Source organism: Cherax quadricarinatus, chromosome 7 (assembly GCF_038502225.1).
Source record: "Cherax quadricarinatus isolate ZL_2023a chromosome 7, ASM3850222v1, whole genome shotgun sequence".
Classification (NCBI taxonomy): domain Eukaryota; kingdom Metazoa; phylum Arthropoda; class Malacostraca; order Decapoda; family Parastacidae; genus Cherax; species Cherax quadricarinatus.
Window position 1 is genome coordinate 14192381 of NC_091298.1, and position 72089 is coordinate 14264469.

General features: G+C 44.3%; 1 protein-coding gene and 1 long non-coding RNA gene across 4 annotated transcripts in view; both read left to right on the plus strand.

The window, feature by feature from the left end:
- The window catches only part of LOC128686743 (uncharacterized), a 15831-nt gene extending 8683 nt beyond the window's left edge, over positions 1–7148 (plus strand). For all 3 annotated transcript variants that reach the window (XM_053773774.2, XM_053773775.2, XM_070082309.1), the window contains exon 12: positions 6383–7148. In XM_053773774.2, the coding sequence (XP_053629749.2) occupies positions 6383–6562 (180 nt within the window). In that variant the 3' untranslated portion in view covers positions 6563–7148. The remainder of the gene's footprint in view (positions 1–6382) is intronic.
- Positions 7149–29847: 22699 nt separating this feature from the next.
- On the plus strand, positions 29848–53702 carry LOC128691538 (uncharacterized). The gene is made up of 4 exons (XR_008407449.2): positions 29848–29884; positions 30440–30759; positions 42858–43050; positions 52560–53702. It is a non-coding gene; the product is annotated as an uncharacterized lncRNA (long non-coding RNA).
- Positions 53703–72089: the final 18387 nt, after the last annotated feature.

The window sequence follows — 72089 nt, forward strand, 5'->3', positions numbered from 1 at the left end:
CTCCCCTTTTTCCTTTCCTCCTCCCCACCCCTCCCTTTTGCCCTTCCTTTTTGGCCTTTTTTTTCCCACAGGCACGCTAGTTCCTAGGTAGGAGAAAGGGTACCGGGGTCCATCCCATTCCGTTGAGGTTCTTGGCGGTGGCGTAGTTTGGCGTGGAATCTGGATTGCCTGGGGATGTCCTGATCCCTCTCAGGTATCCCGGAGGGTGGCTTTGGGTGTCTCTCGGGCGACGGGTGTATCTCTGGAAGCCACCTTTCGGATTCCGGGGGTGGTGGCCGAAGGAGGTATGCTTTGTGGCAGATTTCTGGCCGCCCTCTCTTTTGTCCACCGAGGTAGCTCGGCAGATGTGAGGTTGCTATCCCGGATTGCCGGTTTACTGGCATGATGGGTAGGGTATGGCACGGGTTCCATGCTGCATCTGGGCTACTTGCGGTGCTGAGGTCCTCTTGGGCGTGGAGGGAGATTTCTGGCCCTTTCATTCCTCCTAGGAACTATCCCTCCCCGGTCCCCACTTTTTTTATTCTTTTTTATTTTTATTTTTTTCTTTTTTTTCTTAAAAACAAAAAGAAAGAAGTAACCTAACCATGGCAGCCTAGTCCATGAACCTGCTACCCCTGGGCCCCTTCTTGATACCGCACCCCGTTCTGACCCCGCCTCGTCTTTGGACCACTCTTTGGACACTCCTCATGCCTCTGTACCTCTTGCCGGTGCTGTTTCCTCACCCGCTTCAGGTACTGAGGCCTCGACTGACTCCTTCGATTTATCTGACCTTCGCTCTCCTGGCCCGTTCCACGTCGGACCAACTCTGGTCCCACGCCTAAACGACAACGACAATTACCTGCTGATGATACTTCTCCACCTTCTCGTTCTTCTCTGAAAAGATTGACACGTCCTTCACTACCTTTCCACGCTCAGTTTCAGACTGCACAATGGACTAAATTCTTCACTTTACGACCGACTTCCTCTACTGCCTATCTTTCTGACCACAGTATTGGCAAGGCACTCCTACGCCATGTTGGTAAAGATATTTCTTTTCATGCTCTTAAGAGCGGTACGCGCATCGTCACCATACAGAATGCTACCCAGGCTCATGAGCTTTCTCGTCTTTCCCATATCGATACTGTTCCTGTAACTATTGAAAAGCATCATTCCCTCAATTCTTGTAGTGGTACCGTCATTCTGCCTCATACCATAGTTCAACAAAATTTCCAGACATGTGGCACTGACATTCTTGAACAGCTGGAACTCCAAGATCTCCCAATCCTCAAGGTTGACACTTACGTTCTTCCTGCCCGCGGGCGGAGACGATACCCTAGCAATGTGGCTCATTTAACTTTTGACAGCCGTGAACTCCCATCCTCAGTTTATGTAGCAGGACATCGGTTAAAAGTTCGAAAGGTGATCCCTACACCGCAACAGTGTAGAAATTGCTGGCGATTTGGCCATCCAGCGAAACATTGCAGATCTATCGCCGAATGCCCAGTCTGTGGTGCCAATGACCATTCTAATACGTCTTGCAAACGACCTCCCTCTTGCCTTAATTGTCATGAGGCTCACCCTTCGTACTCTCGCCGTTGTCAAGTCTTCTTAAACGAGTGGGAAATCTGTTACCTCAAAGAGGCAAAAAGTCTCCCTTATGCCATGGCAGTTTCTCATCTACGCCTCCAAGGGAGACTACCTCGTGTTTCTAATTCCCGTGTTTCAAAACGTCCCCCCACTTCCGGTATCCCATCTTCTGCACCCACCTCTGTGGTTACCTCTCCCATAGTCACTCCTGTAGCTAATTCTTTTGCTGTCCTCGGCTCAGACGTCCCTATTTCAACGTCTCAGTCTGATCTTGCTTCGTGTTCTCTCACAAGCCTCAGTAGCGACGAGATCTCGTATGACACCTCCTCCCAATCGTCCCTCTACTTCGCAAAAGTCTAAAAAAGGTCTGTTAACACCTCCTACCCATCTTCCACCTCCTCATTTTCCCTTCCCTGTCTCTGTACCTGGTTCTCCCCCTCACTGGCTCTGTTACTAGTGTAGAGGTTCACCCTCCTCCTCGTACTGTACCTTCCTCCCCTGTTCCCTCCCAAGTTTCTTCCTCTTCTGTCCCCTTCCACGCTTCTACAGTTCCCTCCACCCTTTCGCCCCCCCCCTACCTTCGTACAGTCCATTACAGTTCCAATCTTTACTCATCCTCCCCCTACCATTTCCAATATTGTCTCCCATACGACGTCTCTGAATTCTGAAACACTTGAAGCAATCTCTGAATATATTGCAGAGACCAAACCATCAATGGACACTGTTCCACCCTCCGCTCCTTCTCTCTCCTCTACTCCATCTGCACAACTCCTTTCTTCACAGCGCACCGTTCCTTCGCTGCTTGAACGTTTTCCACTGCCTCCGCATGTGGACTTTTCTAACCCCTCTAGTCCGTAGGAACCCTTAACTGCGGATTTCAGGTATCTTTATCATTGCCAATCATGGCCTATTTACAGTGGAATATATGTGGCCTCAGGGGTATTTGGGGTGAGCTTCAGATGTTACTCTCCCAGTTTTCCCCTGTTAGTGTTTGCTTACAGGAACCAAAATTACACTCTGCTGTTATCTCTCCCATCTCAGGCTATAATTTATTGTATTCTTCAGATTCTTTTCCTGATGGGACCTTTAATGAAAGTGCCCTTCTACACACTGATATTCCATACCATCAGCTATTTGTTCGTACTTCGCTGCATTACACAGCAGCCCGTATCCACTTGCATAGGTGGTATACGCTCTGTTCTTTATATCTCTCTCCTTCTCGGGCATTATCTATTCCGGATATTGCCTTTCTTGTTTCGTCACTACCACCACCGATTCTGTTGGTGATTTTAACGCCCACCATTTCCTCTGGGGGGGGGTCTCACTGTGATTCCAGTGGCATTCAGTTAGAGGCTTTTCTTGCCACCCACCCCCTCCATGTTTTAAATACAGGTACTCGCACCCATTTTGATCCTCGGACTCTCACTCTCTCTTGCATCGATCTCCGTCTGCTCTTCCTCCGCCGCATTAGACTTCACTTGGTCTGTTCTTCCAGACTTGCATGACAGCGATCATGTCCCAATCATTCTTACTTCCCCTTCATATTCACCACCTCTTCGCATCCCACGCTGGCAATTTGATCAGGCAAATTGGAACCTTTACTCACACCTAACTGTTTTTAGAGAGGTTCCTTCTTCGTCCTCCATCGATGAGCTTTTACACCTCTTCTCATCCTCCGTTTTAACCGCAGCTTCTCATTCTATACCCCAAATTTCGGGCAGGCATTCTCAGAAATGCGTGCCTTGGTGGTCTCCTGCTTGTGCTCGTGCAGTATGTTTGAAACGCGCTGCATGGGACAGGTACCGGTACAATAGAACCACAGAGAGACTTCTTGATTTTAAGCAGAAGCTTGCGATCGCTCGCCGTGTCATCTGTGACGCTAAACGCACTTGCTGGCGAGATTCTCCATCACCTCTGCTTCCTCTGAGTGCAGTCTGGAAAAAAGTACGAAAACTGAGTGGTAAATATTCTCCTGACCCGGCTCTGTTCTGCAGGTTGCCGGTGTTGATATAGCAAACCCACTAGATGTTGCCAATGAAATTGGCAATCATCTGGTCTGTATTTCTCAGGGACTCCATCTATGCCCCTCATTTCTTTCCTCAAAGTCTGCCAGAGAGTTAGCACCCTTGGACTTTTCTTCTCTCAGAGAAGAACAGTATAATGTGCCTTTTACACTTCAAGAACTGGAGGCAACACTCAGCTTGTCCATCATCGGCAGCTGGGCCCGACGATTCATATTCGTATGCTACAACATTTACATCAGTCAGCCCTTGCAGTCCTATTATGCCTTTACAGTCTTATTTGGTCACAAGGAGTTCTTCCACAGCTGTGGAAATCCACCATTGTTCTCCCTTTCCGCAAACCAGGCACTACGAGACATGAAAACTCCCACTATCGTCCCATTGCTCTTACCAGTGCAATTTGCAAAGTAATGGAATGCCTAGTAAATAGACGTTTAGTGTGGTATTTAGACACACACAACAGTCTCTCCACTCGTCAATATGGCTTTCGTAAGGGACGTTCTACCATAGACCCCTTACTACGCTTGGATACGTATGTTCGTAATGCCTTTGCGAATAATCACTCGGTTATTGCCATATTTTTTGACCTTGAGAAGGCATATGACACAACTTGGAGGTATAATATTTTAGCCCAAGCCCACTCCTTAGGCCTTCGAGGCAATCTACCATCCTTCCTTAAGAACTTTTTAACTGACAGGCATTTCCGTGTTCGGGTTAATAATGTGCTCTCCCCGGACTTTATCCAAGCTGAAGGTGTCAGCCAGGGATGTGTTCTGAGCACAACACTTTTTCTCCTTGCTATTAATGATTTGGCCTCTAGTCTTCCATTAAGTATTTGGTCATCATTCTATGTTGATGACTTCGCTATTGCCTGTGCAGGCGCTGACTGTCACCTTATTACAGTTTCTCTCCAGCATGCAGTCGACCGTGTTTCCAATTGGGCCACCACACGTGGGTTTAAATTTTCCAGCACTAAAACCCACCAAATTACTTTCACTAGATGCTCTGTCATCTCCGATCATCCTTTGTACCTCTATGGCTCCCGTATCCCTGAACGTGATAGTCAAGTTTCTGGGCCTCCTCTTTGATCGTAGGTTATCCAGGAAACCTCTCATTACCTCTCTGAAGGCAACTTGTCACAGCCGGCTGAACCTTCTTAAAACCCTTGCTCATCTTTCATGGGGAGCTGATCGTCGAACCCTCCTTCGCCTACATTCCACCCTTATCTTATCGAAACTTGATTATGGTGACCAGATCTATTCAGCGGCATCTCCTGCTACTCTCTAGCCTTAACCCCATTCATCACCAAGGATTACGTTTATGCCTTGGTGCTTTTCGCTCTTCCCCTGTCGAGAGCCTCTATGCAGAAGCGAACGTTCCATCCTTATCCAATCGCAGTGATGCCCATTGCCTTCGCTACTATGTATGCTCTCATGATCTCTGCAATCCTTCCAATTATAGAATGGTCACTGATATTAGTAGACATTCTTTATTTGTTCGCCGCCCCTGTTTACTCCGTCCCTTCTCTCTTCGCCTTCATTCGCTCTTGTCTTCTCTTCAATTACCACCTTTCTATGTACATGTAGCATCTCGCTTTTCCCTACCCCCCTGGGAAGTTCCAGCTGCTCGAGTCTGTTCTTTCTCTCTCCCTTCTCGAAAGCCCAACTGTCTACGGTCGCTTCCCGCTCTTTTTCTTGACAACTTTCATTCTCATTCTCATGCCATTGCTATGTACACAGATGGCTCTAAGTCTTCTGATGGCGTAGGATTTGCAGCAGTGTTTCTGGACAGCGTCGTACAAGGGCATTTACTATCTTCGGCTAGCATTTTTACTGCTGAATTGTATGCCATCCTTACAGCACTTATCCGTATTGCATCTATGCCTGTGTCATCATTTGTGGTTGTCTCAGACTCCTAGTGCTTTACAGGCTATACAGAAATTTGATACACCTCACCCCTTAGTCCTCCGTATCCAACTTTGGCTACGCCGCATCTTTACCAAGCATAAAGATATTGTTTTTTGTTGGGTCCCTGGTCATGTTGATGTACAGGGCAATGAACAGGCAGACACTGCTGCGCGGTCAGCAGTACATGACCTACCAGTTTCATGTAGAGGTATTCCATTTATGGACTATTTTGCTGCAATATCTTCCCAACTTCACACCTATTGGCAACAACGTTGGTCTACTATGCTCGCCAACAAACTTCAATCTATTAAACCGAGTATAGGTTACTGGCAGTCTTCTTATCACCAGTGTCGAGGTTGGGAGACTACTCTCTCCCGTCTTCACATTGGCCATACTCGTCTTACTCATGGATATCTCGTGGAGAGGCGCCCTGCTGCTCTCTGTGAGAATTGCCAAGTTCCATTATCAGTCAGCCACATTCTGTTGGACTGCCCACTTTATCAACGAGCATGCAGAATTTACCTCCATCGTCGTCTTCGCTCCGCTGCTCTCTCTTTACCTTCCCTTCTCGCTGATGGACCCACCTTTCATCTGGACTCTCTCATTGACTTTTTGACAACAACTGTCTGACTTCACAAATTCTGATCCCTTCAGCCCTTTCTACTTCAATCTCTTGCTACCCTCTACCCCCGTACTATCCCCTGCCCTGCTGTTTTCTGTAACCTACTGATCATCCCTCCTCCCTTCTGCCATCCAATACCTCGCTTCCTTCCCTACCCTGCAGCGCTGTATAACCCTTGTGGCTTAGCGCTTCTTTTTGATTATAATAATAATATGCTTTGATGTTTTAGTCTGTTTCACAGTCAAAAGTGCAGAATGTTGTTGCAGGTTTATCAAATGTTGTCATCGTGGCTGTTCGACCACCACCATCACCCGTACCCTGACGACGACCAGAAGGTGTTCTTGATGCAACAGACAGGGTTGTCTGCGCAGCAGATCAATCAGTGGTTCATCAACGCCCGCAGACGTCTGCTGCCTCGTCTGAAGGCTGAGCAAGGCAAAGAGTAAAGATTCGAAGGGTTGAATAAATTAAGATCATTAGTAGACGAAGAAAACGGAAAAGCTTTGTCGGGAAGGAGAAATGTCTCAAGTTACAAGGTCGAAAAGATGGATGAAATTTATAATGTTCATAAAGTCAACAGAGATCTTGATGTAAAAGTTCAGCCAAAGGTAGTTGCATAATCTGTAAAAAAACATTATGTAAGATGCATTCAAAGCAGTTTTGAAAAGTTCCTCAGCACTGCTTACTATTTAATACTAAAGTATTTTAGGAAATATAGAAAATCCCAGTCCAGAGATATAACAAAAGCATATCCTAACCTGGCTTAATTTTTAGCTAATATTTTAAAAACTCGTACCAGTGACCATGGAAAAATTTGCCACCCACACGAGAGCTAATGTAATTAATGTAATCTTCATAACTGGTGGTGCCAATGCACAATGAAATGTATTCTCTAGATGTACAAAATTTCCTTAATAAACCTTCATATTATTTTTTTTGAACATTATCGTGTACCAGGTTACATGACTCGTTTAAAGCGACCTCCGGTTTTATATGTATTGCATTTTGGGTAAATAAAACGGTTATAAGAGTCTCCTGGACCTAATTATCTTAACCACAGCAAGTTGTGCCATTATTAATGAGCGCTAAACCAGGAAGGGTCGTAAAGCACCTGGAAATGGAAGGCAATAAGGTTAGATTCAATGATGGTGGTGGTTAAATAAAATTATTTTCAAGTGTCCCTTATCAGCCCAATGTAGCCTCTTGAATGCGCCATTACTAAGGTAACAAGGTTTGGCCTTAAATGGGGTAGGAGGGGGGGGTTCCATGATGGGCTGAAGGGGAGGGAGGGAAGAAAAGCTCAAGATCCAAGGATTTTATCTAGCCATCTCCGTGGAGGTGCCCTCATATAGGAGAGATTCTCTCGATCCGAGACTATACTCTACTTTCTCGTGGACTGAACCTGAATGTCTTTCATTACAGAGGTTGGTTGGGGAGTCTGTTCATCTTATTCCACTGAGCTTTTTGGTGGCAGTGTTTGCCGTGGAATCTGGTTCCACCCTCTGGAGTCCCGGAGGGCGGCTTAGTGTTCTTTGGGTGACAGGTGTATCTGAAGGCTGCCTGTCAGTTCCGAGATGTGGTGGCCCTGTGGCGGGCTTCCACTCGCCCTCTTCTATTCGCCGAGGTGGCTCTGTAAATGTGAAGTTATCTTGCATTGCCGGTTTACCGGCAGGGCAGGGTACAGGTTCCACCTCATCTGCACTACCGGCCGCACTGAGGGCACTCTTCGGTTCTCAGTGAGGCCGGAAAGGAAAGAGAAAAGAACTTAATTGGAGTCCCATGTCCCTGAAATTCCTTTTCCCGGATACCTTTCTCCTGTGGTATATCCTCACGACACTGCCTCGTCTTTAGACCGTTATTCGGACCTCTAACAAACCGGTACCTTCTTTGGGTAAAATCATTGCCCACTTCTGGTACAGAGGTTCTGTCTGACCCTCTTGATATGTCCGACCTCTGCTCGTTTTTGACTGTTTCCGGCTTCATCCTCTACAGTGCGACGATTTTTCAGATTGTCCATTGGTCTCGGGACGAACTACCACTTGTCCCTCACTTTAACGACTATGATCATAATGAATAACACTCGGTTTCCTCTCGCTCTTCCCACAAACGACCAGCATGACACTTACTCTACGTTTCATGATTTACAATGGACTAAGTTCTTCACTCGACAACCGACATCTCCCACTGTCTTTCAGATCACATAATCAGCAAGGTGCACTATGCCATGTGGGTCAAAATGTTTCATGCTAATTTCATCCTCTGTTAACATTTGCGGTACACCTTTATAAGTACGAGAATTGATCCCCACACCACAACAATGTAAAAATTGCTGGTGCTTTGGCCACCTGGCAAAACATTGTAGGACTATGGCAGTGTGCCCTCTTCAAGGGGGGCTCCTTGGCGTGGTGAAGAGGCTCTTGGTCTGAGGAATTAGACCTGTCGGTCTTCTTCCTCAGACCGAACCTAATTACCCCCCAATCTCCCCTCCCCTATCCCATCCTCCCCTTTTTCCTTTCCTCCTCCTCCTCCCCACCCCTCCCTTTTGCCCTTCCTCTTTTTGGCCTTTGGGATTGCTCCCACAGGCGCGCTAGTTCCTAGGTAGGGGAAAGGATACCGGGGTCTATCCCATTCCGTTGAGGTTCTTGGCGGTGGCGTAGTTTGCCGTGGAATCTGGATCGCCTGGGGATGTCCCGATCCCTCTCCGGTATCCCGGAGTAGCTTTGGGTGTCTTTCGGGCGACGGGTGTATCTCTGGAAGCCACCTTTCGGATTCTGGGGGTGGTGGCCGAAGGAGGTATGCTTTGTGGTGGATATCCGGCCGCCCTCTCTTTTGTCCACCGAGGTAGCTCGGCAGATGTGAGGTTGCTATCCCGGATTGTTAGTTTACTAGCATGATGGGTAGGGTATGGCACGGGTTCCATGCTGCATCTGCGCTACTTGCGGTGCTGAGGTCCTCTTGGGTGCGGAGGGAGATTTCTGGCCCTTTCATTCCTCCTAGGAACTATCCCTCCCTGGTCCCCCCTTTTTTTATTCTTTTTTTTATTTTTCTTTTCTTTTCCTTTTTTTCTTAAAAACAAAAAAGTAACCTAACCATGGCAGCCCTAGTCCATGAACCTACTACCCCCAGGCCATTTCTTGATACCGCACCCCGTTCTGACCCTGCCTCATCTTTGGACCACTCTTCAGACACTCCTCATGCCTCTGTACCTATTGCTGGTGCTGTTTCCTCACCCGCTTCAGGTACTGAGGCCTCGACTGACTCCTTCGATTTATCGGACCTTCGCTCTCCTCTGACTATGCTTCCGGCCTCTCCCTCTACGGTGCGGCAATTTTCAAATCGCCGACCCGTTCCACGTCGGACCAACTCTGGTCCCATGCCTAAACGCCAATGACAATTACCTGCTGATGATCCTTCTCCACCTTCTCGTTCTTCTCAGAAACGATTGACACGTCCTTCACTACCGTTCCACGCTCAGTTTCAGACTGAACAATGGACTAAATTCTTCACTTTACGACCGACTTCCTCTACTGCCTATCTTTCTGACCACAGTATTGGCAAGGCACTCCTACGCCATGTTGGTAAAGATATTTCTTTTCATGCTCTTAAGAGCGGTACGCGCATCATTACCGTACAGAATGCTACCCAGGCTCATGAGCTCTCTCGTCTTTCCCATATCGATACTGTTCCTGTCACTCTTGAAAAACATCATTCCCTCAATTCTTGTAGTGGTACCGTCATTCTGCCCCATACCATAGTTCAACAAAATTTCCAGACATGTGGCACTGACATTCTTGAACAGCTGGAACTCCAAGATCTCCCAATCCTCAAGGTAGACACTTACGTTCTTCCTGCCTGCGGGCGGAGACGATACCCTAGCAATGTGGCTCGTTTAACTTTTGACAGCCGAGAACTCCCATCCTCAGTTTATATAGCAGGACATCGGTTACAAGTTCGAAAGGTGATCCCTACACCACAACAGTGTAGAAATTGCTGGCGATTTGGCCATCCAGCGAAATATTGCAGATCTATCGCTGAATGCCCAGTCTGTGGTGCCGATGACCATTCTAATACGTCTTGCAATCGATCTCCCTCTTGCCTTAACTGTCATGAGGCTCACCCTTCGTACTCTCGCCGTTGTCAAGTCTATTTAAACGAGCGGGAAATCCGTTACCTCAAAGAGACAGAAGGTCTCCCTTATGCCATGGCAGTTTCTCATCTCCACCTCCAAGGGAGACTCCCACGTGTTTCTTATTCCCGTGTTTCAAAACGTCCCCCCACTTCTGGTATCCCATCTTCTACACCCACCTCTGTGGTTACCTCTCCCATAGTCACTCCTGTATCTAATCCTTTTGCTGTCCTCGGCTCAGACGTCCCTACTTCAATGCCTCAGTCTGATCTCGCTTCTTCGAGTTCTCTCTCACAAGCCTCAGTATCGACGAGACCTCGTACGACACCTCCTCCCAATCGTCCCTCTACTTCTCAAAAGTCAAAAAAAGGTCCGTTAACACCTCCTACCCATCTTCCACCTCCTCATTTTACCCTCCCTGTCTCTGTCCCTGGTTCTCCCCCTCTCACTGGCTCAGTTACAAGTGTAGAGGTTCACCCTCCTCCTCGTACTGTACCTTCCTCCCCTGTTCCCTCCCAAGTTTCTTCCTCTTCTACCACCTCCCAGGTTCCTGCCTCTTCTGTCCCCTGCCATGCTTCTCCAGTTCCCTCCACCCTTTTGCGCCCCCCTACCTTGGTACAGTCCAATACAGTTCCAATCTTTACTCATCCTCCCCCTACCATTTCCAATATTGTCTCCCATACGACGTCTCTGAATTCCGAAACACTTGAAGCAATCTCTGAATATATTGCAGAGACCAAACCATCAATGGACACTGATCCACCTTCCGCTCTTTCTCGCTCCTCTGCTCCATCTGCACAACTCCTTTCTTCACAGCGCACTGTTCCTTCGCTGCTTGAACGTTTTCCACTGCCTCCACATGTGGACTTTTCTAACCCCTCTAGTCCATAGGAACCCTTACCTGCGGATTTCAAGTATCTTTATCATTGCCAATCATGGCCTATTTACAGTGGAATATACGCGGCCTCAGGGGTAATCAGGGTGAGCTTCAGATGTTACTCTCCCAGTTTGCCCCTGTTGGTGTTTGCTTACAGGAACCAAAATTACACTCTGCTGTTATTTCTCCCATCTCAGGCTATAATTTATTGTATTCTTCAGATCCTTTTCCTGATGGGACCTTTAATGAAAGTGCCCTTCTTCTACGCACTGATATTCCGTACCATCAGCTATTTGTTCATACTTCGCTGCATTACACAGCAGCCCGTATCCACTTACATAGGTGGTATACGCTCTGTTCTTTATATCTCTCTCCTTCTCGGGCATTATCTATTCCGGATATTGCCTTCCTTGTTTCGTCATTACCGCCACCGATTCTGTTACTTGGTGATTTTAATGCCCACCATTTCCTCTGGGGGGGGGGGTCTCACTGTGATTCCCGTGGAATTCAGTTAGAGGCTTTTCTTGCCACCCACCCCCTCCATGTTTTAAATACAGGTACTCACACCCATTTTGATCCTCGGACTCATACTCTCTCTTGCATCGATCTCTCAGTCTGCTCTTCCTCCGCCGCATTAGACTTCACTTGGTCTGTTCTCCCGGACTTACATGACAGTGATCATTTCCCAATCATTCTTACTTCCCCTTCATATTCGCCACCTCTTCGCACCCCACGCTGGCAATTTAATCGGGCAAATTGGAACCTTTACTCACACCTAACTGTTTTTAAAGAGGTTCCTTCTTCGTCCTCCATCGATGAGCTTTTACACCTCTTCTCGTCCTCCGTTTTCACCGCAGCTTCTCATTCTATACCCCAAACTTCGGGCAGGCATTCTCAGAAATGTGTGCCTTGGTGGTCTCCTGCTTGTGCTCGTGCAGTACGTTTGAAACTCGCTGCATGGGGCAGGTACTGGTACAATAGAACCACAGAGAGACTCCTTGATTTTAAACAGAAGCGTGCGATCGCTCGCCGTGTCATCCATGACGCTAAACGCACTTGCTGGCGAGATTATGTCTCCACCATCACCTCTGCTTCCTCTATGAGTGCAGTCTGGAAAAAAGTACGAAAACTGAGTGGTAAATATTCTCCTGACCCGGCTCCTGTTCTGCGGGTTGCCGGTGTTGATATAGCAAACCCACTAGATGTTGCCAATGAAATTGGCAATCATCTGGTCCGTATTTCTCAGGGACTCCATCTATGCCCCTCATTTCTTTCCTCAAAGTCTGCCAGAGAGTTAGCACCCTTGGACTTTTCTTCTCTCAGAGAAGAACAGTATAATGTGCCTTTTACACTTCAAGAACTGGAGGCAACACTCTCAGCTTGTCGATCATCGGCAGCTGGGCCCGACGACATTCATATTCGTATGCTACAACATTTACATCAGTCAGCCCTTGCAGTCCTATTACGCCTTTACAATCTTATTTGGTCACAAGGAGTTCTTCCACAGCTGTGGAAATCCGCCATTGTTCTCCCTTTCCGCAAACCAGGCACTACGGGACATGAAACCTCCCACTATCGTCCCATTGCTCTTACCAGTGCAGTTTGCAAAGTAATGGAATGCCTAGTAAATAGACGTTTAGTGTGGTATTTAGAGACACAACAGTCTCTCCACTCGTCAATATGGCTTTCGTAAGGGACGTTCTACCATAGACCCCTTACTACGCTTGGATACGTATGTTCGTAATGCCTTTGCGAATAACCACTCAGTTATTGCCATATTTTTTGACCTTGAGAAGGCATATGACACAACTTGGAGGTATAATATTTTAGCGCAAGCCCACTCCTTAGGCCTTCGAGGCAATCTACCATCCTTCCTTAAGAACTTTTTAACTGACAGGCATTTCCGTGTTCGGGTTAATAATGTGCTCTCCCCAGACTTTATCCAAGCTGAAGGTGTCCCCCAGGGATGTGTTCTGAGCACAACACTTTTTCTCCTTGCTATTAATGATTTGGCCTCTAGTCTTCCATCAAATATTTGGTCATCACTCTATGTTGATGACTTCGCTATTGCCTGTGCAGGCGCTGACTGTCACCTCATTACAGTTTCTCTCCAACATGCAGTCGACCGTGTTTCCAATTGGGCCACCACACGTGGGTTTAAATTTTCCAGCACTAAAACCCACCAAATTACTTTCACTAGACGCTCTGTCATCTCCGATCATCCTTTGTACCTCTATGGCTCCCGTATCCCTGAACGTGATACAGTCAAGTTTCTGGGCCTCCTCTTTGATCGTAGGTTATCTTGGAAACCTCACATTACCTCTCTGAAGGCAACTTGTCACAGCCGGCTGAACCTTCTTAAAACCCTTGCTCATCTTTCATGGGGAGCTGATCGTCGAACCCTCCTTTGCCTACATTCCACCCTTATTTTATCGAAACTTGATTATGGTGACCAGATCTATTCAGCGGCATCTCCTGCTACTCTCTCTAGCCTTAACCCCATTCATCACCAAGGATTACATTTATGCCTTGGTGCTTTTCGCTCTTCCCCTGTCGAGAGCCTCTATGCAGAAGCGAATGTTCCATCCTTATCCGATCGCCGTGATGCCCATTGCCTGCGCTACTATGTACGCTCTCATGATCTCCGCAATCCTTCCATTTATAGAATGGTCACTGATATTAGTAGACATTCTTTATTTGTTCGCCGCCCCTGTTTACTCCGTCCCTTCTCTCTTCGCCTTCATTCGCTCTTGTCTTCTCTTCAACTACCACCTTTCTATGTACATGTAGCATCTCACTTTTCCCTACCCCCCTGGGAAGTTCCAGCTGTTCGAGTCTGTTCTTTCTCCCTCCCTTGCTCGAAAGCCCAACTGTCTACGGTCGCTTCCCGCTCTCTTTTTCTTGACCACTTTCACTCTCATTCTCATGCCATTGCTGTGTACACAGATGGCTCTAAGTCTTCTGACGGCGTAGGATTCGCAGCAGTGTTTCCGGACAGCGTCGTACAAGGGCATTTACCATCTTCGGCTAGTATTTTTACTGCTGAATTATATGCCATCCTTACAGCACTTATCCATATTGCATCTATGCCTGTGTCATCATTTGTGGTTGTCTCAGAATCCCTTAGTGCTTTACAGGCTATACAAAAATTTGATACACCTCACCCCTTAGTCCTCCGTATCCAACTTTGGCTACGCTGCATCTTTACCAAGCATAAAGATATTGTTTTTTGTTGGGTCCCTGGTCATGTTGACATACAGGGCAATGAACAGGCAGACACTGCTGCGCGGTCAGCAGTACATGACCTACCAGTTTCTTATAGAGGTATTCCATTTACGGACTATTTTGCTGCAATATCTTCCCACCTTCACACCCGTTGGCAACAACGTTAGTCTACTATGCTCGGCAACAAACTTCAATCTATTAAACCGAGTATAGGTTACTGGCCGTCTTCTTATCACCAGTGTCGAGGTTGGGAGACTACTCTCTCCCGTCTTCGCATTGGCCATACTCGTCTTACTCATGGATATCTCATGGAGAGGCGTCTTGCTCCTCTCTGTGAGAATTGCCAAGCTCCATTATCAGTCAGCCACATTCTGTTGGACTGCCCACTTTATCAACGAGCACGCAGAATTTACCTCTGTCGTCATCTTCGCCCCGCTGCTCTCTCTTTACCTTCCCTTCTCGCTGATGGACCCACCTTTCATCCGGACACTCTCATTGACTTTTTGACAACAACTGACTTACTTCACAAATTCTGATACCTTCAGCCCTTTCTACTTCAATCTCTTGCCACCCTCTACCCCCGTACTATCCCCTGTCCCGCTGTTTTCTGTAACCTGCTGATCATCCCCCCTCCCTTCTGCCATCCAATACCCTCGCTTCCTTCCCTACCCTGCAGCGCTGTATAGCCCTTGTGGCTTAGCGCTTCTTTTTGATTATAATAATATGGCAGTGTGCCCGGCCCGTGGTGCTGCTGACCATACCAATCCATCTAGCAGCCAACCATCCTCTTGTCTTAATTGTAACGAGGCTCACTCGACTTATTCTCGCCGTTGTAAAGTTTTCTTAAATTAACAAGAAATCAGCTGTCTCAGACAAAGAAGGTACAATAGCGCCTCGTACACAGAAGGTTGGGTTCTTGGCTGTCACTACAGCGAAAATCACTAGTGTAATTAGCATTTTTTCGCTTTCAAATGCACATAAAAGCCTGAAAACATTAAGTGAGCAAGAGAGCTATGTCTAAAGAATGCATATAGTGCCCACATTACTTACATTAAAATATTTTTGTACTTATAGTGAGCGGTGAATATATTTATTGTAGGAAGCCTGAATAAATGAATGGGTATAATTGAAAACTGCTGTATCAACAGAGCGCTGCAAAGCGAGGCCCTCCTGTATCTCTTGTGCCATGGCAGTCTGAAATGTTCTTAGCACCACTTTTTCCACCAGCTATTAATGATCTGGTCTCTGTTCTAAAATTTGGTCATCACTTTGTTGATGACTTTGCTATAGCTTGTGCAGGAGTTAACTCCTCTCTCTCCAGAATGCTATCGCCCGTGTTTTCCATTGGGCCACTACTCACTGATTAAATTTTCTGGTACTTAAAAGCACCAGATTACTTTTACTAGATGTTCTGTTGTCTCTAATACTGATTTGATTCATAACATTATATTCTATCAACCTCTTCAAGGGGAGGCTCCTTGGCGTGGTGAAGAGGCTCTTGGTCTGAGGAATTAGACTTGTCGGTCTCCTTCCTCAGACCGAACCTAATTACCCCCCTAATCCCCCCTTTCCCTATCCCATCCTCCCCATCCTCCCCTTTTTCCTTTCCTCTTCCTTGTCCCCACCCCTCCTTTTTGCCCTTCCTCTTTTTGACCTTTGGGATTTTTCCCACAGGCGTGCTAGTTCCTAGGTAGGGGAAAGGGTCCCGGGGTCCATCCCATTCCGTTGAGGTTCTTGGCAGTGGCATAGTTTGCAGTGGAATCTGGATCGCCTGGGGATGTCCCGATCCCTCTCCTGAGCATACTTTTGTCAGGCGAGAATATGCGGCGCGACTAGACAAGATTTATGTAATGTGGGGTATAGAGGTAAGGGACATGCAAACGGTCAATGTAGGTTTCTCGGATCACAGAGCGGTAATAGCTGACTTGCAGTGGGAGGGAGTGGTCAGAGTTCATGCTGGTTACTGGAAGCTGAATGTAGGATTGCTTAGGGGTGAGGAAGGGGGTGCAGGGTTCGAAGAATGGTGGGGTAGGGTCACTGAGGGTAGGGATAGGGTACTGCAGCTCGTTGACTGGTGGGAGTCGAAAGCAAAGCCTTGCATTGCGTCCTATTTCCGAGGCAGGGGGGAGGGAGGAAGCGAGGTGACGTTACAGCTTACAAAATTATTTGGAATCACAGCTGAAGGACTATTACGACAGGGGATGTGGGGGGGGTGAAGCGGAATCTATAAGGGATAGACTTGCGGACATCCGCAACGAAAGGTTTCATGGGATACGTTATCATTCAGGATTAGGATGTGCTATGGGGGCGACAAGCCATCTGGTTTTGTATTACGGAAGTTCCGAGAGCGTCATGCTGTGACTACCATGTTGCGATTAGTGACAAGCTCCGGGGTGGGGGGATACCAGGATGGTACGGTTTTCGCCATAACAGAAAGCATGAGCTCTTACATTGATGTTTGGCTTCGGGAAAAATGGAGGGGGCAGGTGGGTATAGGTTCGCGAGATTTGGCAGGGGAGGGTCAAGATGTACTGGGGACGAAAATTAGAGAGGATGGAGGAGGATATACGTGAGGAGGAGGTAGCGGAGGCGATTTTTGGGATGCGGACTGGCAAGACGCCGGGCATTGATGGGTTACTAATTGAATTTTATAGGACGCATTCGGGTTGCATTAGGCATCTATTTGTCAGGGTTCTAAATATGTTGGCAGGTGGGAGGATGGGTCAGTCCCAACGAACGGGTGTTGTAGTGTTGGTTCCTAAGAAGGGAGGCGGGCATGGCCTGAGTGCTTACAGGGCAATTTCTTTAATGTGTGTAGATTACTAGGTTTTTGCGAAGATATTGGGCAATCGTTTGAAGGGGGCCCTCGGGTCTGTATTACATGTGAGACAGTATGGAATGCCTGGGAGAAGTATGAGAGAGGGGCATGAACGTATCAGAGACTTCCTGGAGGAGGGGGGGAGGAGGTGTTCTTGGTTTGGACTGGGAAAATGCGTGAGTGTTTGTTTGGTTTGGGTTTTGGTGCGAAAGCAGTGGGTTGGGTAGAAACATTGTATGCCGGGGCAATGATGAGGGTTAAGGTGAATGGACGACTGGGGAGCAATATATGCATGGAATGAGGTTTGAGGCAGGGATGCCCGCTTTCCCAAATCCTGTTCGCATGTGTACAAAATCCGTTTTATGAACTGGTGGAGAGCGGGTGGAGGGGGTTGAGAATCAGTCAGGAGGGGGAGTGTATAGTGGGGTACGTTGATGATACAACGGTTTTGATTAGTGCACGTGAGGATTTCATCTACGCGGGCGAGGTCACTGAAAAGTTTGGGGCTGCAACAGGTATGAAGGTTAACAGGCGTAAGTCGATGTTGCTAGAGGTGGGGAGCTGGGTGGGAAGGAGAATGGGCGAGGGGTTTGGATGGACATGTGTGGATAGGATTAGGATTTGTGGGATTACATATTTGGCGGACAAACAGGCAAGCAGGGAGGTTAATTCGGTGGCGGTACGGGACAAGGTGCTGGGTAGATTATGAGGATTACGAGCCGGGGATTCCTCGTTGCACCAGCGGGTGATGATCGAGAATTCGCTTGTGTATAGTAAAGTCTGGGGAGTGGTAGCTGTTTATCCTTTGAGGGCCTGTGACGTAACGGAGATAGAGACGGGCGTTGAGGTATGTTTGGGGATATGGACGGGCATGGTTGGGACGTGAGGTGGTAATGTCTGGAGTACGTGCGGGGGTTTAGGTTTGCTAGCTTTGGGACCTAGGGTGAGAGCAATATATGTACGGGCATGTTACTTAAAGTTTTGAGGTGACCAGTCCCTCAGTCTGGAGAAGAGTATTGTTCCATAGTCTGAAACAATATGGAGTTGAAGTGACAGGGTGGAACTTTATATACCGCCAAGAGGTGAGATGTAGGCCACTAGTAGAGGTAAGAATGAAGTCGTTGGGAGGTCAGGCCCCTCTCAAATCCAGCCATTCTCACTAGTAGTAGTAGTCCAAGTTGATTTCAGGTCTGTACCAAGATACCCTTGTGTTGCAGTGTCTGACAGAGTGAACATTAAAATGGTATAAAATACCGACAGGTTGTTAGGTAAGACACATATGCAACAGTTAGGTATCTTTATTTCGAAACGTTTTGCCTATACAGTAGGCTTCTTCAGTCGATGAAAGTTAAGACACTTGTGCAACATCTAGTTATCTTTATTGTAGACGTTTCGCCATCCAGTGGCTTTATTAATACAGATTCTTGGACATAATTAGAAAACAGAAGAACTATATACAAAAGATGAGGTAATCAGTCCCTCAGCCTTGGAGGTGGTGTTTACAGCACCATGGTTGTAGAGATTCTGAAGTACAGGTACGAACGAACGAACGAAAGTTCAGGTAAGATCCCAAATGGGATGAGCGGGGAAGACGGGACAGACGAAGAATAGTGCTGGAGAGGAGTGTTCTTAGTTGTAGAAATAGAGCCAGGGCTTAACCCAGCAGCTAAGTCGATCGTGGGACAGACATTGAGAACACACATAGCAGGCTCTTCTGTTGGGGCTCCAGTGGGTGAGTGGGGAAGTGTGGACAGACGATGAATAGTCGTGAGAGGAAGGTCTTGAGTTGTAGATGAAAGAGCCAGGGCTAAACCCAGCTGCGTGGCACTGCGAGGCAGTGTGACTTTGTCAATGGTCCAAGTCGGACAGAAACGTCGTCGTAAGCTTCTCTCTTTTATGTGCGGGTTATTTGTGTATCATTCCAGTCACGGTATTGTGCCTTTTTTGTTATTTAGAGAGGGCATGTTGAGGACATAGAGGAGAGAGCAGACTGCAGACAGTGCTCGCTGGCTGATATGCTTCAGGCTGAGGTGAAGAGCTGGTTTGGACGTCAGTTGTCGGGAGGCTCACGTTATGTGTTGCGGAAGTGTGTTGAGTGTTTGGCTACACTTCGCTGGTGATGGAGCCACTCTTGAGTCTTTTGAAGTCTCTCTTGGACATGTGGAATAGTTGCATTCTGAGGTTGGAGCAGTTCAGATTCGTCACGAGGTAAGATAGTGCGTTTTCAAAAGGAATTTGGTGAGGTTTGGTGCAGGTGTACTTAACAGCTCCCTCCTTCATTAAGTGGAGCATATCAGCTGCGCTCATTTCGGTTGGGAGGTTGGGAGTGGTGTAGAAGGTTAGAGACCCATTAAAGGCTTGGCTTAGGTAACGGTTGCCTGTGGTTTCTTCTTCGGTTACTTCTTCGACTACTACTACGTCGTTGTCCGAGGGTTGTTCATAATGTTCTGGTACTATTTCGTCATCTGTGACTGTGTTGAGAGGAAGCAGAGTGTTGGTCGGTTGTGATTTGTTGGGCTGGTGGTGGGTGGTGAAAGGTGGCAGTAGACGGTGGTGTTGGTTCTGGAGCAGAGTCTTGGTCAGAGATACGAGTAGGACCAGGGGTTGAGGTGAAGTTAACAATGTCTGGAATTAGCTTGAGGAGGTCTTGTGATGGTGGCGAGTCTGGAAAGTTGAAGTTTGGCATGTCGTTAAGGCGAAACAGTTCATTGATTGTGGTGTTGAATGAGCCAGGGTTTGCAGCATTAGTGAGGTGCGCATACATCATACAGTATAGCACCTTGGATGGAGCAGCGTCAGGAAGAGCAGAGAGGGACTGGCTGGGTGGAGATGATTGTTGTGTAGCTTGAAGGAGTTCGGTGGTATCTGATTGAATTTTTGCAATGGCAGTGTATGTTGGCGATTTAGAGTTGTTGTTCTCGGTTTCTTCAATGATTTTCTTAGACAGAACTTCTTTACGTAGAGGGCATTTTGCTGCAAGGGTGTGGTGAGTACCTTTGCAGTTGAGGCAGGTAGGAGAGGTAGTGGTAGTAGAACATTCCTTGAAGTCATGGCCGTCTTTACCGCAGTTTGTGCAGTACTTCTTCCCTTTCAGAGGACAGTCAGGCGTTGAGTGGTGATAGGAGTAGCAGATCCAGCATGGCGAGATGTGGGCGAAACGTTCGGGTTCTATGTGACTTGGATGGATATGATAGTAAGAGATAGCTAGGCCGTCAGACAGTGCTCTAGTAGCCATATCGATGTTGGAGAAGGTTAGCTTGATCATTGCAGAGGCGTTGGGGATCTTGGTGATATGTTCAATCGACGCCCAGGTATTTTGTTCCTCGATCGAGGTCTTGAGATCCTCAGTCGATAAAGAAGTGACGAGTTTGTCCAGCCGTTTGACGAAAACGGAACGTTTCGCCAGCAAAAAAGGTGAAGGGGAGATGGTGAACTGTCGATCTCTGAGGGTTTTCATGGAAGTGTCGGCGATCAGCTTTGAGGCTTCATAATCGTCAGTACAGACGACGATGAATGAGTCCTTCGTCGAGTGGATGGCCGTAAATTTAACCTGTAGGCAAGTCTTTACAGAGGCAGCAAGTGCAAGCTTAGTCGAGTCATTTATTACTCCACTGTTGGGTTTGATCCTTACACGGTTTGCAAACATCATGAAGGAGTAAGGCAGGCGCTGGTACGATGATTATAGGTTCCCCTCCCCGACGGGGATCGAAGGAACACTTCTTGAGGTGAGGAGCGACTGTCTCTTACGATGATGTGTTTAGAGTTCAGATGATGTGTTTGGAGAGCGAAGTACAGGTAAGAAGACTGGCGCTTATATAGGCGTCAGTGAATAGGGACGTGTAGCAGACGAGGGCATAGTCACTGGTAGGCAGGATTCCCCAGTGGAAGTAGGTCCTTCCCAAATTGATGGGCTAGTTGTAGAAGTCGTGAAGAAGGTCATGTAGATGTCCTCTGAATCAAGATACCATGATGTTGCAGTGGCTGACAAGTTGTGCAAGACAGGTATACAATACCGATGGTATTGTATACCTGTCTTGCACATTCTTCAGTCGAGTACAGAAAAGTTGAAAGAAGCAGAAGATACTTGAAGACGATGTAATCAGTCCATCACCCTTAAAGTTTTGAGATGGTCAGTCCCTCAGTCTGGAGAAGAGTATTGTTCCATAGTCTGAAACAATATGGAGTTGAAGTGACAGGATGGAGCCTTATATACCGCCAAGAGGTGAGATGTAGGCCACTAGTAGAGGTAAGAATGAAGTCGTTGGGAGGTCAGGTCCCTCTCAAATCCAGCCATTCTCACTAGTAGAAGTAGTCCAAGTTGATTTCAGGTCTGTACCAAGATACCCTTGTGTTGAAGGGTCTGACAGAGTGAACATTAAAATGGTATAAAATACCGACAGGTTGTTAGGTAAGACACATATACAACAGTTAGGTATCTTTATTTCGAAACGTTTCGTCTACACAGTAGGCTTCTTCAGTCGAGTACAGAAAAGTTGATAGAATCAGAAGATACTTGAAGACGATGTAATCAGTCCATCACCCTTAAAGTTTTGAGGTGGTCAGTCCCTCAGTCTGGAGAAGAGTATTGTTCGATAGTCTGAAACAATATGGAGTTGAAGTGACAGGGTGGAGCCTTATATACTGCCAAGAGGTGAGATGTAGGCCACTAGTAGAGGTAAGAATGACCTCCCAACGACTTCATTCTTACCTCTACTAGTGGCCTACATCTCACCTCTTGGCGGTATATAAGGCTCCACCCTGTCACTTCAACTCCATATTGTTTCAGACTATGGAACAATCCTCTTCTTCAGACTGAGGGACTGACCACCTCAAAACTTTAAGGGTGATGGACTGATTACATCGTCTTCAAGTATCTTCTGCTTCTATCAACTTTTCTGTACTCGACTGAAGAAGCCTACTCTGTAAGCGAAACGTTTCGAAATAAAGATACCTAACTGTTGCATATGTCTTACTTAACAACGTCAGGAAGATGCTGCCAGGAGGTTCCTGATTTGCTGTAAGTCACCGTATAAGTCCCACCCACTGTATTATGATGCTAAAGCGTCAATTATTATCTTAGAAAGAATAATACAATAAATACACGAGAAAAAAAAAACGGAAAAAAAATGAAAATTGACGACAGGTGAGCAGACCTGCCGCGGGTGGTGACGTCACCCTAGGTGTTTTAAATGACCATAATTCCTTGTAGGAATGTCGTAGAACAATGATTCAGTACATCCACACTTACTACTGTGCAATCTACATCTACAGGATCTTAAATTCCAATATTAACCTTGACCTAAAACGCTTTCTCGATAGTTGTGACAGGATCCACAGGCATAACACCAGACAAACATCTCTATGACATTCCCCGTGTCCGACTAAACCTTTACAAAAATTCAATGTATGTCAAAGGCCCTAAAATCTGGAACACCCTACCCCTCAAGGAAGGTTCCTTGATGTTGGTGAGGGGCTCTTGATTTAGGGAATTGGATCTGTGCTCCAGTTCCCCGAATTAAGCCTGAATGCCTTCCATATCCCCCCCCAGGAGCTGTATAATCCTCCGGGTTTAGCGCTTCCCCCTTGATTATAATAATAATGGAACACCCTACCTGAAAACTCTAGAACTGCAGACACATTCATCACCTTCAAAACTACCATTAGAAAACATCTTATCTCCCTGATACACCCCATCAACTAACTACACGAATACCACCTGGTGGTTCACACTTTCACTCACCCATTTGACCATAAACAGAAATATCAATCTCAATCTTAAAATAATGAATCCTGTGATACTCCAATACTGAAACTATGTACTGTGCCAAAACAAAAGCATTCACATTGCTAAACTCACAAACTAGTATTTAGTCACTTAGCCATAATACCAACTTACTCATTCGCCGCTTGACCTGAGCAGAGTGCGGACGTGTGACTACTGCCCTCTGCTGGCCATTGGAGGAGACTTACATTTTCACAACATGGCGCAGTCTGTGAGAAGGCGTTTGCACATGGTGTGCATTGAATTGTTGCGTGGTGCGATAACGCCTCAGTCTGCACAAGTGCTTTTACCGCAAATTATCCGTGACACCTATGGTGTTGCAGATCAAGAACTGTATGGTGTGGCACTAAATGGTGCCTATCGTATTTTCGTCAAGCTGAGATCAGCTGGAGTGTATGAACGGCTGGTTGACAAGTACCAGGACAGGAGCGTGGACGTTAATTCAGCGATACGTGTTCGACTAATCAACGTGTCTAAGCATTACACATGGGTGAAAGTCCGAAATGTGCCATTTGAGGCGGACGAGACTGATCTGCGGTATGTATTTGAACAGTATGGACCTGTACACCTGGCTATGGCTGGTAAATGGACGGATGGGGCGTATGCCGGCTTGCCGGATGGTACGTTCACGATCAAGATGGCGTTGAGGCATGCCATCCCGTCTTACGTCATACTGGAAGCATTTAGGACACAGGTAATGGTGTACTACGCTGGGCAGCAGAAGACGTGTAGGTTATGTGGTGCATATGACCATATGGCGGCCCAGTGTGGGAGATAGCAGCGGAGAAAGGACCTAGGTAGTGAGATGGTGAAAGAGCCAGAACCAGAGGTGGGTCATGCTGATGAGTCACCTGTACATAGAAGTGGCACTTCCTGGAGTGAGGAAGTGGAGCGTGAGCTGCCACTGGTGGGTACCAGTCCATCACTGTCACAGTTAGTGGGAAGTGAGGCATCTGCCTTGGAGAATGGGAAGACTGTGCAGATTGGTGACGTGCGGGTAGAGGAAGGCCTACTGGTGAACGTGCAGGAAAAATCCTTTGAGAAGCAGGTTGCTGAGGATAACTTGAGTATGGTGAGGAGTACTGTTCAGATTGAAGATGAGCAACTTGGAAGATTGGCGAACATGGCAGATGACTCGCCAGGAGTGGTGGAAGTGATTGAGGTGACTGCTGAGATTCACAGGGAGGCATCCAGTGAGTTAGAAATGGATGCAGAGTGTCAACCGTAAGAGGGCGGCGACATATTCCGACTCGGATGATGTTTTGACCCCGGCACAGAGACCGGGGAAAAAGCCGTGGGTTGATGTGGTGCGTGGGAGCACTAAAGGTACGCCTGGTCAGGTGTTGGATCAGGGGAAGCCACCAGTGGGCAGTGGAGAGAAAAGTGGACGAAGCAGACACACTGAAAGCGTGTCAGTGAAAGGTGAAAAGGGGCAGAGGGTGAAATCACATAAGTAGGTTTCCGGTGCATGACAGTGAATATTAATGGATTGTGTGCGAGAGAGAAGCGTCTGTGGGTACAGGGATTTTTAAGACGTTATGCTATAGACATTGTTTTTGTGCAGGAACATAATTTCAAGCTGGGAAAGGAATTGGAGGTGGATGGGTACAGAGTGTTTGTGATGTATTCGGAGCGAATGAAGGGGGGGGGTGGGAATCCTGATCCGAGAGACGAGCCCGTTTGTTCTTAGGAGTGAAGGGGGGGGGGGTCGTGTGTTAAGAATAGATGGGTGGTGGAGAGGTGAGCGGATGGCAGTCGCTTGTGTGTATGTGCCGGCTGAGAATGATGTAAGGGTAAAGAATGAATTTGTGAATAACGTATTGGTATATTATTTGCGGTCATTACCGTCAGTGACAATAGTTGGTGGTGACTAGAACTGTGTGGTGCGCAGGAAGGATGTGGAACCGAGAGGGGCAGGGTGTTTTTTGGCAGGTTTAGGGGATCTATTGAGAGGTGTGGGATTGAGGGATATAGTTGATGGAGGGGATTGCGAGATAGAGCACACATTTCATAGAAAGGGATATGCTGCACGATTAGATAGGTTGTATGTGACAAGGGGAGTGAGGGTGACGCGGATGCAGACGGTGAATGTCGTTTATTCAGATCATAGGGCAGTTATGCTGATTTAAATTGGGACGGTTTGCCTAAGAGATATTTGGGGTACTGGAAGCTGAATGTACGACTACTGGGTGAGGGGGTGGAGGGAGGGGATTTTGAAAGTTTGTGGGAGGACTTATGGGGTGGGGGTAAGAGTGCAAGCGATTTATTGGGGTGGTGGGATGGGGTTGCAAAGACGAGGATCAGGCAATACTATGTGCGAAGGGGAAAGAATGAGGCATGGATGACATATGGGCTTCAACAGTATTTAGAGGGGCGGTTGCAGGGTTGTTATCAGAGGGGTGCTGTGACAGGTGTGTATCCAATGGAGGAAATTGAAGCATTAAAGTGGCAGATAAGGGATATGCACAATGAGAGATTTGATGAGGCGAGGGTGCAAGGTGGGTTAGAGGAGGCGATTTGGGGTGACAGGCCGTCAGCCTGTGTGTTACGGGGTCAGCGGAGACGCAGGTTGGCAATGGAAATTGATAAGCTGGTAGTACACGAGAACTTAGGTGGGTATACGAAGGGTCAGGAGTTGAGAACTACTGAGGGTATGAGTGGTTTTATGGATAGTTGGTTTGGAAAATATTTGCGGAGTGTAGGAGTGAACGGTGAGGATTTAGAGAGATTGGGAGAGAATGTATCTTGTGTGCTGAGTGGAAGTGATCGTATGGCATTGGGAGGGGATATTGAAGAGGGGGAGGTATGGAGAGCTTTGGAGAATATGGCGAGAGGTAAAGCGCCAGGTATAGATGGGTTACCTTGTGAATTCTATGTGAAGCATTGGAGTGTGTTGAAGGATTTTTTAGTGAACCTGATGAATGTGATGAAAAGTGAGGGGAGGATGGGTGAGTTGCAGCGTACTGCAGTAGTAGTATTGATTCCAAAAGGGAAAGGCCCTACTACAGTGCAGAACTACAGGGCGTTGTCGTTGTTATGTGCTGATTATAAGATATTCGCAAAAATCTTGGGGAACAGGCTGAAGTGCGTGATAGTTGTTGCGAGAGGTCAGTATGGGGTGCCTGGAAGGACGATGTATGAGGGACATGGAATAATAAAAGATTTTGTGGAAAGTATGGAGGGGGAGAATAAAAGGGGGGGAGGTGTCTTAGCATTGGATTGGCAGGCTGCGTATGATTGCGTAGAACGAAAGGCACTGTGGCATATCTTACGGAGGCAGGGTTTTGGGGAAGAGATGGTACGTTGGATTGAGACTTTGTATAATAGGGTAGGTGTACGTGTGCAGGTGAATGGGAAATTAGGTGAGTGGGTTTCAATGGGTAGAGGCATAAGGCAGGGTTGTCCTCTGTCTCAACTGTTGTTTGCTTGTATACAGGACCCTTTATATAGGGCAGTGGGGCGATGTTTAGGGGTGGTACGTGGTGTGGAGAATGGTAGGATGGGAATAATAGGGTATGTGGATGATACAACAATTCTAATGAGCAGGGAGGAAAGTTTACATGAGGTGGAGGATATAATTGGTGGTTTTGAAGGTGTTACAGGTTTAAAAGTGAATGTGGAGAAATCGAAATTATTGGTCTTAGGGAATTGGGTAGGGAGGGCGCGATGGGAAACAGCTGTGCGTTGGTGTGTGGTGGATAGACTAAAGGTGTGTGGGATAATTTATATGGGGAATGCCGGGGAGGCACGGATGCTTAATTCTGGGAGGGCAGTGGATAGGTTGGTGGGTAAGTTAAATGTTTTGAGACCCTTGCATTTGACGATACATCAACGTGTAATAGTGGTGAATGTGATGTTATATAGTATGGTCTGGCATGTGGCAGCAGTATATCCGTTGGCAGGACCGGACATTAATAGAATGCTAAAAAAGGTTTTTCGATATATATGGGGTTCTGTTTGTGATTGGTTGGGTAGAAGTGTTGTTATGCTACCGGTCGACAAAGGTGGATTGGGTTTAATAGATATAAGATTAAGGGTTAAGTGTATATATTTGAAGAGGGGGTTTCTCCGAGTGGAAGGTCGTGTGGGGAAGGGTGTGCAAGCATTATATGAGGAGGCACGAAGGTGGTGGGTAGGATCAGAGATGAGAGAGTGTGAGGATGTGCTGCGAGCTTTATTGTATGTTAGAGATCCGTCTAGGATACGGGTAGGTGTCCTGGAGCGTTCTGTAGGGGTGAGGGTGATTGCAAATGTTGAGGGCATATACCCAATGTATGCATGGGGAGATATTTGGGTAAGGTTGCGGTTGGTGCGCATCAGACCAAGAGTGAGAGAGGTAATGTTTCGTTTCCTTCATGGAATATTGCCGTCTGGTGTGGTGCTTCGGGAGAGAGGGTTGATGGTGGAGGACGTATGTAGGGTGTGTGGGGATAGGGAGACAGCTTTTCATGTAGTATATTTTTGTAAATATTTGGAGTGTATACGGGAGTGGATGGGTGGGATTTTGAGGAGGGTGGGTGGGGGAGGGATATCGGTATTAAGGGCATTGAGTTTAGATGTGGGAGGTGTGGAAGAGTCTGTGCAGCGTGCTTTGGTGTACATCATAACTGATTTTGTTTTCGTATCATGGGCCATGAGGGGTAATGGGGATTGGATGGTGCGAAAGAAGGTATTGGCTGCAACAATGTACAAAACACTTAGTCGTAATAGGGGGATATATGGAAGTAGATGGGAAAGGGTTTTTCCTGAAGGATATCGAAGTATGAATGTCAGAGGTTTGTTGGCGGAGTGAGGAGAAAAAAAAAAAAAAAAAAAAAAAAAAAGAGGGGGGGGGGGGGGGGATGTGTTTGGATTTTCAGGGGTCGCAACAGGCTCGTCTCAGAATTTGGGAATGTATGAGGAGTTCCGTGATATGGTGTGAAATGGCAGCGTAGTTGTGGAGTGTGTTTTAAGTAAGTTTGTGGTGGTTTGTAAGGGAAAAGTTGTTAAGATTTTTATGGACATGGGAATGAGCAATATTTGTGTGCATGTGAAAAGTATACGGTCATACTCAGAATGGTATACTGATGTATGTTATGGATAAGTTAAATTTGGAATATGTTGTAATGTATTATCAGGATTGGTGGTTGTATTAAGCAACGGACATGAGGGCGTGATAAATATGTCTGTGTACCAAATGTACTGCTCATAATGAGATAATGCAATGTGTGTGATTTTTATCATACATCAAGTGTATATAGCAGTATGTAAGAGAGAATTTCATGTACTCAGTATGGGTTGTATATTGGTATTCGGTGAAGTTCAAGGAATATTATTGACGAGTGATGGGTATATAAGGATGTGTTGATGTACAATGTGTTAAGTAGGGTTAGGATGGTGAGGCAAGTAATGCTGCGGTCTGTAGAATAAGAATATAGTCTTGTTTAAGTTAATGTTTAATAGTAATGACTGTATATTTCATTATATGGTAGAAGAAGTTTGTTACTCAACACTGGAAATTATATTTGAAAAATATTACTAAATATACGTGATTGTGTAAGTTCGCTTGTGGTGATGAATGTAGTGTATGGACGTGAGGTGGGATGAATGTAGTGTGTGGAAGTGAGGTGGGACGAATCATTTGTTATATTATACTGTGTTTAGTTTTTCTGTGGTGAGGTGTGGAGATTGTTATTTTCTAACCTTTATTTGTTTCGTAATTATTGAGGTGTTACGTATTATGTATTTGATATGAAGTTTAATATACAACAATAGTAAGTGTGTAAAGAATTTTTGGATAATTGAGAATGTCTTCGTACATACAGTTTTATGTAAAATGTCAATACCTGTGACATTCTTTGGGTTATATTGCATATTGTGTTTATGGCTGCAATTTTGGATGTACTAAACCCACCTGTATATGAAGCTGTGGGCTGTCTTTAGTTTAGTTCTTATGTATAAGTTTAATGCTACGGTAGGGAATGTGGAGTTTTCTTTTGTTATATATAATGGATACGTTTCATTGCTTACATTGTCTACATGTATAACTATGTATTGCGTTTTTCAATAAAATATAAAAAAAAAAAATACCAACTTACCTCATAATTTGTAATATTTTAAAGTTAATAACTATTCTAAGCTGCCCGAAATGCCTAGCCATGCTAGGTGTTCTAGTGGCTCCCTCTGTAATTAGTGTTTTACTACATGTAAACCGCACAATAACCAAATTCTGTAAACTCAGCATTGTAATCCTTATAGGGAATAAAATTTGAATTTGAATTTGAGTTTGATTATTATTACAATCAAGAGGGAAGCGCTAAACCCGGAGGATTATACAGCGCCTGGGGGGGTATGTGGAAGGCATTCAGGCTTAATTTGGGGAACTGGAGCATAGATCCAATTCCCTAAATCAAGAGCCCCTCACCAACATCAAGGAACCTTCCTTGAGGGGTAATTTGAGTTTGAATTTGAATTCTTCTACCATTGTGTTGCCAAACAGTTAAGCTATTTTTCTATAAGATTAACTCAATTTGTGAATTTTTCGACATTTTTTTTTTATTCGCGCTGAGCCCGCTCAAGGGGGAAAATTCCTTGTAACTCAAATAAGGGATTAAAGTACACTACGAATGTATACATTCATTTTTAATTAGGTAAATGTTGCTCTGAATCCTTGGATCAAGAGCCACTGCTAAACAAAACGAAAATTGCTAGGTTGGCGGGAAGCAGCAGCCAATTAAAGCCACGATTTAACCTATGACGTCACACTCGACGGCCAAGACCCAGTAAACAATCAAGAGTTGTGACGTCACTGTTGAGGATGTATACATCACGGTTGATCAGCCAATGAAAGTAAGTACTCAGAGGCTCTTACGTCACAGTCTGGTGTGGTGCATAAGTCCGCGAAAAACTTGCGCCTCAGTCATGCGCGGGAGAAGATGACGTATGGATGCACGCTCCTCCGGTAAGCATTTTTCCTTTATATCGCCAAAATTACTGGTTGTTTTCATTAACTAATGCTTTTACATGGTCATATAAACAGTATATATATCTTTTAAAGTAATTGTGCAATTATTGATTTTTGTTCCAATAAATTTGTTGAAACTAAGTTCAGCAGCCAACTTTATATGGTAAGTGCTAACTATATTATATGGTCACTTATGTAACTTGCACTTATCACCATTTATTACGTCACTACCACTTATAAGTGCTGGTTTATGATGGATTGAAACATTAACAAGAGGTCGTTAAGTGTAAATTGTCACCACCACTTGTGAGTTGTAACTCACTTTACCACATACAAGAGGAAAGTTTAACTTATATCACTAGTAAGTGGTAAGTTGTCACTATCACTTAAGTGGTTTAGAGTAACGCCCCTGTAACACTTATAGTGGCGCAGTAATGTGCGCCGATAAATTAGCGCCAATGTTTATAATACATGTTAGGACCATTAAGATATTAATCATAAAATATTTCCTTTTCTAGGCTATTTCTACATAAATATATATATTTTTATTAGGGGGAGATTGCTCCAAATCCTTGGATCAAGAGCCCATCACCTGCCAGGTGTATGCATGTCACCGCTCTGGCCACAGCCAATGAAAACGAGAGTTGCTAAGTTGGCGGAAAACAGAAGCCAATTACAGCCTAGATTTAACCTATGACGTCACGGGTTCGAGCGCCAAAACCTAGCAGCCAATCAGCAGTCGTGACGTCACTTGACGAGCCAATCAAAGCGCACAGAGACTACTACGTCACAGTGGTGGTGTGGTGCGGGAGCCCCGTATAACTTGCCTCAAGTCATGCGCGGGAGATGGCGTGAGGACGCGCGCTCCTCTGGTAAGAATTTTTCCCATATTTCTCCTAAATTACTTGTCATTTACATTGTTTTTACATGGTAATATAAAGTGTGTATATCTGAAATAGTAATACTGCAAAATATGGTAAGTAACTTTTAATGTCACCACTTAAGTGATTGTAAATTGTCATGTACCACTTATATAAGTTGTCACTAGCACTGAATGGTAAATTGTCTGAAAATTGTAAGTGGTGGGTAGTAACGTATGTCGTTTTACCACTGTCGTTTATGGTTGTAACTTGCCCCTTCACTGATGTCACTTTAAAAGTGGTCGTTTATGGTCTTGTAATTTGTCACCACCAATTAAGTGGTAATTTAGTATGGCATCACAATACCACTTGTATGTGGTCAATTATAATTGTACCTTTTACACTATCACTTACGTAAGTGGTCGTTAGTTTATATATTCTGGAAGTGGCCTTTAATATCACCTTGACGGGCAGGATCTTGATCCAAGGAATCTGAACCACTATTTCCAGTAGCGACTTCCATTCCCCAGGCACTGTATGGCACCCCTACGGGTTTAGCGCTTTACCGTAAATGCCACGGCACAGCATGTGCTCAGTTGGCACCATTAACTCGCGTTCTTGGCGCCAATGTGTGAAATCCGCTCTAGGAAGCGCAAAGCCAGGTCACTCAGCCCCCTAAATGATTAATGCGTTTCAAAACTTAACCACGCGTGGCTCAAGTGTATATATACACTTGAGATGTTTATGTATATACATGTATATATACTCGGTGTATATACATTGAGATTCAGAATATATATAAAATATTTTCTCATTTCTGGACTATTTCTATATATAATTGCTTTTATTGGAGGGGTGCTCCAAATCCTTGGATCAAGAGCTCATCAAAATGTCCTGGCCACAGCCAAATACAAAGCTGGCGGGAAGCAGCAGCCAATTAGTCTCGAGTTAACCTATGACGTCACGGGTTCGAACGCTAAGACCCAGCAGCCAGTCAGTAATCGTGACGTCACTTGGCCAAACATACGTCACTGTCGATCAGCCAATCACTTCAGCGGCTCCTACGTGACTGGTGGTGGTGCGGGAACCCGCGAAAACTGGCGCCTCAGTCATGCAGGGGAGAAAATGGCGGGGGTGGAGGTGCGCACTCTGGTAAGAATTTTATCCTCATTTCTTCAAAATTACTGGTCGTTTACATTAAATAATGTTTTTACATGGTTATATAAAGTAAATATATCTGAAGTAATAATTTTGTAAAATATGGTAACTTATGTCTACGCAAGTGGTTGTCAATTGTCACGTACCACTTACATAAGTGGTAACTTGCCACTTTACCTCTAATTGGTATGTCACTACCAGGTATAAGTAATTGGTTGTAACATTGTCATTACCACTAACTGGTAAGTGTTGTAATTTGTCATTTTACCCCTTAAAAGTGATCGTTTATGATCGGTTGTAACTTGTCACTTTACCATTCACTACCACTTAAGTGATCGTTTATTTTAAATTTTCTGGACCATGGCCACGGTGGGAGGATCTTGATCCAATGAATCTGAGCCACCATTCCCAGTAATGAATATATCCCATTCCCCAGGCTATGGGGGATAATTCCACTCCCCGGGGGCTATGGGGGATATTCCATTCCTCGGTATATATTCCATTCCCCAGGGGCTATGGGGGATATATTCCATTCCTCGGGCTCTGCGGGGGATATATTCCATTCCCCAGGGGTTGTGGGGATTGATGTAAACTTGAAATGTGTGTATATAGCATATCAATGTGTATATATATATATATATATATATATATACTTGTTCTCTGTATGTGTGCATTGAGAGATTCAGTATACAAAATATTTTCTCATTCTGGGATATTTCTATTTCCTTTATTTCTCCTAAATTACTGGTTATTTATAATTAGTGGATTTACATGGTAATATAAAAAGTATGTATATATCTGTAGTAGTAATTCTGTGAAATTATTTTTATTCCAATTGAAGCAGACGAGTTCAGCAGTAACTGTTAACCTTTATGGTAAGTGGTAACGTTTGTCACTTTCACATATAAGTGATCAGTTATTACTTATCCCTTTACCATTTGTCTACCACTTATGTTATTTTACCACTTTTTCGACCTTACCATTTGTCACTACCACTTATATCACTACTATAAATTTTAATTGAAATTATTATTCGCTGAAGCATTAATTTATTATCCAGCGTGTTATATAAGGACTTTGTTGCCATGGATACGTGAATATGGTGGATGCCTTGTTGAATTATTCTAGTAAACTAAGATTTAAATGTCATAGTATATGTAGTTTTTTTTTTGTAATTACTGATTTTAATGTTTATTATTTTAAACTGATTTAAAGTTGATATAATTTTTTGCAGTTGCCATGTTTTAAGTTGATGCAGGTTAAATTTATTCATATTTTCCAAAAGCTTGCTTTTTTTTGAGGGGGGGGGGTGTTGACCCTTTGAGATCCTAACGGTGTATGACACTTGTAGGTTTAGAGCTTCTTTATGGTTATATTACCCTTGTAGGTTTAGCGCTTTATGGTTATAATGTATGGCCCTTGTAGGTTTAGCTCATTGTGGTTATGTATGACCCGTTGGGTTTAGTTATTAGTTAAGATTATAATTTTTAAAAATTGATTTAGGAACTTCTTAGTAATTTTGAGATGATTTAAAGCTGAACACCTGTTCAGTATTACTGGACTTTGGTTAATATTTTAGGTATTAAAAGTATTGATAAATTAGACACGTGTGCAACTCTTGGGTATCTTTATTGAGGAAACGTTTAGCCACACTGGCTTCATGAGTCCATACGTAGGAGAAACTTGAACAGGAGGAGAATGAGGTAATCAGTCCCTCAACCTTGAGTCGATGTGTTCAGTCCACTCAAGGTTGAGGGACTGATTACCTCATTCTCCTCCTGTTCTTCAAGTTTCTCCTACGTATGGACTCATGAAGCCACTGTGTGGCTAAACGTTTCTTTCCTCAATAAAGATACCCAAGAGTTGCACATGTCTAATTTATCAACATGTCGGTTCTCTGAACCATTCATTTCAATTAAAAGTATTCTTGACAGGTGGTGCATAGGTTACATGCAGCCTTAATGACCGTGTAGTAAAAAGGCTTTAAACCCAATACCCTAGTGGGTTTAGTGCTTTTTGATTATTAAACCCAGCAAATCATGACGTTCGTGAAGTAGATAGGCTTTAAGCCCAATAAATTATGACCTTTGTGTAGTAGATAGGCTTTAAACCCAGTAAATCATGACCTTCATGAAGTAGATAGGTTTTGAACTCAATGAAGCAATTATGACTTTGAAGTAGATAGGCTTTAAACCCAATAAATCATGACCTTCGTGTAGTAGATAGGCTTCAAGCCCAATAAATCGATCATGACTTGTGTAGTAGATAGGCTTTAAGCCCAATAAATTATGACCTTTGTGTAGTAGATAGGCTTTAAACCCAGTAAATCATGACCTTCATGAAGTAGATAGGTTTTGAACTCAATGAAGCAATTATGACTTTGAAGTAGATAGGCTTTAAACCCAATAAATCAAGACCTTCGTGTAGTAGATAGGCTTCAAGCCCAATAAATCGATCATGACTTGTGTAGTAGATAGGCTTTAAACCCAATAAATCATGACCTTCGTGTAGTAGATAGGCTTTAAGCCCAATAAATCCATCATAACCGTGTAATAAGTTTTTAACTCGGGAAATCACTCATGACCTTTGTGTACCCCTCAAGGAAGGTTCCTTGATGTTGGTGAGGGGCTCTTGATTTAGGGAATTGGATCTGTGCTCCGGTTCCCCGAATTAAGCCTGAATGCCTTCCACATCCCCCCAGGCGCTGTATAATCCTCCGGGTTTAGCGCTTCCCCCTTGATTATAATAAAAATGTGTAGTAGATGGCTTTAAACCCAATAAATCATGACCTGTGTGTAGTAGATAGGCTTTAAACCCAATAAATCAATCATGACCTTCGTTTAATAAGCTTTTAACTCTGGAAATCACTCATGACCTTTGTGTAGTAGTAGGCTTTAAACCCAATAAATCATGACTTGATTACCTGGAGTTTACCTGGAGAGAGTTCCGGGGGTCAACGCCCCCGCGGCCCGGTCTGAGACCAGGCCTCCTGGTGGATCACAGCCTGATCAACCAGGCTGTTGCTGCTGGCTGCACGCAAACCAACATACGAGCTACAGCCCGGCTGATCCGGAACTGACTTTAGGTGCTTGTCCAGTGCCATCTTGAAGACTGCCAGGGGTCTGTTGGTAATCCCCCTTATGTGTGCTGGGAGGCAGTTGAACAGTCTCGGGCCCCTGACACTTATTGTATGGTCTCTTAACGTGCTAGTGACACCCCTGCTTTTCATTGGGGGGATGGTGCATCGTCTGCCAAGTCTTTTGCTTTCGTAATGAGTGATTTTCGTGTGCAAGTTCGGTACTAGTCCCTCTAGGATTTTCCAGGTGTATATAATCATGTATCTCTCCCTCCTGCGTTCCAGGGAATACAGGTTTAGGAACCTCAAGCGCTCCCAATAATTGAGGTGTTTTATCTCCGTTATGCGTGCCGTGAAAGTTCTCTGTACATTTTCTAGGTCGGCAATTTCACCTGCCTTGAAAGGTGCTGTTAGTGTGCAGCAATATTCCAGCCTAGATAGAACAAGTGACCTGAAGAGTGTCATCATGGGCTTGGCCTCCCTAGTTTTGAAGGTTCTCATTATCCATCCTGTCATTTTTCTAGCAGATGCGATTGATACAATGTTATGGTCCTTGAAGGTGAGATCCTCCGACATGATCACTCCCAGGTCTTTGACGTTGGTGTTTCGCTCTATTTTGTGGCCAGAATTTGTTTTGTACTCTGATGACGATTTAATTTCCTCATGTTTACCATATCTGAGTAATTGAAATTTCTCATCGTTGAACTTCATATTGTTTTCTGCAGCCCACTGAAAGATTTGGTTGATGTCTGCCTGGAGCTTTGCAGTGTCTGCAATGGAAGACACTGTCATGCAGATTCGGGTGTCATCTGCAAAGGAAGACACGGTGCTGTGGCTGACATCCTTGTCTATGTCGGATATAAGGATGAGGAACAAGATGGGAGCGAGTACTGTGCCTTGTGGAACAGAGCTTTTCACCGTAGCTGCCTCGGACTTTACTCTGTTGACGACTACTCTCTGTGTTCTGTTAGTGAGGAAATTATAGATCCATCGACCGACTTTTCCTGTTATTCCTTTAGCACGCATTTTGTGCGCTATTACGCCATGGTCACACTTGTCGAAGGCTTTTGCAAAGTCTGTATATATTACATCTGCATTCTTTTTGTCTTCTAGTGCATTTAGGACCTTGTCGTAGTGGTCCAATAGTTGAGACAGACAGGAGCGACCTGTTCTAAACCCATGTTGCCCTGGGTTGTGTAACTGATGGGTTTCTAGATGCGTGGTGATCTTGCTTCTTAGGACCCTTTCAAAGATTTTTATGATATGGGATGTTAGTGCTATTGGTCTGTAGTTCTTTGCTGTTGCTTTACTGCCCCCTTTGTGGAGTGGGGCTATGTCTGTTGTTTTTAGTAACTGTGGGACGACCCCCGTGTCCATGCTCCCTCTCCATAGGATGGAAAAGGCTCGTGATAGGGGCTTCTTGCAGTTCTTGATGAACACAGAGTTCCATGAGTCTGGCCCTGGGGCAGAGTGCATGGGCATGTCATTTATCGCCTGTTCGAAGTCATTTGGCGTCAGGATAACATCGGATAGGCTTGTGTTAATCAAATTTTGTGGCTCTCTCATAAAAAATTCATTTTGATCTTCGACTCTCAGTCTGGTTAGCGGCTTGCTAAAAACTGAGTCATATTGGGACTTGAGTAGCTCACTCATTTCCTTGCTGTCATCTGTGTAGGACCCATCTTGTTTAAGTAGGGGCCCAATACTGGACGTTGTTCTCGATTTTGATTTGGCATAGGAGAAGAAATACTTTGGGTTTCTTTCGATTTCATTTATGGCTTTTAGTTCTTCCCGCGATTCCTGACTCCTAAAGGATTCTTTTAGCTTAAGTTCGATGCTTGCTATTTCTCTGACCAGTGTCTCCCTGCGCATTTCAGATATATTGACCTCTTTTAGCCGCTCTGTTATTCTTTTCCGTCGCCTGTAAAGGGAGCGCCTGTCTCTTTCTATTTTACATCTACTCCTCCTTTTTCTTAGAGGAATAAGCCTTGTGCATACATCGAGTGCCACCGAGTTAATCTGTTCTAGGCATAAGTTTGGGTCTGTGTTGCTTAGTATATCTTCCCAGCTTATATCGGTTAGGACTTGGTTTACTTGGTCCCACTTTATGTTTTTGTTATTGAAGTTGAATTTGGTGAATGCTCCCTCGTGACTAGTCTCATTTTGTCGGTCTGGGGCTCCACGCATACATGTCTGAACCTCAATTATGTTGTGATCTGAGTATATTGTTTTTGATATGGTGACATTTCTTATCAGATCATCATTGTTAGTGAATATGAGGTCTAGTGTATTCTCCAGTCTAGTAGGCTCTATTATTTGCTGGTTTAAATTGAATTTTGTGCAGAGATTTAAAAGCTCGTGTGAGTGTGAGTTTTCATCAGAGCTGCCTCCTGGTGTTATTTCTGCAACAATATTATTTGCTATATTCCTCCATTTTAGGTGCCTTAAGTTGAAATCCCCCAGGAGCAAGATGTTGGGTGCAGGAGCTGGAAGATTTTCCAGACAGTGGTCAATTTTTAACAGCTGTTCCTGGAATTGCTGGGAAGTTGCATCCGGAGGCTTGTAGACTACCACAATGACTAGGTTTTGGTTCTCGACCTTTACTGCTAAAACTTCCACTACGTCATTTGAGGCATTAAGCAGTTCTGTGCAAACAAGTGACTCTGCAATGTACAGGCCAACCCCCCCCTTTTGCCTGTTCACTCTGTCACATCTGTATAGGTTGTAACCTGGGATCCATATTTCGTTGTCCAAGTGATCCTTTATGTGGGTCTCAGTGAAAGCCGCGAACATTGCCTTTGCCTCTGCAAGCAGTCCACGGATGAAAGGTATTTTGTTGTTTGTTGCTGGCTTTAGACCCTGTATATTTGCAAAGAAGAATGTTATCGGACTGGTGGTATTGTTGGTACTGGGGGGGGATTTTTTTTCCGGCATTAGTATCTGTATCTGTTGGTTTGGAGTGGAGGCCATCGACTGTGGTTCCACTCCAGGAATGACTGGATTTGGTGTACGATTTCTGCCATTTCCTGCCAGTTTTTTTTCCTTCCTGGCACTAAAAAACCTCTCCCTCTTGAGTGTCTGTGGCTACCCAGGTTTTCCCATGGCCTGGATGTTTTGTATCTTTTTGTCCCCTTTAGATGGTATGCCTGGCAATTTAAGTTATAGCACAGTCTTTCCTGTACTGAAGAGGTACACATTTCAGGGTGAAAAAGCTTACAGGAAGGGAGTTTGCATTTTCCTGTTGTCATATGGACATGACATTTTCTAGGGTGGTCATAGTTGCATGTCCCATCTGTTTTTCCAGATTTCCCATGCCAGCAGATACCAAGTGCATAGTATGTGCACAGGCTTGGTTTCCGTTTGCCTTGGGTTTCTGTGACTGTATTCCCTGTTGGTGCATGTTTCCCTGTCTTATTCCTATCCTCCCTAGCACCAACAATGGAGCTCCCACCAGTTGTTTTTGGTAATTTATCCTCACTATTGCTATTGGAGTCCTCTTGTTTGCTATTTCCTGCGGTATTTCTTGTTTGCAATATTGGTTTTATCTTATCTTTGACTACACTTGTTTCCCTACTATGGCTCCTGTCTTCTATGAGGTCATTTATATGTATTCCTTCCTGCGTATAATTCCCGACTACCTGGACAAAATCTCCAGCTTCACCATTACTGTCTCCCAGGACAGTATCTCCAGCTTCACCATTTCTGTCTCCCAGGACAGCACCTCCAGCTTCACCATTACTGTCTCCCAGGACAGCACTATCAGCCCCACATTTACTGACTACCAGGACATCACCTCCAGCCTTACAGTTTGTGACTACATGGCCAGTATCAAGGGCAGTACCATTCAGCCCAGACTTTTTATGTTCCCATCTGTTGTAGAAAGCTTCCAGGTTTTCTATGAAAGCAGCTTTGATGTTGTCCTCTTTTAATACCCTTGTGATTTTAGTCCACAGATTTTCCTCATTTGGGCATACCCAAAAACACTTCTCTGTTTTAATACTGCTTGTAGCTAGTTCTGGGATATCTGCACAAGGAGCGTGACACCAATTTCCACAAAAATGACAATTTATCCATGTGGAAGCCCGTTTGTTTGACTGACCACAGACTACACACAGCTTCATAATGATGTGAATGGTAGATAGGCTTTAAACCCAATAAATAAATCATGACCTTTGTGTAGTAGATAGACTTTAAACCCAATAAATCATGACCTTTGTGTAGTAGATAGGCTTTAAACCCAATAAATAAATCATGACCTTTGTGTAGTAGATAGGCTTTAAACCCAATAAATCATGACCTTTGTGTAGTAGATAGGCTTTAAACCCAATAAATAAATTATAACCTTTGTATAGTAGATAGGCTTTAAACTCTCTAAATCATGACCATGTAGTAGATAGGCTTTAAACCCAATCCATCAATGGTGTTTGCAGTACATTCCATTAAAATATAAAGTTGTTATACAGTGGACCCCGACTTGCAATATTAATCAGTTCCTGAGAGCACATTGTAAGACGAAATTATAGTAAGTCAAATTAATTCTCCCCATAAGAAATAAAGGAAATCAAATTAATCCATTCAAGACACCCAAAAGTATGAACAAAAAATTTTACCACATGAAACATACATTTTCCTAAACACAAAAAGGAGGATACATGCACAATATATATTGTACTTGTACTAGTTGTGATGAATGGTTTTAAAAAAAACCGACAAGTTGAAGATTGAGACACTTATACAGCATATGGGAATCTTTATTCAGGAAACGTTTCGCCACACAGTGGCTTCATCAGTCCAATACAAAGAGGAAGGCGTAAGGAGAGGAGGAGTATGAGGTAATCAGTCCCTCAGCCTGGAGTCGATGTGTTCAGTCCATCAATCTTGTAGGATTGATTGACTGAACACATCCTACAAGATTGATGGACTGAACACATCGACTCCAGGCTGAGGGACTGATTACCTCATACTCCTCCTCTCCTTACGCCTTCCTCTTTGTATTGGACTGATGAAGCCACTGTGTGGCGAAACGTTTCCTGAATAAAGATTCCCATATGCTGTATAAGTGTCTCAATCTTCAACTTGTACTAGTGTACTGAATGAAGAATAAATGACACCTTTATCAATAATGTAGTGATGACTGTCCTGGGAGTGCCTTTTCCTCCTGAGTAATGTAGGTCCTGTTTGGCATTTTCTTCCAGAACAGGCCTTATCACACTGTGTATGCCATTACGATTCTTAAATCTCTCAAACCAACCTTTGCTGGCCTTAAATTCGCCAATATGAGCACTAGTTCCAGGCATTTTTTCCTGTTCACCTGGGCGTTAGTCGACTGGTGTGGGTCGCATCCTGGGGGACAAGATTAAGGACCCCAATGGAAATAAGTTAGTCCTCGATGACACACTGACTGACTTGCATTATCATGGGTGGCTAACCCTCTGGGGTTAATTGTTTCTCGGTATTCTCGATAAGCCACACCAATAACAGTCTCTCCACATATTCGAGTAGTACAGCTGACCGTGGTACGATAGTATTTCTCACCCTTTTTACCACAGGGTTGGCACTAGAAGCTTTCTTTGGGCCCATGGTGGCCTTTTTAGCAGTTACAAGCACTAACCATGCAACTGTGTCTGCCCCGGCTTGTAAACAATGTCACACAAGCTCAGCTGAGGCGTTTAGGCCAGACAGACGCGTGGATGCTACGGGATGAATGATGCAAGTTTTTCAACGCATGTTGGAGTCAAATTTTTATGCTGACAAACATCATAAGTCGGTTTTAACATGCATTACATTGAGGACATCGTAAGTCCGGGGTCCACTGTATATGAAATATTAATAATATTCTCATTGCTAATCTTAAAAATTTTTATATATATTTCTTAGGTTTGACACTTCTTTATATAATAGGTATAATATGTAATAGTAATAATATTTCTTTTCTGATTAGTAATATTGTAATTAGTACAGTGGACCCTCGAATTTCATGATTAATCCATTCCAGAGAGTCTGCTGAAAGTTGAAATTCATGAATGGCGAAACCATTTTCCCCATAAGAAAGAATGAAAATCTAATTAATTCATTCCAGACACCCAAAAATATTAAAAATATATTTTTTTCAAATTAAATAGATTTACATACAGAAAACAGTGAGAAATCAAGTACACATATACACCTACCATCCGACATACGACCTGCTCGACATACGTCCACACGACTTAGGACAGTGCATCTGGCAGCTGGGCTGGGCCGGCTGATGCACACCACTGTACAATATTTGACAATACTCGCGGCGGCAATGCGTCATGCAGGCAGCATCAGTTTGAGTAACCCTGTCCTGTCAGCAGCATCATACTGTATTAACTGGACAAAAAATTTCACCATGGCCCCTAAGATGAAGTCTGTGGCAAGAAAGGCTCTTACTCTCGAACTCTCTATTTGTTTTCACTGTTGCACATAAACCTGTCTGTATCTGTCTGCCTATATATGTGTGTGTGTTTATCTGTCTACCTGTGTCTTTCCATCTACCTGTGTGTCTTTGTCTACCTGTGTGTGTCTTTGTCTACCTGTGAGTGTCTTTCTGTCTACCTGTGTGTCTTGTCTGTCTACCTGTGTGTCTACCTGAGTGTCTGTCTACCTGTGTCTTTCTGTCTGCTTGTCTGTCTCAGAGCCACTCATTAAGAGTGTAATTGGTCTTGAAGATGCCATATTAATAATGATAATAACACAATAATCACTGAGGAACATTAAATGTGTATAAAACATTTATATAGACATTTTGCTTAATCCATCTATGATTTCTTTTTCAATATTATATAATAAACATGCTACATAACATATAAACATATAAATTAACAAATATGAGATGTTTTTCTGGTCGGCTTGACAGAGTGAACAGGAATCATTCTGTCGGGCTGGTAACATCAACAACGTTTGTTTACATAACTTGCCAACCTTCTACACACTCGTTTGTTTATTCATTTAATCTTGTTTACTCGCCTCTCACTCTGGAGTTTACCTGGAGAGAGTTCCGGGGGTCAGCGCCCCCGCGGCCCGGTCTGTGACCAGGCCTCCTGGTTGATCAGAGCCTGATCAACCAGGTTGTTGCTGCTGGCTGCACGCAAACCAACGTACGAGCCACAGCCCGGCTGGTCAGGAACCGACTTTAGGTGCTTGTCCAGTGCCAGCTTGAAGACTGCCAGAGGTCTGTTGGTAATCCCCCTTATGTATGCTGGGAGGCAGTTGAACAGTCTGGGGCCCCTGACACTTATTATATGGTCTCTTAACGTGCTAGTGACACCCCTGCTTTTCATTGGGGGGATGTTGCATCGTCTGCCAAGTCTTTTGCTTTCGTAGTGAGTGATTTTCGTGTGCAAGTTCGGTACTAGAGTCTCTAGGATTTTCCAGGTGTATATAATCATGTATCTCTTTCGCCTGCATTCCAGGGAATACAGGTTTAGGAACCTCAAGCGCTCCCAGTAATTGAGGTGTTTTATCTCCGTTATGCGCGCCGTGAAGGTTCTCTGTACATTTTCTAGGTCAGCAGTTTCACCTGCCTTGAAAGGTGCTGTTAGTCTGCAGCAATATTCCAGCCTAGATAGAACAAGTGACCTGAAGAGTGTCATCATGGGTTTGGCCTCCCTAGTTTTGAAGGTTCTCATTATCCATCCTGTCATTTTTCTAGCAGATGCGATTGATACAATGTTATGGTCCTTGAAGGTGAGATCCTCCGACATGATCACTCCCAGGTCTTTGACGTTGGTGTTTCGCTCCATTTTGTGGCCAGAATTTGTTTTGTACTCTGATGGAGATTTAATTTCCTCGTGTTTACCATATCTGAGTAATTGAAATTTCTCATCGTTGAACTTCATATTGTTTTCTGCAGCCCACTGAAAGATTTGGTTGATGTCCGCCTGGAGCCTTGCAGTGTCTGCAATGGAAGACACTGTCATGCAGATTCGGGTGTCATCTGCAAAGGAAGACACTGTGCTGTGGCTGACAACCTTGTCTATGTCGGATATGAGGATGAGGAACAAGATGGGAGCGAGTACTGTGCGAGTACTTCAGATATTTTTAAGGTAAGTAATGAGTGGATGCAATTATTATATTATAGTTTAATACTAATAATATTAATATTAGTACATATGTATTATTGTAATAATAATAATTATTATTATTAATATTATTAATTTAGGGCACTGGAGCACAGATCCACTGTATAGCACTTTGTCTGGATTATTTGGGTTATCCTAGGTAATTTATACTATGTATGATAACTTTACTTACATGTACCTGTGAGAGAGAGAGAGATACAGAGAGAGAGAGAGAGAGAGAGAGAGAGAGAGAGCCACATTCAGTCAGCCAATCACCCACCCGGCTTCCCACCCACCCGGCCAGCCAGCCAGCTACATATTACACATGCTCCAGAGTTGTTTCTCTTTACTTAGGGTTTAGGTTATACTACATTCTGGCAGGATGACACTACCAGTTGTATTCTCCCATTCCACTGTGTCGACAATACATAAAGATAACAGTAACATATGATACTGTATGGGATGTAAAATTTACAATACAGTTCACTACCATGTATACATTATATACAGTAAATAAATAATTAAAATATAATAGAAGTAAATTATGGTAAAAAAAATGAAATAATGATTGTACATTACAGTATTATGTAGGTAGTTTATATAGGAAAAGTTTGACATTATGCCCTACCCAGTATGTCAGCAATTTTCAAAGGTTCGACTTACGTCCATTTTGGCTTACGACCGGTTGGTTGGAACCAAGCTTAGTCGTAAGTCTGATGGTAGGTGTATAAAATATTACTTACCACTTCTGGGTGGATTGAAGATGGGAGGAAGGGAGAGGAAGAAGGTACACTATTGTTTGGAAGGGGAATCCCCTTCCATAAAGACTTCAGGTACCAAGTCCTTTTCCAGGGTTACTTCACTTTGTTTTTTAATGGCACTGCGACCAGCTTGTCACTGGACCCCTGTTGCACAAAATATCTGTCCAGAGAGCTCTGTTTCTGGCATGTCTTTGAAACATCCCTAAAATGGGACACAACATTGTCTTTGTACATGTTGCCAACACAGCCTGCAACAGCTTTGTCAGGGTGAAGTTCATCCATAAGGGTTTGCACTTCAATCCACTTAACACAAATGTCCTTAATCTTTGAAGAAGGCAGCTTCCTCCATCTCTATTCCTCCTCTGAAGAAAATTCCTGCGCTGTGGTCTGTTGGTGTTGCAGATGAAGCTCTTGCAGTTCTGTAGTGGTTATCCCTTCATTGTGGTCCTCCATCAACTCTTCCACATCCTCGAAACTCACATCCAACCCTATGGAATTCCCCAATGCCACAATACTTTCCACAACTGGCATAGGCTCCTCAGGGTTAGCCTCAAACCTTTCAGATTCCTTCTTGTACACATTCAGGTCACAATTTTCTCCAAGCAGAGTTCAAAGTCCTGCAAGTCACTCCCTCCCAAGCCTTACCCGAAAGGTTTATGCAGTGGGAGATATTGAAGTGATCTTTCCGGAAAACTCTTAGGGTCAATTCAGTGTCTGAGGTCACTTCACAGCACTTTTCAAACAATGCTTTGGTGTACATTTTTTCGAAGTTTGAAATGACCTCCTGGTCCATGGGCTGGAGGAGAGGAGAGTGGTATTAGGGAGCAAAAACTTCACTGTGATGAAACTAAACTCCTGCACCATTTGCTCTTCAAAGTCTGGAGGATGAAATGGAGCATTGTCCATTACCAGGAGGCACTTGACTTCCAATTTATTTTCCAGGAGGTATTTCTTCACACTGGGGTCAAACACTTCATTGAACCAATCGAGGAAAATGTCCCTCGTGACCCATACCTTACTGTTAGCCTTCCACATCCCTCAAATTAGCCTTGGTGACCCAGTTTTTTTGAAAACACTGGGATTTTCAGAGTGATACACCAGTAAAGGCTTTACTTTGCAATCCCTGCTAGCACTACTAGAAAACATGAGAGCTAGCCTGTCTTTCATAGGCTTGTGTCCTGGCAATGCTGTTTCCTCTTTTGTGATGTAGGTCCTCTTTGGCATTTTCTTCCAAAACGGGCCTGTTTCGTCACAATTGAATACCTGTTGGGGTTTCAATTGTTCAGTCTCTGTACCCCTTTAATTCCTGAAAATATTTTTCAGCCGCTTTTTTGTCAGAACTGGCAGCCTCGCCATTCCTTACCACACCGTGTATGCCACTATGCTTAAATCTCAAACCCGCCTTTGCTGGCCTTAAAATCACAAACAGCATTTGTTGCAGGCATTCTTTTTACGAGATCATCATGCAACTGCCTTACCTTATCACAAATTATTGACTGCATAACACTATCTCCTGCTAACTGTGTTTTTGGGTAATCCACACCAACAATATCCTCTCCACTTCGAGGATTTGAAATCTCTCTTTTTTGTCAGCATGTCTACCCCTTTTGCAACAACAGCTTCCTTGATTTCTTTTCCCTTCGCCATGATCGAAGTGATGGTTGAATGGTGTTTGCCATACATCCAAACAAACTCTGAAACATGCACTCCACTTTCATATTTTTCAATTTCTTTCTTTCTTTAATTCAGTTGTGTTCCTCAATTTCTTTACCAAAGGGCTGGCGTTAGCTTTCTTTGGGCCCATGGCGACTTCTTTAGCAGTTGCAAGCACAAAAAAAAAATGGATTATTATGAAATGTATCATATGAACCCTTGGGGTGATGGTCACTCTGATAAACATTGCCACAGAGTGTGAATGGTGCGGAAGTCTGGCTTTGTGTGCGCGTTGACGCTGGGATGCTGTTTGGATGCATACCAGATGTTTGCCGAATCACGAGGTCAGTCATGAACCGTGAGGCTATATTTTGCCGAAAAAATTGCTTAAAGTCGGATTTCACGAAAGTTGTGGCTACCGAAAGGCGGGGGTCCACTGTACAAGTCTTTTTATTAGTATTATTGACATAATTAGTATTAAAAAATTAATTTGTTGCCAGTAGGCTATAACCTAATATATTAAGCCTACCAGTTACTGCCTCGTGAGGTCATTTACAATTGTTAAGATAAGATTTCGTTCGGATTTTTAACTCTGGATGGTTAGCCACCCAGGATAACCCAAGAAAGGCAGTGCATCTTCGAGGACTGTCTTATTTCCATTGTCCTCAATTTTGTCTCCTTAGGATGCGACCCACACCAGTCGACTAACACCCAGGTACCTACTTGCTGGTAGGTGAACAGGACAACAGGTGTAAGAAAACATGTCAATGCTTCTACCCCGCCAGGAATCGAACCTGGGCCCTCCATGTGTAAAGCGAGAGCTTTGCCATGGGGGTTACTATTTTTTTTTATAGTAAACCAGTAGGTGGCATACAATGGGAATTAATGATCTATTGCAATGGACTATTGATTCAGTTCCTTGAATCAAGAGCCCTTCACTAGCATTAAGGAACTCTCCCTTTAACCCATAAATGGTCCAAGCAGATCTACATTCACATGTGTAGTGCTACAAAAGTAGATTACGTTTTTTTTTACACATTTTCAAATGTAAAAAAACAAAAAGTAGATCTACTTTTTTTTGCATACTTTCAAATGTTGAAAAAACATATACACCTACCATCCGACTTACGACCGAGTTTGGTTCCGAGAAACCGGTCGTAAGTCGAAATGGTCGTAAGTCGAACTTTACTACTGAATATCAACAAAACATCTTTTTAATGACTTTATTTTATTGTTTTATTTTGGTATTTCATGTTTTACTTTACTTTTTATGCTGTTAGTACTGTATTTTATACTGTAAGGTTTAGGATAAACACTGTGTACTACACAAATAGTTGTTTATTTCCCAGAAATTTGGCATAAAAAACACGGTCGTAAGTCCAGTGGTCGTAAGTCGGATGGTAGGTGTATATACGTTTGGACCGTTTACGGGTTAAAAGGAGTAAATCAGATTTGACTTACAAGATTGTTTTACTAAATTTGAATTTACAGTGGACTCTCAGATTATGACATTAATCTATTCCAGTGTGTGTCTTTAACCGAATCTGTCATAATCTGAATTAATTTTCCCCATAAGAAATAATGGAAATCCAGTTAATCTGTTCCAGACACCCAAAAGTATTAAACAAAATAATTTTTTTCACATGAAATAATAATAATAATAATTTTATTTCTTTGTAAAGGTTACAATGTGTAATTACAATTTTGATTTGCCAAGTACAGGTCCTCCATCACAAATCCGGCATCATTGGGACCTGTAGTGTGCCTGATTACTGAGTTTGCCAAATTACAGAGTGGTTAGGTTAGAATACACACAATAAAATTAACCAACTTGGCTTGCACAATTCATTGAACATCGGCAAAAATTGAACATTTCCGCTACTTCAAGCTCAATTTCAAGGTACTTTTCATCATGAAAGCACTCAAAATCATGTCTATTTCTGTAATATATCTTCCATTCTATCAAATGAGTTAAAAAAAAAATGAGAATACAACCATAAAAACCATATGAAAATATGCTGCAAAGAGGCAGCTAATGGCTGAGAAGTTAACTCCCTTATTTACCGTCCGTCTTTTTTATTTTTGGTGTACGTTAAGCATCTTTCCATCATCAAAAAACCAAGAAGAAAAAAATATTTACCAAAAATCATATAGGGCAAGCCCAAGCCAGGTACTGGAAACAAGTCACTTTGTCTGACTTTTCTGGGTTATCCTAGGTTCTCTATACATACACTGATATATATGATAATCTATGTAACTGTATTTGTGTATACCTGAATAAACTTATTTACTTCTAGTCTGTCAACTGAGTACAAGAAAGCGCCCATTCACTTATTTCAACTACCCAATAAAGTGGTCAGAAATTGGCAATTTGGCCGATTTCACACAAATTTCAACAGATGCCAATTTCAAAATAGGATCCAAAATAAACAATGCAGACATTCCTGGCACTAAAATAACATTTTCTCTGTTCATTAGTCACGGCTACAGGCCCCTCTTATATTACTCTTGCTTACCATTTGGAATTTTTATTCACAAAAAAATAGAAGATTTACTGTTATGCAGACTGCTGCATTATTGTAATTGTATAAATAATGTCGAGCCATTCTTGACTCCATACTGGAATTTGGACTGGCGGGCAGACAGGTATTGGACGGTGACGTCATTTGTTTACTCTTGAGCTTCGCTAAAGAATAGAACATTTTTGCTACTGTGAGCGCAATTTCAAGGTACTTTTCGTCATGAAAGCAATCAAAATCATATCTATTTCTGTAATATATCTTTCATTCTATCAAATGAGACCGAAAAAATGAGAATATAACCATAACAACCATACAAAAATATACCGCTAAGCGGCTGCTAATGGCTGAGAAGTGAACTCCGCTATTTATAGTCTGATTTCTTTCATTTTTGGTGTATGCGAAGAAGTATCTTTCCATCATACATTGCCCAAGTTTGAATAAGATAACCCAACAAACAACTGAGAAAATAATATAATAACAATATCTTTATTTACTACATGTACATGTACAAGGTATACAGGCCTAGCTGACATCAGTGACATACTACTATATAGAAAGCCGCTTGTTATGCTGAGTATTTCAAGAAAATTAGGTCAGTGTCCCAGGATAACACCCACACTAGTCGACTAACACCCAGGTACCCATTTACTGATGGGTAAACATAGACAACAGGTGTAAAGAAACACACCTAATGTTTCTACCCTGGCTGGGAATCGAATATTTACCAAAAATCATATATGGCCAACCCAAGCCAGGTACTAAAAATAAGCCATGCTGACTTTTTTTGGGCTATCCTAGGTTCTCTACACATGCTGCTATGTGTCTTAATCTATATAGAGAAAATAACTTCTTTGTATAAAGTTTATGGTGCAGTACGAGTGTATATCACAGTAAGCCCTGTGCTATACTCAGTTTTCTCTAATATAAGCCCTCAAGACAGGGATAGGGGAATGGTACTTGTATACCATATATATGCCCTATGTGTATTGTATACCATATCCTCTTCATACCTCCATCGAACTGCTCGGTGTTATGACAAATACATTCTGGAGTAATTAACATGTTTTATGTTATTTATATTGTTTCTTATGTCATATTAGATCAATTGTGATAGGCAAATAAGCTGTAGTGTTGATATTAGCGTAATAATAAAGCATATTCTCCTGCTTCATGAGACTGAGCTCATGACAACCAACAGTGGCTTCAAAGCCACCTTATCTTTAATGGATAATGTACTGTGTAGGTGCTTTACATAATGAGAAGCATTTCTTTTATTCATTGGAACCATGGCTAGGGCTAAAAGTAAGCAGGTTAAAACAATAAATGGAGAAAAAGAAATTGGAATGACTTATGCAGCAAGTAGCGCCACCAAACAGCACCAGCAGGTTGGTGTGGCGACCCTGGAAATTTGAAATTATGCTAGCCAAAATTAGTGCCGAATAACTGAAGGAACCGAATAACCGATTGCCGGATTTGTGATGTCAGACCTGTAATTAGCTTATTTCCACAGTGCATTTTAAAATCCAAAATATGTTGTCTGAAGCAACTTTTTTTTTTCCTTATTTGGTTTTAATTAGGCTATTAACCCTTTGAGGGTTTTCGTCGTACTAGTACGTCTTACGAGTAGGGGTTTTTGACGTACTAGTACTCCTAAATTCTAGCGGCCTCAAATCTAGTGGGAGAAAGCTGGTTGGCCTTCATATGAAAGAATGGGTCTATGTGGTCAGTGTGCACAGTCTAAAAAAAATCCTGCAGCACACACTGCATAATGAGAAAAAAAAAATTTTTACCATTTTTTTTTTAATAAATCAGCGACTTTGCAGTGTATTTTCGTATGGTATTTATTGTTCTATTCTAGTTTTCTTGGTCTCATTTTATAGAATGGAAGACATATTACAGAAATTGAGATGATTTTGACTGGTTTTACAATGAAAGGTGCCTTGAAATTGAGCTCAAAGTAGCAGAAATGTTCGATTTTTACCAAACTTCAAAAGTAAACAAATCATGCCAAGCGTGCAATACACGTCAACTGGTGAGTCTAATATTCTTTCACAAGTGCACCAATAATATTTATACCATTTTTTACACTAATGCAGTAGTCTGCATAACAGTAAATCTTATATTTTTTGTGAGAATAAAAATTCAAAGTGGAAAGCAAAAGAATATAAGAGGGGCCTTGAGACGTGACTAATGACTAGAGGAAATGTCATTTTAGTGCCAGGAATGTCTATCTTGTTTATTCTGGACCCTATTCGGAAATTGGCATCTTTTGAAATTTGTGTGAAATTGGCAAAATTGCTAAATTCTGACCACTGTACTGGATAGTTGAATTTATAAATGGGTGGTTTCTTGCACCCATTCGATAGAAAAAATGGAGTTCTAGCGAAATATTCATGTTTTTTGTCGACTAGTACAGTGAAATTGGCCGAAAATGGGGCTCAAAGTGGGCAAAATCGCCGATGCGTAAACATCGCCGAGACCGCTAACTTTGCGAGAGCATAATTCCGTAAGTTTTCTATCAAATTTCAAACTTTTGGTGTCGTTATGATCGGAAAAAGATTCTCTATCTTTTCATAAGAGAAAATAATTTTTTTTTTTTTAAATTTGGCCGACCCTGAGAACGAGTTTCGGAGAGGGCCTGTCGACCCTCAAAGGGTTAAAAAATCCATTAAAAAATATGCTGCTCCTTCCTCAAAATTCATACAGTATTTTGTATTTTTTTTAACACATCGGCCGTTTCCCACTGAGACAGTGACCCAGAAAAGAAGAAACACATTAATCATCATTCTCTCCTTAGTAGTGATGGTGAATTAAGTCATGATGGTGAAGGTGTTAGGAATCATGATGGTGAGGGTGTTAGGAATCATGATGGTGAGGGTGTTAGGAATCATGATGGTGAGGGTGTTAGGAATCATGATGGTAAGGGTGTTAGGAATATTGATGGGCTATTGAGCATGTTAGTTTGTGGTGGCACAGCACACCTTCTCTAGTGTCACCCCTTGATGCTGGTAAGGGGCTCTTGATCTATGGAATTGTATCTGTGCTCCAGTTCCCTAAATTGACTACCTTCCATCCCCCCCCCCCCACACACACACAGTGTAATCTTACTTGGAGTTTACGTTTACCTGGAGAGAGTTCCGGGGGTCAAAGCCCCTGCAGCCCGGTCTGTGACCAGGCCTCATGGTGGACCAGAGCCTGATCAACCAGGCTGTTACTGCTGGCTGCACGCAATCCAACGTACGAGCCACAGCCCAGCGGGTCAGGTACCGACTTTAGGTGCTTGTCCAGTGCCTGCTTGACGACAGCCAGGGGTCTATTGGTAATCCCTCTTATGTATGCTGGGAGGCAGTTGAACAGTCCTGGGCCCCTGACACTTATTGTATTGTCTCTTAACGTGCTAGTGACACCCCTGCTTTTCATTGGGGGATGTTGCATCATCTGCCGAGTCTTTAGCTTTCGTTGTGAGTGATTTTCATGTGCAAGTTCGGTACTAGTCCCTCTAGGATTTTCCAGGTGTATATAATCATCTCTCTCGCCTGCGTTCCAGGGAGTACAGGTTTAGGAACTTCAACCTTTTGCCCCCCTTTTCCCAACCTAACCCTTGGGCACGACCTACTTCCACATTGTACAAATGTGACACCACCTACGACTGCTGCACCTCTCCTGCCTACGGTTTATTACCTGGAGTTTACCTGGAGAGAGTTTCGGGGGTCAACGCCCCCGCGGCCCGGTCTGTGACCAGGCCTCCTGGTGGATCAGCGCCTGATCAACCAGGCTGTTGCTGCTGGCTGCACGCAAACCAACGTACGAGCCACAGCCCGGCTGATCAGGAACTGACTTTAGGTGCTTGTCCAGTGCCAGCTTGAAGACTGCCAGGGGTCTGTTGGTAATCCCCCTTATGTGTGCTGGGAGGCAGTTGAACAGTCTCGGGCCCCTGACACTTATTGTATGGTCTCTTAACGTGCTAGTGACACCCCTGCTTTTCATTGGGGGGATGGTGCATCGTCTGCCAAGTCTTTTGCTTTCGTAGTGAGTGATTTTCGTGTGCAAGTTCGGTACTAGTCCCTCTACTAGTCCCTTTTCCGCACATATGCCGCATTCTATTCAAGATTGATGAACTGACCATATCGACTCGAGGTTGAGGGACTGATTACCTCATTCTCCTCCTGTTCTTCATGTTACTTCTTTGTATGGACTGATGAAGCCACTGTGTGGCAAAACGTTTCCTCAATAAAGATACCCCCTAAAGTCGGTACCTGACCAGCCGGGCTGTGGCTTGTACGTTGGATTGCGTGCAGCCAGCAGTAACAGCCTGGTTGATCAGGCTCTGATCCACCAGGAGGCCTGGTTACAGACCGGGCCACAGGGGCATTGACCCCCGGAACACTCTCCAGGTAAACTCCAGGTAAACCCAAGAGTTGCACATGTGTCTAATTTATCAACTGTGCCGGTTCTCTGAACCATTCATCTACAATCCTGTGCTACTTATGTATTTCCAGTATTTACCTTTTGGTAGGCTTCATATTAGTCAAGTGAAATGGGCATTTTATCATTCCAGAAATCTGAACTTCACATCCCCAGCAAGATATTTGAACTTCACAACCCCAGTAAGATATTTGAACTTCACAACCCCAGTAAGATAATTGAACTTCTCAACCTCAGCAAGATATTTGAACTTCTCAACCCCTGGATGATTTCAGTAGTAACCTCATAACACTTATTTTGGGCAAGTAGTTAGTTAAACCAAGACAACTAACATGAAGTAAGTTAATATTTCTTCATGTATTCCTTGCTGTGTACTTTACCTTCTGTTATATTTATTTTATATAAAACTGGTGTTTATAAGATTTATATTTTGGGAGCATGTTTGTGTGTGAGTGTTGCTCATACCTGCATGCTGCTCATACCAGGATGCTACCCCTGGGTGCTGCACATACCCGGGTGCTACACCTGGGTGCTGCTCATACCTGGGCTGTTTATACCTGGGTGCTGCTCATACCTGGGCTGTTTATACCTGGGTGCTGCTCATACCTGGGTGCTGCTCACACCTGGGTGCTGCTCACACCTGGGTAGCACTTGGGCTATCAGCCTGGGTAGCATGGGCACTATCAGCCTGGGTAGTGCTTGGGCTATTATCAGCCTGGGTAGCACTTGGGCTATCAGCCTGGGTAGCACTTGGGCTATCAGCCTGGGTAGCACTTGAGCTATCAGCCTGGGTAGCACTGGGGCATTATCAGCCTGGGTAGCACTTGGGCTATTATCAGCCTGGGTAGCACTTGGGCTATTATCAGCCTGGGTAGCACTGGGGCACTATCAGCCTGGGTAGCACTGGGGCACTATCAGCCTGGGTAGCACTGGGGCACTATCAGCCTGGGTAGCACTGGGGCACTATCAGCCTGGGTAGCACTGGGGCACTATCAGCCTGGGTAGCACTGGGGCACTATCAGCCTGGGTAGCACTGGGGCACTATCAGCCTGGGTAGCACTGGGGCACTATCAGCCTGAGGCTACTGTCACCCTAGGTAGTACTGTCCTGCTTAATGTATGAAACTGCCTCTTGCAATTATTTAAGCTGCCAACCATATTGTTTTAAACCATTTTATACTGCCAAGTGTTTTATATCATCTAATGTTTTATACCTTCTAATGTTTTATATCTTCTAATGTTTTATATCTTCTAATGTTTTATATCTAATGTTTTATATCTTCTAATGTTTTATATCTTTTAATATTTTATATCTAATGATTTATATCTTCTAATGTTTTATATCTTCTAATGTTTTATATCTTTTAATATTTTATATCTAATGATTTATATCTTCTAATGTTTTATATCTTCTAATGTTTTATATCTTTTAATATTTTATATCTAATGATTTATATCTTCTAATGTTTTATATCTTCTAATGTTTTATATCTTTTAATATTTTATATCTTATGATTTATACCTTCTAATGATTTATACCTTCTAATGATTTATACCTTCTAATGATTTATACCTTCTAATGATTTATACCTTCTAATGATTTATACCTTCTAATGATTTATACCTAATGTTTTATATCTTCTAATGTTTTATATCTTCTAATGTTTTATATCTTCTAATGTTTTATATCTTCTAATGTTTTATATCTTCTAATGTTTTATATCTTCTAATGTTTTATATCTTTTAATATTTTATATCTTATGATTTATACCTTCTAATGTTTTATATCTTCTAATGTTTTATATCTTCTAATGTTTTATATCTTTTAATATTTTATATCTTATGATTTATACCTTCTAATGATTTATACCTTCTAATGTTTTATACCTTCTAATGTTTTATACCTAATGTTTTATATCTTCTAATATTTTATATCTAATAATGTTTTATATCTGTTTTATATTTTAATGTTTTATATCTGTTTTATACCTTCTAATGTTTATATTTTGTTTTATACCATCTAATGTTTTATATTTTAATGTTTTATTTCTAATGTTTTATACCCAATGTTTTATACATTCTAATGTTTATATTTTCTGTTTTATATATATATATATATGTTTCATGTATTTTATGTTTTAGATTTATAATGTTTTATGTTTTATATTTATATTTCTAATGTTTTATATTTATATTTCTGTTTTATATTTATATTTCCTAATGTTTCATATTTATATTTCCTAATGTTTCATATTTATATTTCCTAATGTTTCTTATTAATAATGTTTTTTTGTTTTATCTTACAATGTTTTATACCTGTTTAATATTTTAATGTTTTATAGATTCTAATGTTTTATGTCTACGTTTATATCCTAATGTTTTACATATTTATTTTCTCATATTTTATATCCTATTACGTATATACATTTTCTAATGTTTTATCTTCTGTTTTATACCTAATGTTTTATATCATCTAATGTTATTTACCTTATGTATACCTAATGTTTTATATGTGCTTTCAAATTTTTTTTTGACTTGCATTGGTGTATTAATGCAGTTTAATGTTTGTTGCATATTCTTTTTCAAAAATTTACGTTGCTCTGTAATTAGTAAGTAAGTAAATTTATTCAGGTATACACAATACAGTTACATAGAATTATCATACATAGCAGCATATGTGTAGAGAACCTAGGATAACCCAAAAAAGTCAGACAGAGTGACTTATTTCCATTGGGGTCCTTTTACCTTATTATTATAATATAAAGGTTATAATATTTTCTTATTATTCTATAATGAAGATAACATCTTATTGTCATACTAAAAAGACTATCTACTACACGAGGGTCATTAAGACTATCTACAATACGAGGGTCATTAAGACTATCTACTACCCGAGGGTCATTACGACTACAATACGAGGGTCATTACTAGGGATAAGGTAAAATTTACACGTATTTTAGCTAAAAAATAGAAAATCATTCCCCTCCCTTTCTGTTGCTTCATTCATCAGACACTTTTTGGCAGTCTTCTTGAACTGGTTCAAGCTATGACTGGCCTTGACATTTGTGGGTAGTCTGTTCCATTCCTTTATTGCTGTACAATAAAAGGTGTTTGAAGCCTGGCCACTGACTGTGGGTACTACAAAGTTGTGCTCTCTCTCCCCCTAGTACTATGATTGCTGCGGTTCCCAACCTTGACAAAATTGACAGCAAGATATTCTGGACACTGTGAGCAATTTTATAAACATGATTTAGCTTCAGTTGTTTTACTCTGTCTTCAACATTCAGCATATCCAACTGCTGTAATTCATCCTGGCCTACATGTTCTCTTGGTCCCAGCCCCAGGATGAATCTTACGATTTTGTTCTGGGTGATTTGCAGTCTATCTTTCAGTTTTTTTGTCAAGGCAGAGTACCAAGAAGAGCAAGCGTAATCCATATGGCATTGTATAAGGGCTAGACATAGGGTCCTGCGAGCCTCAGTAGGTAGACACTGTGCTTGTCTATACAGGAACTTCAGCCTGGCATTCGCTTTCTTTACTACACTGTTCCCTATCAATTCTCCTGACATGCATGGGTCAAAGGGGATTCCCAGATATTTAACTGATGAAACCAAAGTGATGGACTCCCCATTACACTGAACATTAAAATTATTTACCCTTCTCAGTTTGTTTCGTTCCAAACAGAATGGCTTCAGTTTTCCCTAGGTGTAATGATAGTTTGTTGTCTACTAACCATTTGCTGCAGGACTCCAGTTCCAGTGTTAAAACATTAGCAATATCTTGTGGGTCTTTACCTGTCACTAACAGAGCACTGTCATCTGCATACAGTAGGAGTTTGCACTTGACACTGATAGGCATATCATTGACATAACATAAGAATAGTAAGGGACCCAGAATACTACCTTGGGGAACTCCACATGTTATCGGCAGGGGTTCTGATTCCGTTTTGTTGATTTTGACTATTTGTCTCCTGTTGCTAAGGTAGGACTTAAACCAGTCTACAGAACCTATACCGATAGATTGAAGTTTATTACATAATATATTGTGGTTGACAGTATCGAAGGCCTTTTGCAGGTCTAAGGTTACCATACCTATGAGGTTCCCTTTTGACATTTCAGTTCTCAGGTAATCCATCAGATTAATAAGGGAGGTATCGGTTGAGTAGGATCTTCTAAAGCCCGATTGATAGCTATGGAGAATGCTGTTGTCATTAAGGTACTTAACTACTTGAGAATACACCGCCCTCTCCAGAATTTTAGATATTATACTGAGTATACTAACAGGTCTATAGTTGCTTACATCAGACCTATTATTTTTCTTGAAGATAGGAGTAACTCTGGCCTCCTTGAACCCCTCCGGTACGGTATTAGTGGTGATTGATAGATTTATTATGTGAGCAATAGGGATTGACAGTTCAAAAGCACCATCTTTTAGGAACTTAGATGGGATGTTATCAGGGCCTGTGCTCTTAGTTGGGTTTAACCTGCTTAGTTCTTTTTGAATGAAGTCATGAGATACACTTACTAGTTGACAACTGTTTGGGGTTACCCCTTTATTGGTATAGTATGTTTGAAACTTATCAGAGTCTGTGTTAAAGGTATTTGATGCAGCTGGTAGTTTACTTACTAGTGTTGATGCAACAGATGTGTAGTAGGAATTAAAGCAATTTGCCACCTTAGATGTTTAGTGGCATACCTCATTATCGATAGTGAGTACTATGTTAGACCTATCTACTGGCTTATGGCTATATCCCAACTGTTTTAGTTGTTGCCAGAGCTTTCTGGGGTTATGCTTATATTCTTCAATTTTTGAGCAATAGTGCTTTGCCTTTGCTCCTTTTATAAGCCTCTGTACTCTGTTCCTCACCCTTTGGAATTCATTTAGTGCTGCAATATCCTGTCTGTTTGCTTTAAATCTTTTTAGCAGCTGGTCTCTGAATTTCATATCTAATATCTCAGTAGTCATCCAGGGTTCAGTTCTTCGTTTAATCCTAACCTCTTTAACTGGTGCAATATTATTAAGAATGGTAGTGAACATTGTTTTGAATTTTTCCCAGGCATCGTTTACGTCCGTGCAACTTATCTCTGTCCAGTCACAATTGTGTAGCCTATTTACCAGTGTTTCTTTACTGTAGTTTCTAGTTGACCTCATTTTTGTTGTCCTGTGTAGGCCTATCCTATCCCTAGTGATTTTCCTGGTGCAGTAAATGATGAAATGATCACTAAGACCTGTGGTAATGACACCTGACTGACTAATGTTCTCAGCGCGGTTGCAAAGTATGTGGTCAGTTAGGGTGGCTGAGAACTGTGTGATCCGGGTTGGTTTATTAATTAGTTGGGTGTAGCTATTTAATCCTAGAATTTGCTTATACCTTTTGCATAGCCCGTTATTCTGTTGCTGAAAACAGATATTGAAGTCGCCCAGTATTATTGTTTCGCAATTGCTTTCAACTCCGGACAAGACTCTGGAAAAGTCTTCTAAGAACTGGTCCTGGGTAGGAGGGCGGTAACTAGTTCCTACTAAGATGGGTTTGGTCTTGGGAAGCAGCACTTCAAACCATAGAATCTCCAGTTTATTGTTATTTAAATCAGGTCTTGGGTTGTAAGCTAAGTCATTTCTAATGTAGGCACATACTCCACCGCCCTTTCTGTTCCTATCTAAGCGTTTTATATTGTAACCTTCTATTTTGACCTCGTCGTCAGTCACCGTATCATCCAACCAAGATTCAGAGATGGTTATAACTGCCGCCCTAATTTTGTTAGCTAGAATCCTAATCTCTGCCAATTTAGGAAGAAGTGATCTTGCATTGACATGAATAAAGTGAAGGCCTGTTTTCATAAAACAATCATAATCATCAATATATGGCAATGGGTCATTTGTATTAAAATTAGGTAAATCAATGTCATCACTGCTAAAGGGTAACTGTGCCAAAGTGCATTTGTTACACACAAAATGAATTCTGGCACCGTTGCTATAATTGTACATACATCCATCATGCACCCACCCCTTACACATTTTACATAAGGTGCCTTTTCTGTTTTTCATGCGTACTTTAGTACAGTGTATGCACCTGTTTGGTAGTGTTTGAGATAATGGCTGTATTGTCTCACATTGACCTATGTATGCATTACATATGGAGTTAAGGTTATCATCCCTAGCTACTAGACCGTCATTATTGCCGTCATTTATCTGTCTGTTTTGCCTCTGCGCAATAGTTTGAGGTCCTGGATTAATTTGGATATCACCACTTAAGAGCGCTACAATAAGAGCTGTGTGCCATTGTTTTTGTTTGGGTATGCGGTGTTGCCATACCTTGCGGCGATAGTGAGGTTTACTTTTCTGGTAGGATGGCAACTGTTGGGCTTTTACTGTCCAGGGCGCTGTTACTCCATTCACCTTTTCCAACCCCCATGACTGATTTCTTCATGGAATTGAAGAAGAAATATAAATATAATTATGGCAGCCTGTACCCCTCTAATGCCTGCCATTTTCACTCTTCGCTCTTTTACTCATATACAATAAAATTTATTTCTCTTTTCCAGTCCCTAGTACACTTAGTATCTGCTTTAATTACACTGAATTACTAGTAAAATTTCCTCTTCAAAACCCTCTTCACTGCTCACTTTTCCCTTAACTTCACAACACCCTTACATTTAACCCCTTATTCACCCTCCCCTACCCACCTCACTTCACAGTCTGGCTTCACCAATTAACTTCTAACTCCTTTCCATTCTGGTAGACCAGAAAGGTTTAATCAGTGGTTTTATCCTTCCAAATCCCCCTCAATTCCATTTATCGGGGGTTGTGTCGTGTTGTTGTCTCCTGACCTGTTTTGCTGACTCAGCCATTTTTAAAACACTGAGGGGAGTAACACCACCTGACTTTCCTTGAGTTTATAGATATATTTGGCTTTTTCTGCTATGATTCTCTCACTGTACACTGGTCAGCTGAATATAGGTCAGCTGCTAAAATATTAACCTTGACTATTTACCTATTCACTTCTTTCCCACGACTGGCACTGAGGGATAACCGTCCTATACCTTGGAGTTTTATACTGTTGATTTGACGATGTCTCCTGTGTTTCCCTCTCGTTAGCACTGGTACAGGTGATATGATGGTGGTACAGATATGATGCTACTGTCAACAGATGAACGTCAGTAAAGATGAGAATTTCACTTCGCTAGTTGTACGTCTGGCAGTAGCTGCTGTTTGAATGCCGGTCAGCCATGTTTAAAGGCTCAAATCTTTCCCTCGTTTGGCACTGACGAAAAAAAGTCCTACAGACCTGGCATTTCCTTGGAGATTTAGTTGATCAGGATTTCTGCCATGTTGTCTTCCCGTTAAACACTGGTGCAGTTGATATGGAGGTCAGTTATTTCATTTAGTGGAAAACGTCTTGTGTCTGGTTCACGTCTGGCAGCAGGTCTGGTACTTGAATGCCGGTCCCTCTTCTGTCATATTTAGTCCATTTCGTTGTCGTCACCGTCAGTTTTTATGTAACTATAGTTAACTTGCATGTTGTTGCAGCAGTACTTGCAAATTTGGCCATCACTGGAGTTCGGATAGGCCCAGGGGACGGCAAGATATAGGAGCAGCCTTGTTGCTGCTTGCTGCGGCTGCAGCTGCCACACTTAAAAACCACCAGTCAACACTGCAGTAACCACCACTACCACAATCACCAACAATCTGTAACACTTCAATACAACAACAATCAGTGTTTTTTTTTTTTTCCCCCACTTAGATTGTTTTATACAGATGTGTTCTCAGGTAATCAGCTTGACAGGTAATTTGTGTCCACACATTTCAACGGCAACTTGACAGAGGTAACTCCAGGTGAGTTTTTTTTAAACTCAAATACAGAATTTTAGAAGTAATTTCAATGTACATGGTGCATGAGGCTACCGAAACTAGGTATTTTTTTTATATGCAATGATGGAGCAATTGATTCGCTGATCTCGTATTTTTAGTATGTTTAGCTTCCTGTTCAAAATTCGTACATCTTGTAACTTTAATGGTAATTCCAAAATTATTGTATCAGTTTGTGTTTAAAATATTTAATGTGGGAAGTGGTGAAGGCTCGATACTCTTGTCTATGATACTCTTGTCTATCATGAGGCGGAAGAGTTGCCTAATTGTATAAAGACGTACATCTAATGCTGATACTTTTTCATGGAGTTCAGTTTTATGGGCTGGAATGTTCAACACGCTTATTAAATTTTTGCAGTTGCTAAGCTGCAGTGCAAGATTGTGTGGAATACAAAAATATTTTGCAGTGTTTTGTACAAGGTTACTTGCTGAAAAGCCAGGAATGCAGTATAATGTAAAGTCAGGAATGCAGTATAATGTAAAGACAGAGGCATACCAGTTTGTCATAAAATAATTATTGTGAAATCATTGAATGCACTTTGTAAGTTCTGAATGTGAATTTTCAGGAGAGGTTTTTGACTGATAATATCAAATGTTAATTATTTTAACTGGCAATGATCATATTTTATTTGTGGTAGAATTTTTTTTTTCTCTTAAGTTGCCAAGAATACTGATCTATGATAAAAGAAATTTAATGTTTCTTTTGAAACTAGTAATAAACCTAGTCTAAAGTTTTGAAACCAGGAACGACCATGGTCTATTGTAAAACTAGGTGTGAACCTAGTCTGCTAGTTTTGTAACTGGGGTGAACTTGGTGTATTAGTTGTGAAACGGAGTGAACCTAGTATCCTAGTTTTGTAACTAGAAGTGAACCTAGTCTATTGTGAAACTAGGAATGAACTTTCTTATTTGTGAAACTAGTACAAATGTATGTAGTAAGGAAACTAGGAATGTACCTAGTATGTTAAAAAACTAGGAATGGAGCTAGAATGTTATGAAATTAGGAATGGTGTTGGAGGACGGACCCTAGTCCACTGGTATTGCAGGGTGGATCCTAGTCCACTGGTGTTTGAGGGTGGGCCCTAGGCCACTGGGTTTGGAGGGTGGATCCTAGTCCACTTGTGTTCGAGGGTGGGCCCTAGGCCACTGGGTTTGGAGGGTGGATCCTAGTCCACTGGTTTTGGAGGGCAGACCCTAGTTCACTGCTGTTGGAGGATGAATCATAGTTCACTGCTTTTAGAGGGTGGATCCTGGTCCACTGGTGTTGGAGGGTGGATCCTAGTCTGCTGGTTTTGGAGGGTGGATCCTTGTCCACTGGTTTTGGAGGGTGGATCCTAGTCCACTGGTGTTGGAGGATGGACTCTAGTCCACTGGTTTTGGATGGTGGAGCCTAGTCAACTGATTTTGGAGGGTGGATCCTAGTCCACTGGTTTTGGAGGGTGGATCCTAGTCTACTGGTTTTGGAGGGTGGATCCTAGTCTACTGCTTTTGGAGGGTTTATCCTATTCTACTGATGGAGGATGGACCCTAGTCCCCTTATGTTGGAGGGTGGACCCTAGCTCATAGGTTTTGGAGGGTGGATCCTAGTCAACTGCTGTTGGAGGGTGGACCCTAGTCCACTGGTTTTGGAGGGTGGATCCTAGTCCACTGATTTTTGGGGGTTTATCCTAATTCCTTTGTGGAGAATGGACCCTGGTCCACTGCTTTTGGAGGGTGGATCCTAGTCCATTGGTTTTTGGGGGTTTATCCTAGTTCCTTTGTGGAGAATGGACCCTAGTCCACTGGCTTTGGAGGGTGGAACCTAGTCCACTGGTGTTGGACGATGGACCCTAGTTCACTAGTGTTGGAGGATGGAACCTAGTCCACTGGTGTTGGAGGATGGGCTCTAGTCCACTGGTTTTGGAGGGTGGATCCTAGTCCACTGGTGTTGGAGGGTGCATCCTAGTCCACTGGTGTTAAGGGTGGATCCTAGCCCACTGGTGTTGGAGGATGGATCCTAGTTCACTGGTGTTGGATGAACTCTGGTCCACTGGTGTTGGAGGGCGGACCCTAGTCCACTGGTGTTGGAGGGTGGATCCTAGCCCACATGTTTTGGAGGGTGGATCCTAGTCCACTGGTGTTGGAGGATGGACCCTAGTCCACTGGTTTTGGGGGGTTTATCCTAGTTCCTTTGTGGAGAATAGACCCTAATCCACTGGTTTTGGGGGGTTTATCCTAGTTCCTTTGTGGAGAATAGACCCTAATCCACTGGTGTTGGAGAGTGGATCCTAGTCAACTGCTGTTGGAGGATGGACCCTAGTCCACTGGTTTTGGGGGGTTTATCCTAGTTCCTTTGTGGAGAATAGACCCTAATCCACTGGTTTTGGGGGGTTTATCCTAGTTCCTTTGTGGAGAATAGACCCTAATCCACTGGTGTTGGAGAGTGGATCCTAGTCAACTGCTGTTGGAGGATGGACCCTAATCCACTGGTTTTGGGGGGTTTATCCTAGTTCCTTTGTGGAGAATAGACCCTAATCCACTGGTGTTGGAGAGTGGATCCTAGTCAACTGCTGTTGGAGGGTGGACCCTAGTCCACTGGTGTTATATGAACTTTAGTCCACTGGTGTTGGAGGATGGACTCTAGTCCACTGGTTTTGGAGGGTGGATCCTAGTCCACTGGTGTTGGATGAACTTTAGTCCACTGGTGTTGGAGGGTGGACCCTAGTCCAATGGTGTTGGAGGGTGGATCCTAGTCCACTGGTGTTGGAAGGTGGATCCTAGTCCACTGGTTTTTAAATGTGGATCCTACTCCACTGGTGTTGGAGGGTGGAGCCTAGTCCACTGGTTTTGGAGAGTGGATACTAGTCCACTGGTGTTGGAGGATGGATCCTAGTCCACTGGTTTTGGAGGGTGGATACTGGTCCACTGGTGTTGGAGGATGGATCCTAGTCCACTGGTGTTGGAGGGTGGATCCTAGTCCACTGGTGTTGGAGGGTGGATCCTAGTCCACTGGTGTTGGAGGGTGGATCCTAGTCCACTGGTGTTGGTGGGCAGACCCTAGTCCACTGGTGTTGGAGGGTGGAGTATACTCCACTGGTGTTGGAGGGCGGATACTAGTCCAATGGTTTTGAATGGTGGATCCTAGTCCACTGGTGTTGGAGGATGGAATCTAGTCCACTGGTTTTGAATGGTGGATCCTAGTCAACTGGTTTTGGAGGATGGATCCTAGTCCACTGGTGTTGGAAGGTGGATCCTAGTCCGCTGGTGTTGGAGGGTGGATCCTAGTCCACTGGTTTTGGAGGGTGGATACTAGTCCACTGGCTTTGGAGGATGGATCCTAGTCCACTGGCTTTGGATGGTGGATCCTGGTCAACTGGTTTTGGAGGGCGGATCCTAGTCCACTGGTTTTTGAGGGTGGATCCTAGTCTGCTGGTGTTGAACGGTGGACCCTAGTCCGCTGGTTTTGGAGGATGGACTCTAGTCCACTGCTTTTGGAGGGTTTATTCTAGTCTACTGGTGTTGGAGGATGGACCCTAGTCCCTTTATGTTGGAGGGTGGACCCTAGTCCACAGGTTTTTGAGGGTGGATCCTAGTCAACTGCTGTTGGAGGGTGGACCCTAGTCCACTGTTATTTGAGGATGGACCTTAGTCCACTGGTGTTGGAGGGTGGATCCTAGTCCACTGGTGTTGGAGGATGGACTCTAGTCCACAGGTTTTGGAGGGTGGATCCTAGTGAACTGCTGTTGGAGGGTGGACCCTAGTCCACTGGTGTTGGAGGGTGGATCCTAGTCCACTGGTGTTGCAGAGTGGACCCTAGTCCACTGGTGTAAGAGGATGGACCCTAGTCCACTGGTTTTGGGGGGTTTATCCTTGTTCCCTTGTAGAGAATGGACCCTAGTCCACTGGTGTTGGATGAACTCTAGCCCACTAGTGTTGGAGGATGAACTCTACTCCACTGGTTTTGGAGGGTGGATCCTAGTCCACTGGTGTTGGAGGGTGGACCTTCGTCCGCTAGTGTTGAAGGGTGGACCCTAGTCCACAGGTTTTGGAGGGTGGATCCTAGTCCACTGGTGATGGAGGGTGGACCCTAGTCCACTGGTTTTGGAGGGTGGACCCTAGTCCACTGGTGTTGGAGGTTGGACCCTAGTCCACTGGTGTTGAGAAATGGCTTTACCAGCTAAGATATTTATAAATATAAATATAGTGAACACTTAGCTGATAAAAGACAGCAAATCGTCTACACAGCCGCCCCTGCAGACGAGGTCTAGAAGCTGTCGACCTTGTGGCTTAGCGCTTCTTTTTGATTATAATAATAATAATAGAAGCTGTCGAGCTGTTGGAACCATCTTTCAACGGGCTGTAAAGATTTATAATTTGTAAGATTATAAATTACCCCTAGGGGGTGTTATGTCAGCATATTTCATTCACTGATGGCTGACAACTTACTTGTTTGGACTCAAAACTCCACACCTTACTGCCGACTATAGGCTGATTGCAAACTCCTTGCGACTCAAGAACTGCGCAGTCCCCCCGTACCACAAGAAATTCGTAACATACCTTGTTCTTGTAACGTGAGCTATGGTGTTCTTCACACCTTCGACAGGTATCGGTGACTTGATAGAAGCTGAAGTGTCCTTGGATGTCCACGTCTTCCATTGTCTAGGAAATGCACACTGGTACACTATGTTCCACAAAATTTATCTTTATTGTTCACAATCTTATCACAAGAGAAGCTGATCACACTTCTCTTAAGTGTTTATTGTGTTTTGTGAGACTGTTCACACTTAGCGCAAAGATCGTTGTTCTTTGTTGGTTATCCTGGCGTCAGTGTCACTCTCAGTAGAGTCAAAAGTAATCTGAAGACGCCACAGCGCCCCATGCCGTCACTCCCCTAGCACAAAGAAAATGCTGACCTAGTACTTTTTGCTTCCTTGCCACTTCCTCGATGAAGCAAAGCAGAAGGTTTGATTCTTGCTGTTTTAAGCATAGACATCAATGTCCACTATCTTTACTATGGTAATAAAGTGGGAGCAGGATTTTCCTTAATTGTCCTGCTAAAGTAAGAGATGTACTGTGTCTTATTAAAATACACTCTGCAACACTGGACTGCAAGGAGCAATGGTCGGTTGACCACAGGTCGCATACTCGTACGGCATCTGTGATCAATTACTGTAGCAGTAAACAAGACGCTTCCCCCTTCTGAGAGGTCTGGGCCCCTCAGGGCTGAAGGGGGCTGATACCCCCCTCCTGGAGAAAATTTCTCCACAACTGGTTTTGGAGGGTGGACCTTAGTCCACTGGTGTTGGAGGATGGACCCTAGTGCAGTGGTGTTCGAGGGTGGATCCTAGTACTCACCTAGTTGAGGTTGCGGGGGTCGAGTCTGAGCTCCTGGCCCCGCCTCTTCACTGATCGCTACTAGGTCACTCTCCCTGAGCCGTGAGCTTTATCATACCTCTGCTTAAAGCTATGTATGGATCCTGCCTCCACTACATCGCTTCCCAAACTATTCCACTTACTGACTACTCTGTGGCTGAAGAAATACTTCCTAACATCCCTGTGATTCATCTGTGTCTTCAGCTTCCAACTGTGTCCCCTTGTTACTGTGTCCAATCTCTGGAACATCCTGTCTTTGTCCACCTTGTCAATTTCTCTCAGTATTTTGTATGTCGTTATCATGTCCCCCCTATCTCTCCTGTCCTCCAGTGTCGTCAGGTTGATTTCCCTTAACCTCTCCTCGTAGGACATACCTCTTAGCTCTGGGACTAGTCTTGTTGCAAACCTTTGCACTTTCTCTAGTTTCTTCACGTGCTTGGCTAGGTGTGGGTTCCAAACTGGTGCCGCATACTCCAATATGGGCCTAACGTACACGGTGTACAGGGTCCTGAATGATTCCTTATTAAGATGTTGGAATGCTGTTCTGAGGTTTGCTAGGCGCCCATATGCTGCAGCAGTTATTTGGTTGATGTGCGCTTCAGGAGATGTGCCTGGTGTTATACTCACCCCAAGATCTTTTTCCTTGAGTGAGGTTTGTAGTCTCTGACCCCCTAGACTGTACTCAGTCTGCAGCCTTCTTTGCCCTTCCCCAATCTTCATGACTTTGCACTTGGTGGGATTGAACTCCAGGAGCCAATTGCTGGACCAGGTCTGCAGCCTGTCCAGATCCCTTTGTAGTTCTGCCTGGTCTTCGATCGAGTGAATTCTTCTCATCAACTTCACGTCATCTGCAAACAGGGACACCTCAGAGTCTATTCCTTCCGTCATGTCGTTCACAAATACCAGAAACAGCACTGGTCCTAGGACTGACCCCTGCGGGACCCCGCTGGTCACAGGTGCCCACTCTGACACCTCGCCACGTACCGTGACTCGCTGCTGTCTTCCTGACAAGTATTCCCTGATCCATTGTAGTGCCTTCCCTGTTATTCCTGCTTGGTCCTCCAGTTTTTGCACCAATCTCTTGTGTGGAACTGTGTTAAACGCCTTCTTGCAGTCCAAGAAAATGCAATCCACCCACCCCTCTCTCTCTTGTCTTACGGCTGTCACCATGTCATAGAACTCCAGTAGGTTTGTGACACAGGATTTCCCGTCCCTGAAACCATGTTGGCTGCTGTTGATGAGATCGTTCCTTTCTAGGTGTTCCACCGGTGTTGGAGGATGGACCCTTGTCCCCTTATGTTGGATGGTGGACCCTAGTCCACAGGTTTTGGAGGGTGGATCCTAGTCCACTGCTGTTGGAGGGTGGTCCCTAGTCCACTGGTGTTGGAGGGTGGACCCTAGTCTACTTGTTTTGGTGGATGTACCCTAGTCTACTGGTGTTGGAGGGTGGACCCTAGTCCACTGGTGTTGGAGGGTGGGCCCTAGTCCACTGGTGTTGGAGTGTGGATCCTAGTCCACTGGTGTTGGAGTGTGGATCCTAGTCCACTGGTGTTGGAGTGTGGATCCTAGTCCACAGGTTTTTGAGTGTGGATCCTAGTCCACAGGTTTTTGAGGGTGGAACCTAGTCCACTGGTGTTGGAGGATGGACCCTAGTCCACTCGTGTTGGAGGATGGACCCAAATCCATGGCTGTCCGAGCGTGGGCCCAAGCCCACAGCTGTCCGAGCGTGGGCCCAAGTCCACAGCTGTCCGAGCGTGGACCCAAATCCACGGCTGTTCGAGTGTGGACCTAAGACCACAGCTATCTTAGCGAGGACCCAGGTCCACGGCTATCCTAGCGAGGGCGCTAGTCCAAATCTATCCTAGCGAGGGCGCAAGTCCGTAGCTATCCTAGCGAGGGCGCAAGTCCATAGCTGTTTGGTCGTGGACCCAAGTCCACAGCTGTCCGAGCGTGGACCCAAATCCCCAGCTGTCCGATCGTGGACCCAAGACCACAGGTGTTCGAGCGTGGACCCAAATCTACGGCTGATCGAGCGTGGACCTAATTCCACAGCTACCCTAGCGAGGGCGCAAGTCCACAGCTACCCTAGCGAGGGCGCAAGTCCACAGCTATCCTAGCGAGGGCGCAAGTAAAAAGCTGTCCTAGCGAGGGCGCAAGTCCAAAGCTATCCTAGCGAGGGCGCAAGTCCAAAGCTATCCTAGCGAGGGCGCAAGTCCACAGCTGCCCGAGCGTTGACCCAAATCCACAGCTGTCCGAACGTGGACCCAAGTCCACAGCTGTCCGAGCGTGGACCCAAATCCAAGGCTGTCCGAGTGTGGACCTATCTCCAAAGCTATCCTAACGAGGGCGCAAATCCTCAGCTATCCTAGCGAGGGTGCAAGTCCAAAGCTATCCTAACGAGGGCGCAAATCCTCAGCTATCCTAGCGAGGGTGCAAGTCCAAAGCTGTCCTAACGAGGGCGCAAGTCCTTACCTGTTCGGTCGTGGACCCAAATCCACGGCAGTCCGAAATTGGACCCAAGTCCATAGCTGTCCGAGCGTGGACCCAAGTCCACAGCTTTCCGATCGTGGACCGAAGTCCACAGGTGTCCGAGCGTGGACCCAAATATACGGCTGTCCGAGCGTGGACCTAATTCCACAGCTATCCTAGCGAGGGCGCAAGTCCACAGCTATCCTAGCGAGGGCGCAAGCCCAAAGCTATCCTAGCGAGGGCGCAAGTCCAAAGCTATCCTAGCGAGGGCGCAAGTCCACAGCTATCCTAGCCAGGGCGCAAGTCCAAAGCTGTCCTAGCCAGGGCGCAAGTCCAAAGCTATCCTAGCGAGGGCGCAAGTCCATAGCTGTTCGGTCGTGGACCCAAATCCACGGCTGTCCGAGAGTAGACCCAAGTTCACAGCTGTCCGAGCGTGGACCCACGTCCACAGCTGTCCGAGCGTGGACCCACGTCCACAGCTGTCCGAGCGTGGACCCAAGTCCACAGCTGTCCGAGCGTAGACCCAAATCCACGGCTGTCCGAGCGTGAACCCAAGTCCAAAGCTATCCTAGGGAGGGCCCAAGTCCACAGCTATCATAGCGAGAGCGCCAGTCCAAAGCTATCCTAGCGAAGGCGCAAGTCCAATGCTATCCTTGCGAGGGCGCAAGTCCAAAGCTATCCTAGCGAGGGCGCAAGTCCATAGCTGTTCGGTCGTGGACCCAAATCCACGCCTGCCCGAGGGTTGACCCAAGTCCTCAGCTGTCCGAGGGTTGACCCAAGTCCTCAGCTGTCCGAGGGTTGACCCAAGTCCTCAGCTGTCCGAGCGTGGACAACAGTCCACTGGTGTTGGAGGATGAACCCTAGTCCACTGGTGTTGGAGGATGGACCCTAGTTCACTCGTGTTGGACGGTGGAAATTAGTCCACTAGTGTTGAAGGGTGGAAATTAGTCCACAGGTGTTGGATGGTGGAAACTAGTCGACTGGTTTTGGAGGGTGGATCCTAATTCACTGGTGTTGGAGGGTGGAACCTAGTCCACTGGTGTTGGAGGATGGACCCTAGTCCACTGGTGTTGGATAGTGGCCCTGGTCCACTGGTGCTGAAGGGTGGACCCTAGTCCACAGGTTTGGGAGGGTGGATCCTAGTCCACTGGTTTTGGGGGGTTTATCCTAGTTCCCTTCTGGAGAATGGGCCCTAGTCCACTGGTTTTGGAGGGTGGAACCTAGTCCACTGGTGTTGGAGGGTGGACCCTAGTCCACTGGTTTTGGGGGGTTTGTCCTAGTTCCCTTCTTGAGAATAGACCCTAATAGACTGGTTTTGGAGGGTGGATCCTAGTCAACTGCTGTTGGAGGGTGGATCCTAGTCCACTGGTGTTGGACGATTGACCCTAGTCCTCTTATGGAGAGTGGACTCTAGTCCACACGTTTTTGAGGGTGGATCCTAGTCCACTGGCGTTGGAGGGTGGAACCTAGTCCACTGGTGTTGGAGGATGGACCCTTGTCCTTGTTTGGAGGGTGGAACCTAGTCCAATGGTGTTGGAGGATGGAACCTAGTCTTGTGGTGTCGGAGGATGGACACTAGTCCACTGGTGTTGGAGGATGGACCCTAGTCTATTGGTGTTGGAGGATGGACCCTAGTCCACAGGTGTTCGAGAATGGGTCCTAGTCCACTGGTGTTGGAGGATGGACCGTAGTTCACGCGTGTTCGACGGTGGAAATTAGTCCACTGGTGTTGGAGGGTGGATCCTAATTCACTGGTGTTGGATGGTGGAAATTAGTCCACTAATGTTGGAGGGTGGAAATTAGTCCACTAATGTTGGAGGGTGGAAACTAGTCCACTGGTGTTGGAGGATGGACCCTAGTCCACTGGTTTTGCGGGTGGACATTAGTCCACTGGTAGAGAGTGGACCCTAGTCCCCTTATGTTGGAGGGCGGACCCTAGTCTACAGGTTTTGGAGGGTGGAACCTAGTCTACTGCTGTTGGAGGGTGGACCCTAGTCCACTGGTGTTGGAGGATGGATCTTAGTCCACTGGTGTTGGAGGGTGGATCCTAGTCCACTTTCTTTGGAGGGTGGACCCTAGTCCACTGGCTTTGGGGGGTTTATCCTAGTTCCCTTCTGGAGAATGGACCCTAGTCCACTGGTTTTGGAGGGTGGATCCTAGTCCGCTGGTTTTGGGGGGTTTATCCTAGTTCCATTCTGGAGAATGGACCCTAGTCCACTGGTTTTGAAGGGTGGATCCTAGTCCACTGGTGTTGGAGGATGGACCCTAGTCCTCTTATGGAGAGTGGACCCTAGTCCACACGTTTTTGAGGGTGGATCCTAGTCCACTGGTGTTGGAGGATGGACCCTTGTCCTTTTTTGGAGGGTGGAACCTAGTCCAATGGTGTTGGAGGGTGGAACCTAGTCTAGTGGTGTCGGAGGATTGACCCTAGTCTATTGGTGTTGGAGGATGGACCCTAGTCCACTGGTGTTGGAGGATGGAAACTAGTCCACAGCTGTCCGAGCGTGGACCCAAGTCCACAGTTGTCCGAGCGTGGATCCAAATCCACGGCTGTCCGAGCGTGGACCTAAGTCCACAGCTATCCTAGCGAGGGCCCAAGTCCACAGCTGTCCTAGCGAGGGCGCAAGTCTGTAGATATCCTAGCTAGGGCGCAAGTCTGTAGATATCCTAGCTAGGGCGCAAGTCTATAGCTGTTCGGTTGTGGACCCAAGTCCTCAGGTTTCCGAGCGTGGATCCAAGTCCACAGGTGTCCGAGCGTGGACCAAAATCTACGGCTGTCCGTGCGTGGACCTAAGTCCACAGCTATCCTAGCGAGGGCCCAAGTCTACAGCTATCCTAGCGAGGGCGCAAGTCCAAAGCTATCCTAGCGAGGGCGCAAGTCCATAGCTGTTCGGTCGTTGACCCAAATCCACGGCTGTCCGAGAGTGGACCCAAGTCCACAGCTTTCCGAGCGTGTACCCAAATCCACGGCTGTCCGAGAGTGGACCCAAGTCCACGGCTGTCCGAGTGTGGACCTAAGTCCACAGCTATCCTAGCGAGGGCCCAAGTCCAAAGCTATCTTAGCGAGGGCGCAAGTTCAAAGCTATCCTAGCGAGGGTGCAAGTCCAATGCCGTCCTAGCGAGGGCGCAAGTGCGTAGCTATTCTAGCGAGGGCGCAAGTCCATAGCTGTTCGGTCGTGGACCCAAGTCCACAGCTGTCCGAGCTTGGACCCAAGTCCACAGCATTCCGAGCGTGGACCTAAGTCCACAGCTATCCTAGCGAGGGCCCAAGTCCACAGCTATCCTAGCGAGGGTGCAAGTCCAAAGCTATCCTAACGAGGGCGCAAGTCCAAAGCTGTCCTAGCGAGGGCACAAGTGCGCAGCTATCCTAGCGAGGGCGCAAGTCCATACCTGTTCGGTCGTGGACCCAAATCCACGGCTGTCCGAGAGTGGACCCAAGTCCACAGCTTTCCGAGCGTGTACCCAAATCCACGGCTGCCCGAGCGTGAACCCAAGTCCACACCTGTGCGAGCGTGGACCCAAGTCAACAGCTGTCCGACCGTGGACAACAGTCCACTGGTGTTAGAGGATGGACCCTAGTCCACTGGTGTTGAAGGATGAACCCTAGTCCACTGGTGTTGTAGGTTGGACGCTAGTCCATTGGTCTTGGATGGTGAATCTTAGTGCTCTAGTGTTGGAGGATGGACCCTAGTTCACTCGTGTTGGAGGGTGGAAATTAGTCCACTGATGTTGGATGGTGGATCATAGTCCACTGGAGTTGGAGGTTGGACTCTAGTCCACTGGTGTTTGAAGATGGACCTTTGTCCATTGGTGTTTGAGGATGGACCTTAGTCCAATGGTGTTGCAGGGTGGATCCTAGTCCACTTTTTTGGAGGGTGGACCCTAGTGCATAGGCTTGGAGGGTGGATCCTAGTCCACTTTTTTAGGAGGGTGGACCCTAGTCCACTGGTGTTGGAGGGTGCATATTAGTTCACTGG